At 33.1% G+C, this 72,089-nt stretch overlaps 4 protein-coding genes across 4 annotated transcripts in view; 3 read left to right on the plus strand and 1 right to left on the minus strand.

The window, feature by feature from the left end:
• LOC18595626 (KH domain-containing protein HEN4) lies at positions 15,680–23,768 on the plus strand. Its single transcript, XM_007023669.2, has 7 exons — positions 15,680–16,394; positions 18,332–18,697; positions 19,395–19,649; positions 21,224–21,613; positions 21,808–21,884; positions 23,126–23,237; positions 23,316–23,768. The coding sequence occupies exons 1-7, from the start codon at positions 15,810–15,812 to the stop codon at positions 23,457–23,459; spliced, it is 1,929 nt and encodes a 642-aa protein (XP_007023731.2). The 5' UTR covers positions 15,680–15,809; the 3' UTR covers positions 23,460–23,768.
• Positions 23,824–24,219, plus strand: LOC108662427 (lectin-like protein At1g53070). The gene has a single exon (XM_018122785.1). It carries the CDS (start codon positions 23,824–23,826, stop codon positions 24,217–24,219), a length of 396 nt encoding a protein of 131 aa, XP_017978274.1.
• Positions 25,296–36,314, minus strand: LOC18595627 (GATA transcription factor 28). The gene is made up of 7 exons (XM_007023671.2): positions 35,594–36,314; positions 33,121–33,204; positions 32,903–33,036; positions 27,952–28,083; positions 27,337–27,442; positions 26,219–26,290; positions 25,296–26,101 (listed from the first exon to the last, which is right to left on the minus strand). The coding sequence occupies exons 1-7, from the start codon at positions 35,930–35,932 to the stop codon at positions 26,039–26,041; spliced, it is 930 nt and encodes a 309-aa protein (XP_007023733.2). The 5' UTR covers positions 35,933–36,314; the 3' UTR covers positions 25,296–26,038.
• LOC18595629 (mannosyl-oligosaccharide 1,2-alpha-mannosidase MNS1) overlaps positions 64,600–72,089 on the plus strand; it is a 12,026-nt gene continuing 4,536 nt past the window's right edge. The window contains exons 1-8 of the mRNA XM_018123701.1: positions 64,600–64,917; positions 65,491–65,538; positions 65,990–66,121; positions 67,253–67,365; positions 70,173–70,238; positions 70,399–70,570; positions 71,739–71,828; positions 72,087–72,089. The exon at positions 72,087–72,089 is cut by the window's right edge and continues 122 nt beyond it. Coding sequence (XP_017979190.1) covers positions 64,759–64,917; positions 65,491–65,538; positions 65,990–66,121; positions 67,253–67,365; positions 70,173–70,238; positions 70,399–70,570; positions 71,739–71,828; positions 72,087–72,089 — 783 coding nt within the window. The 5' untranslated portion in view covers positions 64,600–64,758. The remainder of the gene's footprint in view (positions 64,918–65,490; positions 65,539–65,989; positions 66,122–67,252; positions 67,366–70,172; positions 70,239–70,398; positions 70,571–71,738; positions 71,829–72,086) is intronic.

The following is a 72,089-nucleotide window of genomic DNA, read 5'->3' on the forward strand; positions in this document are numbered from 1 at the left end:
AAATTGAAATTTTCACCACATAGGGGTAAAAATTGTAATTTTTCCATCTGCGGATAAAATTTGAGATTTTGAGAGAATTTAGATCAAATTTGACAAATTGGAGAATGGTATGAGTATAAGGGATGAAAAATATGTCTATGGGCAATTTTTCAGTTTTTGGGGCAAAAATGTAATTTTTGACTTTTACGGGGGCAAAAGTGTAAATTTCAAAAATTACTCCACCAAGACTTTGGATAAGTCTGAGAATTTTATCTAAGCTATGGATATGTGGGACAAGTGTATGGTGAAAATTTGGAAATAAATGGATGGCTAGAATTTAAGGAATTAATAAAACAAAAAAAATGAATAAAATAATATTATATTATTTTAGCCTTTAAAAAGGTCAAAATTTCCAGAATTCTCATCTTCTTCAAGCTGTCCAAACCAGGAGAAAAAAGGGGGAAAAGAAATAAGAACCCTAGCTGAAAAATTTGGGGAAAATCAAGAGAAATCAAGAAATCAAGCATTAAAAAGGTAAATTTCATTGATTTTCCTTGTGATTTTCACTACCCATGCATTTTTTTCTCATTTCCATGCAAAATTAGAAAGTGGGTATGGACACCCATGCTGGCCAAACCTCCATGGATGAGTTTTGAGCTTGAGTTTTGGTTGATTTTAATTGAATTAAGTGATTTTAGTTAGGTTATATTGAAATATAGCAAAAATAAGCTAGAGAAATAATTTTCTCCCATTGAAACCCATTATGCCGAATTTTCTAGGGGAATATTGGCTGCTGATCTTGATGTTTATTTGAGGAATTATGATGAATAATGATGAATTATGAGCCTAGAAAAATAATGGGAATTTTCGGAGCAAAAATATGAATTTTTACCCACTAGGGGTATTTTCGTAATTTGCTATCGAGACTGATAATTTGCACCACACTGAGGAACATTAAGTCAATTTGGGTGCAATTGAGGTATAGAAACTGAAAAAAATTAATTTGGAGTTTAAACGGACGCGTATATCGATTTATCGGGTAAAAGACCGAAATAGGCTAACATCTCGTTTAGGCAAAATTTAGACATTTTGCACTTCATATCATGCATTAGTAGTATAAATTAGTTTATTTTGGTTTAGTACCAAAGTAGTAAACCTCTTAATTGTACAATTTGTCAAGGTGGCGAATCCTCTGGCAAGGGCAAAGAAATCGCACTCGAGGAGTAATAGTTGGAGTACCCGAATTTAGTTTTCGAAAACTGTGAGTAAACTTATTATCGTCTTAATTATCTAGAGTAGTTTTATACAACTGTGTGATTTTATGAAAAATGGGTTTAAATGGTAAATTGCTATGTTTTAAGAGAAATTGTGATTTTATAAAATGATTTTATAAATTTTCTGGAAAATCGAATATTGGTTTTGAAAATAGAGTAATTGGAGACTGCTAGTTTGTGTTGCAAATTTATGGTTTTGAATTGAATGGCTTATGACAATAAATGAGCATGAATGGCTAAACTGATTTTGGTGTTATAATTATTTATACTGTGTATTCAGCCTTGAGAGGCTAGGTTGCGATAAATTGCCATGACATGCTAGAATGAATTTTATTGATTGGTGGATTATATATTAATTATTTACTGCAGAGGGGGTTCCGTGGACCAGCCTATTAGAGGGGCACGGTAAACTCCATTATATTATTACCTCGAACGGAGAGGCGCGTAGGGTATCTCCTGGGGTATAGCTTAGGGTTCACTTCACGCCAAACCACCACGTGAAGGGGAACTCAGCCAACGCCAAGGAACGGCTGTATTTTTTTCAAACAAAAATATATTTTAAGTGTATACAAAATTTTAACAGCCTTGGCGGACTCGGTTAGATGCCCTGCGCAAGGTATCACCGAGTATGAGTTTTGGCACGAGCCAAAGTTTTAAGAAATTCATAAGCCAAGTTGATTACTCGATTTTTATGGATTGATTTTATTTGGTTGAAATGAGTTGAATGGTAATGAAATTACAGTATGATGATTTATTTTAATTGTCTCCATTTACTCGACTTTAGATAGTTTAGATGGTATCTGTTTACTCACTGGGATTTTATAATCTCACCACCCTCATTTCCTCACATTTCAGGCTCAGGGAATTTCGTAGTTAGCTGACTTGAACAAGGACCTTCATTTGGACTCGAATCGGTAAAAGCTGTAGGTTTCCAGCTTCCGATGCATTTTGGATAGATATGGGCCCACGTGTCACTGTAAAAGAAATTTTATGCTTTGGTTATTTGCTTTATAGTATATATGAATATAATTATCTTTTACGCTATAAGAATTATGTACCGATAGTTTTATGAAAATTATTTTACAAGAAAATAGTTTATTTTATTGAATATTTTTATTATATTCAAATGGTCAAATTTTCACTTCAAATGAACGTTTTAGATACTTAATTTTTTTTAAATCATTAAATATATATTTTCGGCTTACCTACTACATTTTTAGCAAGTTTCGAGGTTTTCGACAAAAATGACAAAAATGCCCCTGTGAGAAAAAAAAAAAAATGTTATGTTATGATTTGGAAATGATTTGTAATCCTTCGTATTTTGATTATTTGATAACTATTGCTCACCGGGGAAGTGCGAAAGCTGATACGAGAGCCTTGCGAGGTTTCGATCGACATTCGGGGTGAAGAATGTTTGTCGAGGCTTCGCGACGATTGTCACGGGCTCGATGGGGAGTTCCGGGTCGTGACAGATTATTTGCTTATAATGGGCCCCACACTTTATTAGCAAATACATACTTGAATAGGATCTTCTTACTCTTTTTAAATACTTTCTCTCATAGTTGTTCTTTCAAGTTATATTTCATAACACGTTATTAGCTAGATTCTCTAATCTCTCAAGTATTGATATCATTTAGTTTTTATCATCATCTTGAAGTTGAAGTTTTAATTCTTTCAAGCTTCAAAAAGACTTCAATGGTAAGTGACTTGATATCTTTTTGGTGTTTTCATTCTTTGAAAATCATGTAGTATATATTATATTTTAGCCCTTGGAAGTGAATTGCTATTATATAGTATGTATCATATTTTGTTCTTTGATTTGTTAAATTGGAATGTGAATTTCTGTAGTGTAGTATGTATCATATTTTATCCCTTGATTTATTAATTCGAATTGAGCACATGTAAATAAATATAATTATGTACGATCTTTTTTTTTTTTATATTAGAATATAATTTGCTCAATACATGATTCTTTTGTTTTGAATTAAATATGATTATGCTTAGTATATATAGATATGTTTTCAAACGTATGAGTTTTGCATAAGACATTTTTGAATTGAACATATGAATTTGACTTGGTATGGTATCTATTTTGTAACAAGTGGAAAATACTTATACTTTGGGTATTTGAAAATACATTTTGTTTTGGATTTTATGTACTTTTATGGTTGAGCAAAATAACGAGTTATTAATGAAAAATGATGAACTCTATCCATTCCCTGAAATGAATGTGACATCATTTAATAATTATGGTCATGAATGTAGAAGAGGATAATAATTGCAATTATAGTGGTTACACTAATCACTATTCTAATAATAAAAATATTTTTAACCCACTAGGAGTGGATGAATACTTTTAACATATCACGATTGAATAAATAGTGAGGAGATATAAGAAAAAGACAAAAGTGGACAAAATAAAAATAATATAGAAAATGTATGTCATTGATGTGGTGTGAAATTACATTAAGCACTATTCTAATAACAAGAATACTTTTAATTCACTAAGAGTGGATGAATACTTTTAACCCACTAGGAGTGGATGAATACTTTTAACCCATCATGAGTAGATGAATGATGAAGAAATATAAGAAAAAGATAAAAGTGGACAAAATAAAAAGAATATATAAAATGTCTATCATTGATGTGGCATGAAAAGCCATTGGTCACATACCTATTGTATGTCGAAACATCTTGTTGAACTTTATTAAGCATCATTGAAAGCTAAAAAAAAAAAGAAAAATAAATATATATCGAAACAAATTTTGTTCAAGATGATTTTAACCATGCCCAAGTTGATATAACATATCAAGATGTTGTTGATTTTCTTATCTTCCTTAAAGAAGGAATTAATCATGTGATTGGTGATTAAAATATTCGAAAATAAAATTTATTAAATAATTTGTTAGTATGTTTCAGTATAACTTTATCATGAATATGTTTTTATATGTTCTTATTATATTTAAATAATATGTTTTTATTATGTGATTTAACTAGTAAATTATATATCTACTGTTATATTGGGTTAACTTGCAAGTTTCTTACTACATATGTATTTTATATTATTAAAGAAAAATATAGATATTTATCTGGTGGGATTTAAGATTAATTATGCAAATATATGTCTAGCAAATAGTGCTACAATGCATACTATATTTAAAGATAAGAAATATTTTTCCTAATTGACAATGGAAGAAGCCAATGTCAATACAATATCTAGTATTAAAAGATTAATTGAAAGTTCCGGAAGAGCTAATATTTTACTATCCCGAGGAACAAAGTTTATAATAGAAGATGTATTATTTTCAGCTAAATTTAAGATTTATTAAGTTTTAAAAATACTTGTTTGAATAAATATCATATTAAGACAACGAATGCAAAAGATACATAATATCTTTATATTACATATATTATTTCGGGTAAGAAATTTGTGTTGAAAAATTTACATACTTTGTTCTCTGAATTAGACTACATAAATATTAGAATTATTGAAATTCATGCTATAGTAAATCGAAAGTTTACTAATAATTTTAATGTTTGGCACGATCAGTTAGATCATTCTGAATTAATAATGATGTGAAAAATTATTAAAAATCAATGTGGTCATCTATTGAAAACTAGAAGATTTTTCAATATGATGAATTCTCATATGTTGTTCGTTCTCAAGACAAATTAATTATAAGGTTATCATCAGCTAACGTTGGGATTGAATTTCTTACATTTTTGAAACGTATTTAGAGTGATATATTTGATCCATACATCTACCATGTAGACCTTTTAGATATTTTATTATTTTAATCGATGCATCGACTAGATGATCAAATGTGTGCTTATTAAGGTCATCATTAGCTAAAGTTGGGATTGAATCTCTTATATTTTTGAAACATATTCAGAGTGATATACGTGGATTCATACATTCACCATGTGAACCATTTATATATTTTATTTTTTTAATCAATGTATTAACTAGATGATCATATGTGTGTTTATTATCAAATTGCAATTTAGCATTTACAAGTTTACTTGTCCAAATCATTTGTTTGTGAGAACATTTTCCTTATTATGCAATCAAGACTATTTGTCTTGACAATGCTAGTGAATTTATATTTCAAGCCTTTTAATGAATATTGCATATTAGTTGGAATAACTGTTGAATAGTTTGTTGCTCATGTTTATACAAAAAAAAAAAAATTCTAGCACAATCGTTTATTAAACACTTTGAAATGATGGCAAGGCCATTACTTGTGAAAACTAAACTCTCCATTTTTGCTTAAGGGCATACAATTTTGCATGCAACAACACTTTTATGAATCACGCCAATGGGTTATCATAAATTCTCTCCTATACAATCAGTAACACTTCCAACTGATTGCAATGCCATTACTTACGAAAACTAAACTCTCAATTTTGGCTTAGGGGCATGCAATTTTGCATACAACAACATTTGTATGAATCGGGCAAATGAGTTATCATAAATTCTCCTTTATACAATTGGTATATGGTCAGGAACCAAATATTTTTCATTTAAGAATTTTTGACTGTGCGGTATATGTCTTATTTTCTCCACCACAAATGCACAAAAATGGATCCTTAAGAGGGATTAGAAATATATGTTGGATATGAATCTCCATCTATAATTAAATATCTAGAACTATTAACTAGAGATTTATTTATGGCAAGATTTGTCGATTGTTATTTTGATAAAACAATTTTTTCAAAATTAAGGAGAGAAAATAAGCAGTTGAAAAAAGAAATTTCTTGATATGCATTATCATTAGCTAGTTTTGATCTTCACACAAAACAATGTTCTTCACACAAATCAATGTTAACTTGAAGTTCAAAAGATAATTCATTTGTAAAATATAGCATATTAGTTGCCAAACATATTTACTGACCTAAAGAGAATAATTGAATCTCACATATCAATTGCAAAAGCTCCAGTTAAAATTGATGTTTTTTTTTTAATGGCAGAAATTGATATCCCTATAGGACAAGGCACGCCAAAAGTGTGAAAAATCAATTAGTTCCAAAGATAAAATCCTTGAAAAAGAAAGGGAGTAAATATTCAAGATGGTCAAATAGAGGAAACAAAAACTCTTGAAGAGACTTCTGACATAATTGATAAAATTTCAAAACAAATTCAAATACCTGAAATCATTGAAAATGAAAAAAATTTAAAAATTATGTCATGACAAGGGAAAATGGATTTAGAATGAAATAAATGTCGATGATATTTTTGCATATATTGTAGTGTTCAATATTATGAGACAAAAAAAAAAAAGAAATCTTGAACCTACATATATTGAAGAATATAGATATAGAAATGATTTGTGAATGTGAAAAGACGAAATCAAGGTGGAGTTGACTTCATTTGCAAAATGTGAAATTTTGAACCTATAGTCCATAAAACAAATGGTGTAATACTAGCAAGTTTTTATGCAAAAATGAAATGAGAAAAATGAGATTGTGAGATATAAAGTATGACTTGTTGCACAAGGTTTTACCCAAAGACCTAATATTGATTACAAATAGACATTCTCTTGGGGTGGATGCAATTATATTCCTATATATAATTAGTCTGACAATAAATGAAAAGATTGAAATGCATCTAATGAATTCAGCTATAGCCTATTTATATGGCTCACTTGATTTCGATATCTACATGAAAATTTTCAAAGGATTTAAGTTGCTTGAAGTACGTACACAATTCTTGAGAAATTTATTCAACCAAATTAAATAAATATGTATATGGATTAAAGCAACTTGAACGCATGTGGTATAATTGACTTAGTAAATATTTGTTAAAATAAGGCTATAAAAATGATCCTATATGCCCATGTGTTCGGATATGAATTTGTCATAATTGTTGTTTATGTTGATGACTTGAATATTATTAGCACTTTTGAAGAGTTATCAAAAATCATTGATTACTTAAAGAAAGAATTTGAAATGAAAGATCTTAGAAAAATAAAGTTTTGTTTGGGTCTTTAGATTGAGCACTTGCTAAATGGAATTTTTGTCCATCAATCAAATTAGATAGAAAAAGTGTTAAAATGACTTTATATGAACAAAGTACATCCATTGAATTTACCAATAGTTGTAAGGTCACTAGATGTGAAAAAAGACCATTTTCGATCTTGTGAGGATGATGAAGACTTTTTTGGTCTTGAAATATCATATTTTAATATAATTGTAGCACTAATGTATCTTGCTAGCAATATACAACATGATATATTATTTGCTACAAATTTATTAGTAAGATATAGTTCTTTTCCAATTAAAAGACATTGGAATGGAATTAAACATATATTTCGATATCTCTAAGGAACAATAGACATGAGCTTATATTACTCAAATGTATCAAAAATTAAATTTAATTTATTATGCAAATGCAGAATATTTGTTTGATCCACACAAAGTTTAATCCTAAACAAGTTACTTATTTATATATGGAAGTACGACTATTTTATAGTATTTTGTAAAACAAACTAGAGTTGCTACTTCTTCTAACCTTGTATAAATTTTAGCAATTTTTAAGGCAAGTCGTTAATATGTGTTTTAAGATTTATAACTCAACATATTTGAAAAAACATGTGGCTTGTTAATCAAGAAAGAAATTTCAACAAAATTATATAAAGATAATACCTTAAAGGAAGTATATATTAAAGGCGATCAAACAAAACATATTTCTTCAAAATTTTTCTTCACTCATGATTTTCAAGAAAAGGGTGATATTAGTGTTCAACAAATTCGTTCAAGTGACATTCTAGTAGATTTATGCACTAAAGTCCTTTTTATTGCAACATTTGAAAAGTTGGTAGAAAAAATTGAAATGCTTCGTTTTAAAGATCTTAAATAATACAGTCATTAGGAGAGTAAATTATGCATTGGACTATTTTCCTTCATCAAGGTTTTGTTTGGTAAGATTTCTAATGAAGCAATATTTCAAAAGCATATTATTGAAAAAAATTATGTACTGTTTTTTCTTCACTTGAATTTTTTTTCCATGAAGCTCTTTTGTAGTAAGGTTTTAATATTCTTAATACAATGGACATTGAAGGGGAATGTTATGAATATATATATGTGTGAATGACTATTGTGTTATGATTTAAAAAGTTCAAATCAAGTCAAATAGTGCAACACGCTAGGCATAAGAAGTATAATCTAATTTGAACTCTTAAATTTGATTATGTATATTTAGATTTGGATATAGATTGAATTGGATTAAAATTAGGATTTAAAGGGTTATTAGTCAATAAATAAGCCTTCCACTTTATTTGTAAATACATAATTTTTTTTAAGGGTGGAAATTCTTACAGGACCCAACTACCCTGTTAAATTTTATTAATTAAATAAAATAAAGGTACAAAAAGAGGGAGACCTAAATCGTACCTCTAGAATTATATGAGCATGTGGCAAAATCGAGAAAAAACTTAGAACAGAGAATTCCACTTTACGTGCATAACTTTTGATGCCACAGTAAAGTAGAGATCCCCCACTATTACAATAAAATAAGAAAATAAAATGGACTTTATAAGAACAAGAAATATAAATAAGGAGTACTAGTCCTTTACAATTATTTAACTCGAACATAAGGCAAATTAAATCTATCTAACTTAAGCATACCATATAGTTCGTCTTGTGCTTCAGCAAATACACAAAGATCTTGATGTGTGTATCCTTTGTTTGACAGGAAATTTGCTGCATGGTTACCTTTTCGATAGATGTGCGAAATTCTAAAAGAGATACTACGAAGGCCTTTCCTGATAGACTCCAACAAATACCATATATCGTGAGACCCTTTTTGAGATTGCTGAATCATCTAAATCACCACTAGCGCATCCATTTCTATCCACAGATTATCAATATTTCATTTTTGGCACAAAAGTATACCTCGAAGTAAAGCCCGTAGTTTCGCCTGTAAAGAATTACAAGGACCAATATTTTCTAAGAAGCCAAAAACGAGCTTACCTATATGATCACGGAGTAACCCTCCACTTGCTGCGTTCTGACCATTCTAGGAGTTGCCATCTGCATTCAACTTGTATTCACCTATAAATGGCTTTATCTAATGAATAATTTGTAGGGGCGCACAATGTTTAGGGGGGAACTTGAAACCCCACATAGCTGCTATGTCTGTATCACCTTTCCACTGCCATTGTTTCAAAAAAGAGCTTGCATGTAAATGTCTTAATAGTTTCATAATTCACCATACTACTCTGTTCGGATACATACCCAGGTGCCTATGCTTTTCATCATTTTTTTCCAACCATAGAAACTAGCATATAAATATTAAAAGTAAAATGCAGATATGCCTCTTTTTAGTATAATCACCAGAATAATACCATGCCCATATAATTTGAGAAACATGATGAGGATTTGAAACATAGATTTGAAAGAATTTTACAAAGAAATTCCAAACTTGTTTTGCTACCAGATTAACCCAGAGGACATGTATTAAGGACTCTTCAGAGTTGTAGCATACACATTTACAGGCTAGATAAATACCTTTTTCTTTCATTCGAAATTCAACTGGAATCCAATTATTTAATACTCTCCATAAGAAAAAGGAAATAGATAATGGAATGCTTCTATGCCAAATAAAGGATCCTAAAGGATTTAAGGATTGCCTTTGCTCGACTTCCTCCCAAGCACTCTATGTGGAGAACTCCCTATTGGAAGTTAGTGCCTAATAAGCTACATCCTCTTGTGATCTATAGAAAGGAATCTAATCTCATCAACTAAGCTCATAGGCAAATATAATTTCAATTTATCCATATCCCAGGTATCACCATTATAAAATTTATGAACAAGAGACATATTATCATGAAATGAAGGGAACGAAGTTACCAAAGGTTTGGTCTCCCATCCAACAATCGTGCTAGAAAAATAGCACCCTTTTTCCTATCCTTCATCGAGTGTTCTAGATTGCCACATTCCGCCCACCTACCATCCGTTTCCACACTTGAGAGTCATGTAGTTTCGGTTGCACATAATGGGGTATTCAACCAAGGTAGTATTTTGTTCTAAGAAACTATGTCCATAGGCTATTGCAAGTTTGGAATCTCCACCATAATTTCAACGTAAATGCTGCAAAAACATCTTTCAAACTCTTGATATCAAATCCCCCTTCCGAACATGGGAAAGTGATTTTACTCCAAGTCGCCCAATACATCCTCTTAGTTTCATTTGAATCAATCTAAAGGAAGCTATTGAAAAGCCGTTCTATTTTCTCAATTATTGTTGCTGGGGGTTTGAGAACTTGCAGCAAGTACATTGGAAGTGAGGATAAAACACTTCTCAATAACGTGATTCAGCCCTTAGGTGATAAGCTCTTATTTTCCCAACCTGAAACACGATCTCAAATCTTAATGATTAAAGAGTAAAAAAGAAATACCTTTTTAGGACCTTTGTATAGAGAAGCTCCAAGATAGGTGACAATGAGTGTTTTATGATGAACTCCAGTGGTATGTGATATGATTTATCTTCTCGAAAGTGCGCATCCATTAGCTATGATAAAGCAACTTTTCTAGTGATTAACTTGCTGTCCAGACACCTGTTCATATTCTTGTAAAAAACTCAAAATCTTCTACAAGGCTGAACGACATCCATTAATGAAAATAACTATATCATCCGTAAAGGCTAGGTGACTAATAGGCATTAGGCAACCAGATAAATAATGCAAAAAACTATAGCGACTGAATAAATGATTAAGTCCTCTTGACAAATATTCTACAGCCAATATAAATAAAAGAGGAGAGATAAAGTCTCTTTGTCGTAGTTCCCTCTAAGATTTGAAATATCCCACTAAAGAACCATTGATAAGTAAGGAGAACCAATAGTTAGAAATGCATGCTTTGATCATATTGATCTACTGTTTATTAAAACTGAAATGCTCCAGTATTAAATAAATAAAATCCTAATTCAGACGATCATAAGCTTTGGCCATATCAAGTTTTAATACCACATTACCTCCTCTTGAATTAGCATCAAGTTTGCCAATGAGTTCCTATGCTAGTAGAATATTGTCACAAATAAGCCGGCCATTAACGAAACCACTTTGGTTCTCTGAAATTATTGATGGGAGAAGTTTGGACAATCGGTTTGCTAAAAGTTTAGTTACTATCTTATTTAAGATAGTACATAAACTAATGGGACGAAAATCACTCCATTGGCACGCATTCGGCTTTTTAGGCAATAGAACTAATGTTGTGGAAGTAATACCACTCAAAAATAGGGTCCCTTTGAAAAATCCAACACTGCTTCTAGAAGGTCTTGCTTGATTATCTCCCAACAATGTTGATAAGAAAATGATGAGAAACCATATGAGCCGGTAAAACTTTCTTTATTAATATTAAAAATCATTTTCTTAAATTCCTGAAGTGATGGAGCTGCACATAAAAAATCATTATCAGCAATAGAGATAATCCGAAGAATAATAGAGGAATCAAACCTGGACAAGTCACAGCGTTCTGCCTTCAACAAATTTTGGAAAAAATCAATGGGAGAATTTTGGATTAAATGGGGGTCTTCAAATATGTTCCCCTTCTGGTCTTGAATCCGAAAAATATGACTTCTCACTCTCTTTTTCTGCATCTTCATATGAAAAAATTTGGTGTTACGTTCTCCATCCACTAACCATTTCACACCGAATTTTTGCTGCTAGAAAAGCTCTTCAATACTTAATTGGTGGTTGAGTTTGGCATAAGCATTGTGCATGAGATTTCTGTTAATTGATGAAGGATCTTGTTGAAAGTTCATCTTTTTCTCTTCTGCCTCTACTCCTGCCAGCTTAAGGTTCCTAAATATGTCACTAAATATCTGTTTATTCCACCATTTCAGATCCCTTTTTAGCTTCTATTATTTGTGTTAGAAAGCTAGCATTCTTGTGGCTTGCATTGGAGTTTTCCAACTCCATTCTACAAAGGGAAGAAAATCATGATGTTTGGTCCATAGGTGAAGGAAGCGGAAAGTCGAAGGGCCCCTATGAGTTGTGTTGGAATAGGAAATCAAAAGAAGGCAGTGGTCCGACCCATCACTATTCAAATGTTGAACCCTAGTGTATGAGAAACATTCTGCCCATTCTTGGTTGTATACCACCCTATCCAACCTTTGGAACATGTGATTATTAGTCCAGGTATAATTATTTCCTTCAAAACCTACATCCAACAGCCCACAATTGAGTAACGTTGTAGCAAAATCCTCCATTGAGCCATCATGAGGAAGGGCACTAAGCAACCGTTCTGCACTGCTCACAATGAAGTTAAAATCACCACCCACCATCCATGGTCCCTGCATATCCAAAGACAACAACAGCAGGCAATTCCACACCTCCAATCTTTCTTGCCTAGTGCACTTAGCATAAACAAAGGAAGTAAATACAAGGTGAGGCAGCTAAGGAAATGATAATTTCACATGCAAGCATTTAATATGATCCACCAAGACTTCACAACTGACTTCCACAGAACAAAAAAGCTAACATACTCTACCTTACTGATATTAACCATAGGTTCCAGGACTACCATTAGTTTTATATTGTGCATCATTTTTAACTTTTTCAAACGTCTTTGAATCGCAACCCTTGCGACACCTCTCACATTCAATATTAAGTAGCTAATCACGGATAAGTTTCAAATGAAGGATACATTGAGACAGAATCTTCTTTTTCTATTCCATCTTTTACCTGCAAGGCTTCTGATGCATTCAAGGAATTCCAATTTTCTAGGGAATAAATAGAGCTATCCGATTTCCTCTTTTTGGAGACATACGGGTGAACACCCAAATCGTGGTTCATAGACTCTGCATGGGATTGCATGGGGGATTGCATGTGGTCGACTAGCCTCTTTTCCTGTACTGGGTTGCTGCATGTATCTGCATTTGAAGGCACAGAATCATTTTCCATATTAAAAGCACAATTACCTAGCTCAGATCATGGGATATTCGAACATTCATCACTGCTTTCCTAGGCATCCACTGTTTCTTTATCCAGCAATTGATGTCTATCCTTTTCCACTCCCTCACTTACTTCTGTAGGTTCATGTGGCTTCTTCAAAAGCCTTATCTTTGACCCACTCACACTTTTATCATTCATTTGACTCTTTTCATTTGCCTAAAATTGAATACCGCTCGGTTTTAATTCCCGGTTCCCTTCTATAGATTCATTTGCTGTGGTCAATAGTTGCATCGAAAATCCCTCATCATTATCAACATTCATCACAGGGACCAAGCTAACTAAAACAGGTTTAGCTTTCTTCTTCAGTTTGTGTTTCCAAAAATCCCCATGCATGGTTACTGACATTTGGGCATCACTTGTTGTGGCTACCCTCTTTGTGGCTTGCATTTCTTCTTTCTTCTAAACCATAAACTGCTGTTGTTGTTTAGTTTTAGGATCACCGCTACACAACCTTCGGCCTTCTTATATCCTGCAGATCTTGACTGCATCGATTTCTCGCTTTTCTTCCGCGACAACGGGCACACTCGATGAAAAATTTTTCCCTGCAGGAGTACTGTTCATGTACTCTATTTGCCCTTGTTTTTCAATTCGATTTTTCTCTCAATTTCCATCCTCCTCCATCGAGCCCAAAACTGCAAATTTATTTAAGTTCTTGCACTGATTTGTCCCCTCATCCTCTACAACCCTTTCTACACCACTAGAACCCTTCGCAGCTGATCGATCTAGATTCCCTACCGCTTGCCATCGTAGATTCTATTTCGTCAATACCTCTCGATTCATTTTTTTTTTCTTTTTTCGACAACAACCACGGCCTCTCCTCTAGTCATTGTAGGCCTCTCCTCAGTATTTTTTCGATCCCATGACGCAGCGATATTGTCAAGACCTTAAGGCAGATCAAAGGCTTTCTTGTCACCCGGTTTATGCTTGTTCGACCGGCTAGCCAAAATCAAACAATCTGAAACGTTGTGGCCAACATGGCAGCAATGGTTATAGTAATCTAACATCCTTGAAAACTCCACTTTTTGAGAGTATTCACTTGTGACTGCTCCCGTATCCTTATTTTGGATAACAATCCAAACTTCCTCCACTGGCGGCTGTCTACAGTCATATTCCACACAAACTTGAGCAACACTTGGACGGGTTCTGTTTACCGTTGCCTCATCAACATACAAAGGTTTTCCAACCGTTTTTGCTATCAACATCAATGTCTACTTTTCATACAAGTGTGCCTTTAGATTGGGGAACGAAATCCAAATTGGAACCATTGTCGATTCCTTCTCTACTTCAAAATCTGGGGACCATTTAAACACTCGATTTTTTGGTTTGAAATAAACCATTGTTGCTTCACCCATATACGGTTAGAATCTTGTTCATTGGATAAATGAATTAATACATGTTTGTAATCCAACCAACGAATCTCGTAAGCACCTGACAACCCTATTCCTTTGAACTCCTGTCATATTTCTTGTAGTTTAGGCATATGGTTAAACTTGCCAATGATGGAGTTAGAGAAGGGACGAGCCAAGATCTGGATCTTATCTTCGTAGAAAGTCGCGGTTGGCCTATCCTTCTAGGTGATCGGATCACGTGTAGGGGGAATCACAGAAGGTTTTTCTTCTGTCATTACTGACAGGAAAGACTTCTTGAGAGCCCAAGGGGATGGCGGTTGCTGGTTTCCTTCAAGAATGGCTTGCGGGAAGCCATGTTTGATTGAAGGCTAGGGTATATGACTGTGGGTCGTCCCGATTTGCAATGGGGGGTGCGACGACCGACGAAAAGGTGCTAGAGGGGTACGATAGCTTGTCGGCAGCCATTCCATGAGGATGCGGAAGTGGGGAGAGTTGAGAGTTGAGAGTGTTTTTCATTTTTTTTTTGTAAATACACAATTGAATAAGATTTTTTTATTTTCTTTAAATACTTTTTCTTATAATTGTTCTTCCAAATTATACTTCATAACCATAACTACAATTACCTACAGAGAAAATATTAAAGATTGAGCCAAGTAATATTAGAGACTGTGCCAAGTATTACCAAGAATTGAGTTGAACTGATTATATTATATTTACAAGAAATTTTCAAATTATGTCTTCTTTTTCTTTTAATAAGTTTTTATTTTCTTAATTTCCTAGTAACAAGCACTTAGCATTTTGGATATATGTTTAAATTAATAGAATAACCACTTTAATTATTGTTACTAAAACAATAGATTGATTTGATGCACTTAGGTTACCATTTCCGACCTATTGCTCATCGGTTCATCTAACACACTCCTTGAGACAAGATTTCGAAAAGCCCATTTGCTAGAACCCCCATTCCTTAGGCTTTGCCTTCAAGTCAAGTCCCCTCTCATTTAGATTTTCCAAAATCAAATTTTGTCTACTCAATCAAATCGATTTAATTGAGAAATTGATCAACTTATTCCCAGATCCAACTTGTTTGATTTCAAAATTTCATAAAATTATAATAAAAAAATTTGAAGCACATCCAAGAAAAAAAAAAATAAAAAAGCACTAATATTAAACTTAACAAATGCCACTAAGCGGTTTTTATCAGTTGCTGTGGACTGGACTCCGAGTAGTGTTTCTGTCTCTCTGGTATCTTCGATGGAGAAACGGCCACCACCAGAAACCATACAAATACGACTGCTCTGCCCTTCCGCAAAAACCGGCGCCCTCATTGGCAAAGGCGGCTCCGTAATTCGCCAACTCCAGTCTCTAACTTCCACCAAAATCCGCATCCTCGACGACCCTTTCGACGAACGCATCATCCAAATCGTCGCCGATAGCAGAACTTTGATTACCAGCAACGCTGATAACCCCAACGCCAATGCAGAGCCAAACCAGGATTCTAGCGACGATGGCTGCAATTCTTCTTCGGGTGGAGGAGGAGGTGCTGTGGAAGAGGAAACGACGTCGTCGTGGTCGCCCTTACAGAAGGCGGCGGTTAGGGTTTTCGAGAGAATAGTCAAAGGGGATGCCGCTGATGATAAAGATAAAGAAAAAGAAAAAGAAAGCGAAAACTTGGTGGTTTGTTGTAGAATGTTGCTGGGGTTTAATCAGGCTGGGTGTTTATTGGGGAGAGGGGGTAGGGTTTTGGAGAAGATTGGGCAAGAAAATGGGACTCAAATTAGGGTGTTGACTAGGGATCAGGTTCCACCATTTGCTGCTCCAGGGGATGAGTTGCTTCAGGTATAATCTTTTCTCTCTTCTTCTTGGCAAATACTATTTGTTAAGTTTCACTTTTTTTTTATATATATATTTTATCTAGTTATAATTATTTAGACCTATAATATAATGTAGTACTAGTTATTTATGTAATGATGATGCAGACAAAAAATGCATAAAGGGATTTTTACTTCAGTTATTAGATTTTGGCATTGCAATTGCTGTGCAAAATAAGAATTTAGATTAATGTCACCCTAATTGCAAAAGCAAGTTCCTATTCTCATTTGCTATTGAGAGCAAACTCACTGGGATTTTTTTTTTCTTGCAAATTTACCTTGTTTTGTGGCCTAATTCAATGACTGCAATCAAACAAAGCTCGAATCACGATGCCAACTGAGGCTATTGAACTTAAACTAAATGTGATTATATTAAAAAAAGTTGGGCATTGGAGAGGATTTCTGTAGCATAAGTAGCTGCTCTTAGAGAATTATTAAAGAATAGATATGAAAGAGCTACAATCAATCCAATTTCGAGGCGGCTGCAAATTTATGATTTTAGAAGAATTTTACTGGTATAGAGGAGTTTATATAAAATTGAAACTTATAACTTAAGCTTCAAAAAGAAAAGAGAAAACACACCTGGTAGCTAATGTACCATTTTTTTCCCTTGCCTTTTTTTTTTTATAAAAATAGAAAAAACTTTTAAAGTGTTCTCTATTTTGTAATAGTACCTGGCAGTCGTCTAAGACGCCTACTGTCTTTATAACAACAAGTTGCATGCGTAAGTTATGACCGATGATAGTTGCCTTTGAGGTTTGGTTTGATAAAAGGGTTTTCCTGAGATTTTGTATTGGCAATTAAGTTATTCAATGAAGAGCAAGATTGTTAGACCTCATGATTCCCAAAATTTGTAATCTGCATAAATCTCTTTTTGGGTCTAGCTGTAAGATTTTTGGAAAGGAAAAATAACCAGAAAACTAAGATGTTTTGCAAGCCCAAGTAAAGAATTTTTTACGTTTACTATATGCCAAGCATCATGTACTTTATGCATGGATACACCAGCTTGGTCTCTTTTTCAATACAATGTATGAAAGATTTCAATAATAGCATTGACAAACACTTGCATTTCCTGAAATCTAGATATATTGAGGTTGGCATAGGATAGTTAGAGGGGGTGACTTCAAAGTTCAAACTGACAAAATTTAATACCAAGTGTGGAACAGCAGCCTAATTAGGTGGGTTAATTGATGTTAAAAGGATGGGAAACTTTGGGAGGAATCAGGGTTTCTTGTTGGATTAAGAGTGGAAGTAGAAATAAAGGTAGGTACTCATACAGGATTGAGAAAAATACCAATGAACCGTGAATAATGGTCAGGGTTAAAATTGGATGTTTACTCTGATGTGCGCTTGGTTGGGGTTGGATGAATGACAATTGTAGGGTATAAAAGGGAATGGCTCAGGATTGATTTTTAATTTGAAGTGATGCTGGATAAAAGAATAAGAAAGAGAGCAAGAGATATAGGTTTTCCTTAGGCATCACACTTAGAGCTAAAAGCTTCACACCTAAGGTTAGCGTTTCTTCATACAATATCAAAAAAAGCATAATAGCGGAATGTCATGTAAAGTTGCTCTCTCTCTCTTTCTCTCTGGGTGAATTACAAAACTTATTACAGAGGATTTTTTTCTGCGACTTACTAATTCTTTTATTACAGAGTTCTAGCAATGTTACATTCGTATTCCTGCAAAGACTTGAGATGAAAACTAGGAAACTACCGAATATTGAGTTAAAGCAACTTCTATTTAATCGAAATCTCATTCATTAAGGATATGAAGATCTTTTGTATATGTAAATTTCATAGTTATTCATTAACCAACATTTTATAATCTGTATAATGCTCAATCTTTTGTATTTTTTCTCTGTTTATATTCTTAATGAATTTGATATTGTGGTCCTTTCTGCAGATAACAGGAAACTTCTTAGCTGTAAAGAAAGCACTCTTTTCTATTTCGAGTTGTCTTCAAGAAATGCATTCCCAGGTGGACCCATATCCTCCATGGGGTTATACATCTGGACTTCATGCTGCGGATTATCATTCAAGGGGTTATCCTTCTAATCCAGGGCATGAGAATGCTGTAGTCCATAACAGAGTAGGATTAGAAGAGGAAGTTGTATTTAAGTTGTTATGCCAAGTTGACAAGGTTGGTAGTTTGATAGGGAAAGGTGGCTCTGTAATACGGGCACTGCAGTGTGAAACTGGTGCATCAATCAAGATTGCTGATAATTCTCATGATTCAGATGAGCGAATTGTGGTGATATCTGCAAGAGAGGCATGCAAACTTAACTGTCTTTGAATAATTCTTCTTTATTATTGTCTGGAGAGCTGCAATATTCTTGTATATTGGTAATTGGGAAACTTTTTGCATTTGGATGTTTGCACACAAAATCTTGAACATTTTGCTTGATTTGTAGATAGTATCACATATGTTGAAATCATAAATCTGATGAATGATGGCCTTTTCTTCAAGACAATAAGAAGTTCTACAAGGATCTCTAACTTTATATGTGTGGTGTTCATCTAATTTTTAATTTGACCTATTCTCCTGCTGATATCTTCTCATCATAATGGGGTATTCTTATTACTTGCTTTATTGGACCTCTAGTTGTCACCCATTTGTGTCGAACCTACTTTTGAGATAGTCCTTGATCTTGTGGCATATTGGTTGGTTCTGGATCATGTGTACTGGATATGGGACTAGGGTATGTGATTTCAATTGAATGACACTAACTTCTACTTTTATCAAGCCTTGAATGTGTTAAGTGGATTTATTCTTGGATCATGGCCTATCTTTATTGTTGGACCCTAGCACCTGAAGAAAAATACATTACGTGCTTTGCAACTTTGTCAAAAGAGAAGTCTTTGTTGATGTGTGAATGGAGCAATAACCTATGCTTATCTTACATGGATTTATGGAAAGTATTTGTTTTCGGTTTTCTCAAAGTTCTCTATGTCTTTGTCTGTTGCAGCATGCAGAGCAAAGATATTCTCCGGCACAGGATGCTGTTATTCGAGTGCATTCTAGAATTGCCGAGATTGGATTTGAACCTGGTGCTGCAATTGTTGCTCGTCTTCTTGTACATTCCCAACAGATTGGTTGTTTGTTGGGTAAAGGAGGTCACATTGTGACTGAAATGAGAAGAGCTACTGGTGCTAGTATAAGGGTATTTCCAAAAGAACAACTCACGAAGTGTGTTGGATCTCAGAATGATGAAGTTGTGCAGGTAATTGACAATCATAGACATTAATTTTCTGTTCTACTAGCTGTTATTTGATTAACATTAATGATGTTTACTTTTTCCTCAGACAGCTTGTTTACTCTACCGAAGCTTTTAACTTCACTGAGTTGCTGGTACTGTTGAGAAATTGAGACTGATCTTTACTAGTAGCTTTTTTAAATTTTCTTCATGTTTTGGCAAGAAAAAGACTCTTTCCATGTCACATACTCTTTATTTGAGACCAGGTGGCTTTTAACCTGGTCGACAGCGGCCTTGCAAGGATGTAAGCCAATGACAAATACATGAACATTGTGCTTCCATACTTATAAGGAGCTAGAGCTGCATAGGCTCTTTGTGGAAGATGTGTAACGTTTCAAGTGGATTAATTAACCTTCCTGCATCCATGTTGAACCTTGTTTTACCACGAACTGCAAAGACAACAAGAATCTAGTTTACTGAATATACTAGTATGCTGATGCTCTTGCTCAGGTTTCAATTTCTTTTCTTTGCAATATAACTTTTATCATGATGCAAACTCATTTGAAACTCAACTGGCTTCATACTGACTGGTTTAAGAGTCTTTATGGATTAAGTGCAAGGTTCTTCTCTGGAATGGGACCACATGCGAACTGGGGGTCAGCTCCTAAGTGTGTTAATATATGCTTATGGTATGACTGTATGAGCTTGTGACCAAAGAATATAATTTGAGTGATTGTGGTGAAAGATACAACTCCATGGGGTGACTTTCGGGGAGTTAGGATATTATCATTCTTTGGCAGGAAAGGAACTAAGTTCTGAATTTGTGTTTAACCTTTTGAAAGCTTTCGGATGTATCTTGTCATAAATTTGTTAAATGATTTACAATTTTATTCTGCTGTTCCCTACTTAACCCATTTGTACAAAGAAGATGAATTTCATTATTGCTTTTACACCAAACTATTACACTTATCTTTCACACTGTACTTTCTTAAGTTTTATGTTCTCTGTTTGATGTTTTATATAAATCTCTAGTATCACATGGTTCTTGCAATGCTAGTTTACGAGTTTGCGTTGATTGTTCTTTTTCCTTTTTGGCAAATGCTTCCTTTTCCTTTTTTAATATTTCTTCCTTTTGACTATTGTTGAGTCAACAATGTTGTGAGAGATATTTTCTTAGTAATTCTCAGCCATGCACTGGACCCTTTCTGTAACAGATACTATTATAAGTGAATTTCCAGCTGTTTCATCATCTTTACTGTCAGCATTTCAAAAAGAAAATGGGTTGGAACTCAAAAGTTTGCAAGATATCCTGTCATTCGCTCCCCCCCCAACCCCCATGTCCCCTCCTCCCAAAAAATGGATACGAATAAAAACCTTCTTTTGTGATTTTTTGTTGGATGCTACATACCATTTTGCTTAAAAAAAATCGAATTGAGTCATGAAGTCTGTTTTGAGTTTAGTTCTAGAATCTAGATGTGTCAATTTTTATCAATGCATTCCTATTGTTGATTCGTCTTTACTAATTTTTGGAGAGCTGCCTTTTCTTTTAGATATTTTAGGAGGCTCTCAATGAATATTTAAAGTTTGGTGCTTTTTGGCAGGTTATCGGTAGTTTGCAATCAGTGCAGGATGCATTGTTTCATATAACGGGCAGGCTTCGGGAGTCTATATTCCCAATGAAACCTCCCTTTCCAGGCATTAATCCTCCTCCCTACTTACCTCCTTTTCCAGAAATGCCACCTCCATCATTCAGGCCAAGACATAACCCTGCCTCTCCAGGTCCCTATCCTTCTCCAGGTGGATCTTTTCACGGCATTGACCGTTCTGTTGTTCCTTCCCAACCACTTGATCACCAACCATCATTTTCACATGGCATGGATCATGTGGGTCCATCTAACTTAGACAGAGTCCCATATCCCTATGGTGGTGAGAGACCTGGACATGGTCCCATGTTTGACAGGCCATCATCTCCAGGATCATGGACTCCTCAGGTTGGTGGTGTGGCTTTTGAATGTATTGTTCTGGTCAAAACTTTTATGAATTGGTTCTAGAGACTAAACCTACTTGATGATGTCACTTTCATAGCCATGACATATTTGTTTTATCCTTTTTCCTTTAATATCTACATTACTATAATGTAATTGTCGTCATCATTTCCGTGTAACCTTGTTGGAGTTTTTTTCAGGCTGCTACCTCTGGGAACCCTAGGGGAATCTCTGATGTTGGTTCTGGCTTTGCTGCAAGAAATGGACCTCCTGGAAGGTGATACCTTTCTTCCATGGATTATTACTTTAATTTTTGCTCATATGACTCTGTCAACTTGATATTTTGGGGTTTATAGTCCTAAAAATGTGATTTAAAACAAAGGATGGAAAGAGAGGAGCAGCTGATATAGAGAAAATCAAGGAGAAGCAGGGAAGCAACAGAGGAACCTAGGGGAGAAATAGAAGAAATAGGGAGAGAAAATCATAAAGAAACAAGGGGAAAGGAAGTAGGGATAATACATATACATCCAATACTCAACGTCTCAATATCTCCATCATCAAAAGATACAAACCAGAGATAGTATAGCTACTTAGGCTACTTCCTAAACTCCCACACTAATATGAAATATCTAATATAACGTTAAATGCCCTATTACCTAAACACTAAAAGTACAATTAAAACCATAGACGTAAAAACTAAGAAAATAAATATCTATATAGTTTAGTCTTTCTATGATATGCTCTTCTCCTGTATCATGTTGTCTATATTGGAGAAAAGTCAACTTCGAATTATAAGTGTTGAAGCAGGAAAATCTTCTAGTGAAGTTTTCGAACAACTCTTTCAGCAACACTTTTCCTTTGTAGCAGCAACATTGTCAGCTCTTCTTTCTATTTTTTTTTATTTTTTTATTTTTATCATATCATCCATAAAAACATTAGTAATTAAGTCAATGGAAAGTTATGTAACACATCGTCGAACTCCTCATTTACTGGGATGTCCATGAATTGAGCTTTGTATCTTCAGACCCAACTTACACAACTTCAACATTCTTACTTAACAGAAGTTGGTTGCTGAAGTTTGTGTTCTACAAGTGACTAATTATGTGTAACTGATTCATCAGCTGATATCTCCTACTTCTCAATTTCTAATTCTTCAATGTCATATTTCTCGACTTGTCATAAACAACTATAGTTTGACCTTGACCCTATTATAAGATTTGATTGGAAGAACAACATTGAGACAAGATTGAAGAAGTGCCATTTTCCTTCATTTCCATAGTTGTTCTTGTGCATAGTGCATTATGCATCAAATAATTTTTCAAATTCACATAATACTATTCTGGGATCATGGTATTTAAAAAATGCAAAGAGTTCTTTGGTCTTGGATTTTTGGGAGAAAACCTTAACTAGATTTAGAAGATGGATGGTTAAAAAATGTCAACTCTTGAAGTTTATTTTGTCCATTTCTTGGGCATGTAACTTATGGGCTTATCACTTACACAATTGTGTTTTGGGCAGTGGAAATCAAGCACCCGTTTTGACTAGCACAAAGGTTGAGATCGTGATTCCTCAAATATACTTGTGCCATGTTTATGGGGAGAGTAATGGTAACCTGGGCCACATCAGGCAGGTGAGTGATAATTATGTAGATTGCAATAGTCTAATTCTCATGCAATGCTTCTTTTCACCTTGGTTTACCTTGTCTTAGATCTCTGGAGCAAATTTGGTTATTCATGACCCAAAGCCTGGGGCAGCCGAGGGTGTAGTCGTAGTGTCTGGAACATCAGATCAATTGCGCACTGCACAGAGCCTTATTCAAGCCTTTATCCTCTGTGGACAAACAGCAGCTTGACTATCTATGCTTGTATGTTGTAAATTTCTCTTCAAGAGTATGTGGTTTTTTGTTTCCTTTTTGGGATAGGTTTCTTTGCTAGAGGTTGCTTGTCCATTCATAAATGAAATGGGAGAAGCATTTTTTTGCATTGAGGGTTAAAATTAGGTTTTCTCGAAATGTAAGTTTCAGTGTATAAAGATCAATTATTGACTCAGTTGAAAATTCAAAATTTTGGTTTAGAGCAGGCCCCTAGCAGGACCTGCTTGGAGGTTGGAACTTTGCTTATCCGCAAACCTTGCTTATATAATGATTATGTACATTTCCGAACTGGTATTTACTAATTCTGGCCATATGCTCCTTCCAATCTTCAATCGCAGTTTCAATGGCTTTAATCCTTCACACCTCTCACTCTATGGCTCTGCAACCTTGGAAGCAGATGTTATTTTTCTCCATAGGAAGAGCAGTCTACCCTGCCAAGACACCCACAAGGTCTTTCAACGCCCCGGATCTTCTACCTTTTACAGCCCCTTTTACTTTCTCCATCTCTCCGAACAAAAACAATCTGACTGGGCATGGCCTAGTCTTCATCTTTGTACGTTGTACAGGCATTCAATACCTTGGCTTCTTGAATCGAAGCGATGATGGAAATCTCAACAACCATGCTTTTGCTATTGAATTTGATGTTTTCAAGAATCAAGAATTCAATGATATCAATAACGACAATGATGTAGCCGTCGGCGTGAATTCTGTCACTTCTCTGGAATCTGAGAAAGCTTGACATTGGACTGATAGAAGTAGGGAGACAAAGCTCAACAAGACTAATATACAAGTGGTGTTTCCAGGGGTTGAGAACGAATAATGGAGCAAAGTAGAGTATGGATTGATTATATCAAGTCTCGGCTTAGCGTGACAATGGCTCCCGCAAGCAAGGACAAGCCCAGAAAACCACTGATCAATGTTGCTCTTTCATCTCTCTCATGTTCTGCTTCAAGAAATGTACGTTGGCTTCTGCACAGCCACCAGGCGCCGCATTCAAAGCCACATAATTTTGAGCTGGATCTTTCAAAACTCTAAGGTAACATTTGGTACGAGAAAAGTAAGATCACATTGTTCAATTAAATTACATTATAGTGTTTATTTTATAACAATATAAGATTCAGATTACAGTCAAGAGATGTAATGTGATTACAATTCAAAACCAATATAATTATGTTACATTATAATACCAAATGCCACCTAAGTGTTTTAACAGATTGTATAATGCCCCTCCTGCGTGGACTATCTAAAATCTTTGTGATCATTTCTGTTTTATGAATAAACTCTTCATGTGATATTATTTTCGTCTTTCATATGTTGATGATTGAAATTTTAGATTCGCCTGTAATTATGCCAGTGTAACGCTTTGAGCGGGGTTTTTTTTAAGAACAAAACGGGAAAAAACATTAGCCTGCAAAATGTGGCAAGCTACCATGAAAGATTACAAGAAATGAGATCAACTTGAGTTGGTTTAAGACTTTCAAAGCACAGAGAAAGTTGCCTGCAAATCTTCTGATAAATAATCCTTTTAATTTCAACCTATATACTAACCAATCCAAGTGCTAATACTAAAGTTGTTACATCCAAAGGTTCATACTGAAAGGATGGAGTCAACAGTCAAAATACTACTCTTAGACTCTCCGAGCCTGGTAAATGGCCAAAGCTATCGTGAATATTAATAAGAAATGTGGCCAAAATACGTTTGCTCGAATCTTTCAGAAATTTAAAAGCTCAGAACAGGTTGCATGCATGCAAAGCTTCAGATGATTAGAGAGGACTTAATCAAACCGACGGAGCATCAAGCCGCTTGAAAGCAGATATCCAAAGGACAAGAATATAACTAGACAAAATCATATGGTTTCAACTAGAGACAGCAGCTCTTTTGTTTCAATGCTATCGAGGCAACACTTACAAGTTTCAAAATGTTCAGAGCTCCCACCTACTTCAACAAGTCTTGAAGATGGCTAGATGGCTGCAACCAATTTGACTCACCTTGAATGGCCCTAGTCCTTAGTTATCTTTTTTGTTTTTCATTTCATTTCTAGACATTTTGATGTGTGTGTGTGTGTGAAATGAAAAAAAGAATTCAATATTTATTCTCTCCACCTCTGCAACCAGAATGAAACATGACAGCAAAAGCATGTTGCCCACAGTAAAACATGAAACAAAAAGCATGTTGCCCGCAACAAAACATGAATCCTAAAGCATGTTGCCCCCCAGTGTAGTACAAAACTTCTCACTCCAGAAAGCAAATTATCACTGGACTCATAAGAAGTCAATTACACAAAATACTTATTATATTCAAACCAAGTACATAAGTAGGAGGGACAGATGGCATTGACTGTCTAGCCCTAATTACCGAGGTCTTGAAAAGACCTGAGGTTTGTTCAATGGTGACAACAGAGACCCCTATGCAGAATGTCAATTTAAATTCAATTGCATGAATTTCACATCAAAATACAATTCCTTATGAACTCATCTAAATGAGATCAGATGGGCACTCTCCTCTTACTTTGATCCTATTAAATTTCTCCACATTTCAACCCAAGCCAAAATGGCCATCATGATGAGCCACTAACATTTTCTGTTATCCTAACCACCTGGTCAGCCTCAAAATTTACATTCTGCAGATGAAAGATATAAAAAGTGAAAAAGCTTAAGAAATCTATTACCGAAAATCATAGAATGCTCAAGGAAAAAGAATATTTCTAGTAAGGAAAACAATCACTAGGTTCACTCACCTCCCCATTCTTGCTTAAGGAAGAACTGTTACCAGTCTGAGGTGCTGCCTTAGAGAGGTCCCTTAGAGTTCCCTAAGGTTCATAGGTTTACAGAACCACAAAAGTTTTAAAGGGGGAAAAACAAAGGAAAAGAAATGAACAAACATTTACAATAAGCCCATAAAAGAGTTTGAAACAGAGCTGTAATAGTGCAATATACGAATTTAATTGACACAAATGAAATCCATATGAAATCTGTGAAAACAGAGATTTTGACATAAGGCTGAGAAAATTCCCCTTATTTCTATTCACATGCACAAAGCGAGTCAAGGTGAATAGTTATGCATTTGCTCTGAAGGGCATGAAAATATCAAATTGTTTCAAGATCACACAGCATAGAGACAGCATCACGCTTTTCAAAAAGAAAGAGACAGTATCACAGGCACTATCAGTCATAAGATTCACAAAGGAATAAGAACCCAGTAATAAATCTTTCTTGACAATTCGAATAATTTATCTTCACTTCACAAACAATAATTTTACCAGCTCAGCCTACCCCCACCACGATATCATGCACAACCAATGACTTCAGCAAGCAAAACTGTAAGAGATATGGCTCCAGGAATTGTTCCTAGACATAATCAAAAAGCATCCTTTCTTTATGGATAACCACAGGAGTGCTGCCAAATATATATGGCATTGGTTCCTGCCTTAATCATGATCTATAAACCTGAAATCCTCATAGCTCAAGGGTTTTATGCTCTACTTTCAAAAACGTTAGATATTCATTTCGGCATTTAATTTACTGGAACTTTCCAAAGCCACTTTTAGATGAGTCCTTGCCTCTAGCTATCTCATTGAAGCAAAAGAAAATAGCAGGTCTAGGTACAACACAAACAAATTGGAGGTATCTGGTACACTGATTTCTGGCTAACAAAAAATCCTTATATACATTGCAACAATGATCACCATCATATTACTAAACATGCAAAATTTCCCATCCAGCTGTAACAATCTAAAGGTGTCAAATCATTTCATTTATATACCTTTCTAGTAGACTCTTTATATGGAACTATACTTAAGACAACAAATTCTACACAATGGGTAAAACCACAATATAAATACAACCAAGCATTCACCTTATTTGCCCACATAAGTCCACAAGCATTGCAAAGGGTCCTTGGCCCTTCAGGTCCACGTCGCATCATTGGTGTAGATTTCTCACTGATGCCACAATGTCGACAACTATCAAATGCACAAGGGCATTATAAACAGAAATTTCATAGTTGAGCAGAGTAAGGAAATGTACAAAACAAAGAAATTATAATACTACAACATGGATTGCATTGCAGCACATACATATATAGATGTAGAACACCATGCAGAAGCTAATTTGGAAGCTTATCCCATTTCATTAACACTTTTGAAGCTTATTTAAAAGAAAATAGAAAAAGGCAGTGAAGGTATTTTGGCCATAATTGAATGGTGATTACGAATCACTTGGAACCAATTCTTTGCTGAGAGGATATTGGTCAAATTTCCGATCACTGTGTGGAGCTAACATTTGAGTATAGTTCTCAACTGAATCATTACAAGTTTAAGGCTTTCTCCTTCTCCCTTTCCGTCATTCCCATATATTCTCAATTCTCTTTTCCATGATTAGTTTTTCTGTGAATCAGAATATGATCTGCTTCTTCATTAATTTTACCATTAAAAGTATCCATTGTTTGGTAAAATTAATTATGTTGACTTACACAATCTCTTGGTTTTGTGATCCATTACCATCTGCACCCCAGCTCTGGTTTGAGCCCCAGCTTGAGGCAGCTGATACAGAATCATCAGTATTAGGCTTCGAAGATGTAAACTGACCTTTATTTCTTTGCATCCTGCAAAAGCAAAAACAAACATAATCAATAGCAAAGCCAGGAACATGCCAATAGGATAAAAGAATTCCATTAATCAGACTGGCCCCATACCACAAAGAAACAAAACAAACATAAGTCAAATGAAGATGACAAACTGATCGATTATACAAAGTGAAACTTCAAGACAATTGAGACCTTTTAACACGTGCACAAGCTTCAGTTAAGCATACATCATTAACATGAAATTGACCACTATTATACAATGCCTTCCACATTCTGCAGAATACACCATTTGACTTAAAAATTGAAGTTCTAATTTGCTGATTAAATTTGTTAGTTTGACCCATTTCATGACCAAAAATGGCTTCAGTAGTCACAAGAACAGTTGTTGATGTTGTAATAAAGAAAAAGTGCAACACCCTGGCTCACCATCAACAGGATGTCATGAATTTCACCATGGAAGTCTATAGATAAATCCTTCAACCGTATAGATGCCTTATGTGCATCTGAAGTTGGTTGTATATATATATATATATATATTCGTTGGGGGGATGTCTCTCAAGCTCATTCAAGAGGAGGGCACTTTGCTGCACCCAGAATCAATTAAGATATCTAAGCAAAAGGTTCATAATGTTCATAATTCAGCAACAAATAACTTTCCAATTCTTTAGTGAGCCCCTAACAAGGCTTTATCATTAGATTTCCTAAATTGCTCAAGATTATCTTCCCAAACTCTCAAAAGTTGTGCAAACTTTGCATTAGTATATCGAGGCTTCACTTTGCTAGAGAATCCTTTTTCAACCAACTAGATTATTTTTCCAGGTTTCATCAACTGTGTCCATATTGCCTGACAAAATTCCATTTTTATATAAAAAAAAAAATTTAAGTTAAAGCATAAACTTAATATTTTAAGATCATAACTCTTATCAAAAGGTAATGTCAAATAGTGCAACATGCTACCAAACAATATACTATGGCCAAGCCATCAACATTGGCATCTCTTCAATCAACAAACTGACACTAAGAGCTCTTTTTGATGATCTAAACCATAGTTACCAGTACCACTCCCCGCTGTAACTGCATCCGTATCCCTAATCTGGATCCTTAAAATTGGGGATCCGGATTTTCAAAACAAAAAGAAACTCAACATCAAAACAAAAAGGGAAGAAAAGGCGAGATGGTTAAAGAGATAACAAGAGGAAGCACAAATTCCAGAATTTCAAAAAGAAAGAGAAGACAAGAGGAAGAGAGAGGCAGAAAGACGGAGGAGCACAAAGAGCGGGCAGTAAAAAAAATTTAAAATTAGAGATGAGAAAAAAAAAAGAAAAGAAAGATAGAGAGATGGGGATTTTTCAAGGCTATTGGGCCACCTAAGGCTAATTAGATATTTAATGTTATCCATGCTTTTAAACCTAATACCCATTTTTAAAACATAAAAAGCCCATTTATGTTTTATGAATTAATATTTAAAAAGCCTATTTACTAATTTAGAGAAAAAAAAAGCCCATTACATTTTCTTTAGAAATAATCACTTATATACTTCAACATCTTTGTTAAAAAAAATCAATAGTTATCATCAACCAAATCAAACTATAAGTGACTCACTTGAGAACATTTTTACAATGCACCACAACCCGAAATAATTTACCAACTAAACCTACCCTTCTCATACCACAAATTAGATAAATGTACATTCTGTTTCCGTTCACATACCAAGAACCAAGACATATCATGTTCCTAGTAATTATGGACTCTAAAATCCATAACTCTTTCTGATAGTCAAAGTAAATTTCTTGCTATCAGGAATAATTCAGATTAACTATAATAAGCAAATTAAATGGCAAATGAGTGCCACGTGCTAACCAATAGTATAGATACTTTGACACCAAGACCAATGTCAAGTAGTAAGAATCCACCAATTGAAACCTTGCAGCATAAGTGCCAAGTAGCTAAATATTATTCTCTTGGTAAGCTGATTTCTATAGGTTATAAATAACCTTAATTAGTTTGGCTCAGAGTTACCAAGAATGTGGTACAGCTTAGTTTGGGATTTGAGAACAGCAACAGAGTATACCATTTAGCAAATATGTAGTACGGGGGAGGTAAGTTTAGTTGGTATGCCATTTCAAGTCGTCTTTCACTATAAAATAGTTCTCAGGTTGCCTAGAGTTAGATTTGGTTGATAAAAGTGATTATAAATAGTAATTTTAATATAACAAAGATGTTGATCTACATAAGTGACTTTTCCTTTAATTTCTTTTTCTCCAATATGGTAAGTGAGCATTTATAATAAATTTATACAGGTGGAACCAAAGAAGAAAGAAGTAGTGGAGATGTGGCCGAGGTCAACTTCAGTGACAGAAATAAATAGTTTCTTGCTTTAATGAAAACTCTCATGCTAATCTACACAAGTGCCCAATTATTAACCTTTCTTTATTTTTCCTGAGCCTTCTTTTCTTTTCTTCATTCTTCCAGATACTTCTATTCCTCTTCTTCATTCTTCCCAACCCCTATTTCTTCTCCTTCGTTCAGCTACTGTTTTAACTAAATTTCTTCATCTCCAAAAACTCAATCAAGGTAAAAAAAAAACATTAATTTTACAATGTTGAGTTCATGGGTTGTAATTTTACAACTAATTTTCATTCCAACCCTTCTTTCTTCTCCTTCATTCAGCTAGGGTTTTCGCTCAATTTCTTTATCTCCGAAGCTCACCAAGGTAAAAAACATTAGTTTTAGGATATTGAGTTCATGGGTTGTCATCCTAGCGCTGATTTTTATGTTGTTTTAGTGTTAGTATGAAATTTTAGTAAAGCTTTGCCTTATATTTTCAATAAATGCGAACATTCTCTTTTGAATGTACTTTACTTCCTCTTGTTCTCTCTTTAATCTTCTCCCCTTTTCTTCCCTTTTGTTTTGAAGTTTGATGTTAGTTGGATCAAATCACATACCAAGGAATCTCGGACTGCAAAAGTACCGCTATTTGGACTGCATGATCCAATCCATGATTCCAAGAGCAGTGGTCTTGGTAACTATTGATCGATTAATAGTATACTTAGACAAACTTAGTCCATTTCCAACACACTAGTTTTAGCTACCCACTTGTCTAGCCACTCAAAAAATTCCCTTCCATTAATCGTTGCCTCTATCATTCTCATATTTTAGACTACAAAAAAAAAAAAATTTAAGCAAATATTAAGCTAGTCAGATTTTGGACAGTGCACTTGATCTCTTTACCTCATGAGCAAAGTTACAAAGGTCACTGTTGAGTCCTGAGAAAAGATCTATGTAGCCTTGCATGCACTTGAGATATTATCTAAAGGAACAAAATTGGTTTTAGAGATAGTGGACATATCATGCCTCAACTTTAAAGATAAGTCTTCTACTAAATATTATAATTATTCTTCTTAGCTTAATTATATAATTAGTACTACATGATTGATGGAGTGTATGTGCTATTGAAGACTTATCTTTCAGGTTGAGCCATGGTGGAAAAACTATCCTTAAAATTGATATCCACCCCCTCTAGGTAATATCTCAAGTATAAGCAAGGCTCAATGGCATCCTCAATTCAACAACTAATTGTTGCCATAATCTTGCACATGAACTTTAGGGACTGAGCTAATGGTCCAAGATCTCACTAACTAAGAGTTATAATTATAGTACAGCATATGATAAGATTTTATGCCTAATTTGAATAAAAGGGGCAAAGTTAAGTGATGCTCTCATTTTTTAACTGAACCATTCTAAGGCTATTATAGCCCAATAAACATGAGAAAAGTTGTCACTTAGTTGCCAGTTTAGTTGATAATTGTTTGCCAAGGGTCATTTGGTGGCTACATAAGTTGCTAGTTGCTACTAATGCATGGTTTGGGTGGCAAAGTATGCAAGCCACCCATTAACAAGCTGTACTCTATCTTTCCATATTATATACATTTAGTTATTAATTTATTAAACAATTTGAATTATCACTCACAATCCCCATATAATTCAAATTAATGAGCTGGTGAACAAAAATGAAAAGCATAAGGATCAGTGTTTTGTGGACTTGAACTGCCACTTAATTACATAAGATAGAATTCACAAGAGCCTAGTGATATAAATTTCTTAACCACTCTCCCTATGTTGTAAATATTACAGTGAAAACACAGCACACTAAAATAACATGAGTTTGAGATTTATACTTTAGATGAGCTTCAAAGCCAAAATCTATTGGCAGCTAAGTTGTAGACAAACTTGATGAAACTCATCTATACAAGTGTAAAGGTGGGGCAGACCTTATTAAAAACTTGGGAAAAATTTCCTTAGAGAACTCATGAAATCTCAAAGCAATGCAAGGCCTTATTACATATACAGATGCTCTTTGAGTGAGGAGCAGATAATTATACTCATAAAACAAATAGTAAGAAATGAAACTAAAAGAGGTAATTAAAAAATTGGAATGCCTAAAACATTTTATCCTAGTCTTTCAAGTCTACAGTAACTCCTATAGTTACAAGCTAAACGACCCTATGCTCTCAAATGGAAACCTAATGTATGCAGAATAACTATTGAAAAAAGAAAAAATGGAAAAAGCAGATGTCTATCTAAGGAAAACGCAATCTGATTATTCATGTTAAATTACTTGAAAAAGAATAGAAATTATTGGTTTTATAAATGTCAAAGTCCAACACGCAATACGTTCAATTTCCACTGAATTAATGCCTACAATTACTACTCCCCATTTCCACCCTTTAGGTAAGGCAAGATATATAAAATATATATATATATATATATATATATATTATAACCATAAATAGTTTACATCAAAGAAAACGTCAAATAAGTTCAAGGTAGATCATACCTTAGTGCTACCTCTTTACGGACAGTATAGCGAATTTTCTTGTCAAAATTCCGCTCTTTTCGCTTTTCACGAAATCTAAGCAGTGAGGCCAATCTCTGTGGGACACTAAACCGTTGTGGAGTACCAGGTAATCCCTGGTTTAATGATTACTTAGTAAAATATAGAAAAAGACCAAAAAACGTTGTTAATCAAGAATCAATTTGATCAACCATCCATACCCTATTATTCTGAGTAGTTATAGGGATAGCAGGCATGGTTGGTGGTACTTCGCGCCCCCCCAATAATAAAAGCACGGCTTGAACCTGTGGAAGATAGCCATGAAGGATCATAACTGTTCTCTATCATGAAAGCCATTAAGAAAAATGACACCTTGAAAGCCATTATGAAAAAGACATCTTGAGTTGATTTGTTAAAGAGAATAAAAAAAAATATAAGCATCTTTTGCATGTCCATGAAGTTGATATACAGCTTTCAAACAAGAAACAATTTCAGGAGAAATCACATATACCAACTGTAACTAAGTAATGAATCTACGTTGAACAAACATGTTCCATATAGCATAATTACTAATGGAACTACTACAAGCAAGAACCCACTTATAGACAACTATTTTGGTCACATTCTAATTAGAATTAAGGTTGGGATAGTACAGTACATATCAATATAGAATATTGACAGCTGTTAATGTCTAAAAAGGGGGAAAATCCTTCCTAATAGATGCTTTTTTGGTAAACCAGAAACTGAGTCAGTTCATCATCTTTTGGTGAGACTCTCTTGGGCAACATAGTTATGATCCTTAGCTTATGCAATGTTGGGTGTCTCCTGGCTTGTTGTAAGATCAGTTGATTAGCAGCTATGAACTTGGAAGGGTGCATAAGCTGGTACAATTATGATAAAAGGAATAAAATTGTTCCTTTTTGGGGTGGGTGGGGGCTCTTCTGGAGGGAGAAAAGTAAGAAATTTAAGGGGTAAGAATTACCCTTGACAAAGCCTTGGTTGCATAGTTTCAAATCCTTCTTTAATTTAGCAACTCTTGATTCCTTTTATTGGTATTGATTCTTCACCATCAAAATTTTTGGAAAAAATATAACCAAGCCTTATTGTGGTTCCCCACAAAAAGAAGCATAGAAACTAGTCTTAATAGACATATTCAAGAAGTTCAAAGGAATCTTCAACGACAAATAGCTATGGTTTGGTAAAAATAATCTAAGATCTTATGGTTTTCTAAGTAGCTAAACAGTTAACTGATTGATCATAATTGTGATCCTAGTTGGAAAGACCTATTTGAATCCACAACAGCAAAGACAAATGAAACAGATTCTTTTAATCATTAAAGTTAGTTAAACTGTTAGTGCACTATCTCACTATTGACATCTAGTTGAAAAGATTCTACCTTGGATTGATAGCAATCTAGTATTGCAGAATGAAATGGAAAGATTCCACTAAGTAAAATTAACAACTATAGGCAGGTATTAAGTTCTCAAGACTAAGTTTTTGGCATATTGACTTCTGTGTAATTACTTTAAGAATGTACCTAGAATAACATCTCTCACTTATAAAAAAAACAACTTGCAATGGATGCAAATTACCGCATCTAGGCCTCCATTTCACATACCTTGGGTTTTGGATGTGCTACCAATTTCTTACACCTTTTAGCTTTGATAATTTTTCATTAATTTCTCTTCTACAAGGCTTCGTAAATTTACCAACAGCTGAAATTTTTTTCTATGACAGTCATGTGCTTGTGAAGTAGCTATATGTAGCCACTTATCACATTTCAAGGTTGCCCTAACCATCTCTTGTCTTCCCCTTCCATTTCTTCTTCCTCCCCTCATTTTTCCTCCATTTTCTTGAATTTACGTGGCCTTACTTAATATCTACCTTTCTAAATCGAATAGATCAAATATGAGTCAGTAATATCTCATCACCTCACATCTTATTTTGTCCTGTCTTCTCATCCCATTTCACCTAGTATACCAAATGAAATCATAAGGCAATGCACATCCTCAGTTAAATTTGGGAAACCCATTCCTTTAACATGGATTGTCATACCATCAAACCATATTGATTGCTTGCATATTTGAGGCCAATTGATCACATGACCCTAAATCCATCCTAGTCAGTAAACAAAACCCTCATTTGATGCATATTTGGGAATCTAAGATAGTTCCATGTCACCATTCTTCTTACGGTGAATAAAGAAAAAAGAAAAATGAAAGGGAAGGAAGGAAAAGACATGGAAGAAATGGAAACTCTCTTCCCATCTACCCTTTTGATTATATTTATATGAAAAAAAGGGGAAACTAAAATTAGACGCTAACACTTAATACCATTTTCATATTCCATAGCTGCAAACTAAGCTTAAAAAAAATATACACCTTCTTCCTTAGTCTTCGTAACAGATTATCTTAAAAACAAACAAGCAAAGAACAGCCTCCACCATTCCTTCTACTCCCCTCCAGCCAATTGGAATGATAAGGTTTAACACTTATATGTTCATAATAACATTGAAGTAATTTAAACATCAAATACATATAGCAAGATTAATATCACTATGTTCAAATCACACCTAACAGATACACCTAGACAACTATACTTGAATTTGCCCAGAAAACCATACCACACAAGCAGGGGCAACAATAACAATAAGAACACCACGAACTAGTAATGAAAAAGAAGTGAGACACAGACCTTTTCGGGTGGAACGGAGTCGTATACATAAACTTGACCCTGGAAAGACAGAGTAAGCTGGTCACCATTATCGGGGCCCTGGTTATCGGAAAGAACCCCGGGGTGATCAGAGGGCAAATCCCCTGCTTCTACTCCCTCAGCTTCTCCACAACCAACATTATCATCAACATCATGATGATGATGATGATGATGATGAGCGTGATGAACATCATCATCGTCAACCATCCCATTCCCATTCATGATATGATGATGATGTTCATAATGTACATGATGATGCATTGGCTGTTGCACATCATTACCCATATGCATCCTGCCATTCTTCCCATGTATCCCATCCATCTGTACCTATTTCTATACGGTAGCCATAAAGAAATTTCAAATTCACAACTTTTCACTGCCAATCAATTCTTCAAATTTCCCAATTGCATTAAACCCAATTTCTGCTGTAAAGGAAAAATAACGTTTAACCCTAACCCTAAATTCTGGCCGTTGTGTTGAAATCTGGGTTTTGAAAGAATCTAAAGGCTGGGGGAAATGGAGAAGGAAATGAAGGCGCTTTTTTTCTAACTAGTAGTACTTTTGTTTTGGCGTTTGTTCAGTCCATGTTTGGTCGGAAAGAGAGGAGGAATCTGTGATTGGATGGCTTAGCTCGTTTTGTTTGGGTCAAAAATTGTTTGCGGACTCACCTAACAAAGCAGGTACTTGTGCAAAACTATTCAAGGTAGCAATTGGATGGGCATTATTTCGGATTAAAGGATTAAAAGTTCGAATTATTTGTATGTTCAAGCTAGAATAATCTCCACGCTCTCCATCTAATTTTGTGAACAATTAGTGTAAAAAATTATGCACAAAAGAATAGCACAAGATAAATCGGTCGAATTTGTTAAGTATATGCCCTTGAATCAATTGAATTGGTCAAAGAATACATATTGTCATTTAATACACTCTTAACCACATAATTATTTGTGATAGAGGTCTTACAACTAGTTATTAAGTACTAGTTGGATGAAATTCATATAACATAAAAGTCTTACAAGAGTATTGTAAAGTTGTTACAATTATAAAATTACTATGCATTAAGCCTTGCTCCTAAAATTGTTCTTGGTCATTGTATTGTCAAGACGGGGCATTGACAATGCTCAAAAACTTATACATGTTAAGCCTCCTTACTTGAGAAGTAAGCAATCGATTTCATAGATTGAAATATATGGGATACTTAAGGATAACATGTAAGTGCTTGTTAAAAAAACAAGTTCACTGAACATAACCCACTATGAAAACTCCATTTGATATTTCACTCAAGTCTTTATGGAATATGTTTTCATGTGATATTCGTGCAACTAGTCTTTAGACTTGAGACACCAAGTCATCTTGTATAGGGAATAACATACTTTGATTTCATCCCTATGGGTCTGGAAGTAATCAAATGCCTAAACAAGGTGTTTTTGGGTATGTTATGAAGCATGCAAAGGTAAATGAGTGGTTAAGAGAGGATTCATCACTCCAAGTGATATGAAGGGATGTATCTCACTTATTCACAAATTTTGTTTAACTTGTATAAATTCTTTAGCCAAAGTATGATGAATTTGAGGAAAGTTAGTTACCTAAATTCATAAGGTTAGTAATGAATTATGAGACCTAATATGGAATGTCATAAGTAGACACCAAGCCATGCTTAATGACATATCTGAAATATTTGATGAAAGGACCATATTGCATTGAGAGGCTTATCACTAAAGGGCTTTATCAAATTCTGTAATTGACTCTTTAACATTTGGGTGGTCATGATGTATTGCTATATGCCGTTCATGATTTATAAATATATATCAATTATCAAATTGATATTTGATTAGTATTTATATTTATTGCTAGCATATTAGAAGCTTTATGGGTCACACACATTAAGTGACATGATTGGGATTAAATAAGGATAATTAATTAAGTTAGATTTAATTAGAATAGACCAAAATAAAGTGAAAAATTAATTAAGTTCATAAAGACTTAATTAAATTAAAATAAAACTATTGTATTTTGGGTTACAACTTAGTTTGGTTATATAAATATATGATGTTAGCAAACTAAAACTCTAAGCCTCCAGCCACTTTTTAGCTGTTTCATAAAAATAAGAAAAGAAAAATAGTGTTATTTGTCTTACAAAAATAAGATTCGGCACGAACTTTTGATTTTTTTTTTTGTTTTAAAAACAAAACTTACTAGCACAAGTAAAACCCTATCTTTGAGAAAGTCTTATTTGGTCATTGTGTGGATTACTGTTAGAGGTCAAACGCTTAAATGGCTGAAGATTTGACAAATCCTAAAGGCGAAGAAGCAAAGATTTCGGTTGCAGGATTTTAGATTGTTTTATTCTCTTTTCAAGTTTCTTACTTCATCACAAACTTTTTGGATTTAATTGGCTCTTGATTACGATATCTAGAGCAAAGTACCTAACTCTTAAACTTATGAATATTTATAATTAATTTAAAAGTTACATGAAAAATATGAACATTGATTCTGTAGAATTTGACTATTTCTCCAATTAAATGCTAGTTTATTATGCCACTGCGTTATAATTTAAATTTATTGATTATTTTTCATATTTGAACATGGGGTCGAATCCCAGCTGAATATTGGTTTTTTCAATCAAAACATAAACAACCATCTTGTATGATTCATAAAATAAAAAAACAAGAAAAAGCGAGAGAAAATGGACCCAAAGCTTAATTTTAGTAGAAATTGGTCAATCATTATTGCTTTATAATTATTGATCCATTGTATGGATCGTACCTTGGTTTTAATAATTTTTTTGTGTTGCATAAATTGTACAAATATCATGATATTTGGAATTGTAGATGTGTAAAATTATCAAATATTGGATATGAACAAAGATTGTATCACTATGTAACATAAGTAAAGAAATTGTGCTGATTTCTTGTTCAAAAGATTACACCTATTTATATAAAAGATTTGCATCACAACTTTTGATTTTGAACATATTTAACAGCTAAACATGAAAATGATGAAATACAAATATCATATAACAAAATTCTTAGACTACTCCCTGTTGTTGTCTTAAAAATAGTGCAGACTAACTTTTTGCAGTAGTGATTCAAAAATATGCTTTGTTTTTTTTTTTTTTTGGGACAACACGTAGCAAGTAGTAAGTTATACATCAACAAATCAAAATGAATTTGAAAGTATCATTTTTAGAGTTGTATGATAACAAAGGCCCATGCTGTTGTAAAGCAGGCAAATTCAAAAACATGTTTGTGATGTTTCTAGACAACAATGTGAAAATAGGCTGCTGCATAGTTTATAACAAAAATTGGACTGGCAGTAGTAAGTTAATATCTTGATCTACAATTTCTCTGTTCATAGTCAGCATTGTAGCACAATAAATACGTTGTGATGAGTTACTATGTTGTTAGCTTGAAAATGAAAATAGTTTTGATTATAACATAATGATTCAAATTTGCATGTACTCTACTAGAGTATTTTTGATAAGTTCTTGAAATGACTAGTTCTCGTACATTTATCTTTACATGATTACAAGCTTGATTGTTTTAACTGTATGAATTCTTGAAGTTAGAAGCTTGTATGATTTAGTTGTATGAGTGTTTTTAATCTCTCTAATGTTAATTCTTGAGATATCTAAGGTTACGTTTGGTTGGCGGAATGGACAGAAATAGAATAAAATAGTTATTATATGAGAATAGAATGAGGTGGGAATAGAATAGAATAGTTACTACTTAATTTGGTACGATAAAGAGAATAAGACAAGAATAATTATTATGATTTATTGTAGTGTTTGGTTGGTAACAATAATTTTGGAATAAGAAAGGAATTGAAAATAAAAAGACAAAAACACTATTTATTATTTATATGACTATTTATTTTTATTAGATTTTTTAAATATTAATAATCTAGAATTTAATTAAAATATTAATAATTAATAATGTAAATATTAATAATTTATTTAATTTAAATATTATTATGATTAATTTTTATTTTTTAAAATATTAATAATTGATAAATTAAATATTAATATTTTATTTATAATTTAATAATAATTATAGTAATTTAAATATTTATAATTAAATATTAATATTTTATTTGTAATTTAATTATTTATATTATAAAATATTAATATTTTGTTTAATTTAAATATTATTATGATAAATTATTTTATTTTATTTTATTTTTAAAAATTAATAATTGATTATTTATTTAAAATATTAATAATAGATAATTTAAATATTAATATTTTATTTATAATTTAATCGTTAATATTTTATTTAATTTAAATATTATTATGATTAATTTTTATTTTATTTTATTTTTTAAATATTAATAATTGGTAATTTATTTAAAATATTAATAATTGATGACTTAATTGTTAATATTTTTGTATAATTTAAATGATATTATGCTTATTTATTTTTAATTTATTTTGTTTTTAAATAGGAATAATTTATAATTTATTTTATTAATCATTGATAATTTAAATATTAATATTTTATTAAAAGTTGGAATCAAGGGAGAGGAGGAGAAAAAGAGAAAAATAATATTTTATATAAATAAAGTTGTAATTTTTTAAACTTGTAAGGGGGTATTTTTATCTTTATCATTTTTTGAGTTTATTCATCAACCACGGAATGGCTAATACCTTGGGGGAGGACGGTATTAGTTATTCCTTAGTTTTGGAAGATTTTGGAGAATAACCATTCTTATGGAATGGTTATTCTTTGGACTATTTCTCAACCAAATAAAGGAACCAAAATTCCTTGAGAATAAAGGGGGAATGGCTTACATGCTATAAGTTGCAAGATAGATGCACAAGATAAAGAAGCTCATTGATCTCCACAACATCAAGTTTGTTTCAAGCCAAGAAGCTCATTCTTGATTCAATAGTTGATCATAAGGAAGATATAGTCTAAGTGACATGCTAAAATGACAAAGAATCTTGAGGAAACAAAGCTCTAATCAATCTTAGAGCAAGAAAAATCAACCCTATGGTAGAATGGTTGAAGAATGATTAAAGAATTGTGAAATATAGAAGCTCCATAGTCAACCCTGTGGCAAGATGGATGAAAAATCATGGAGACATATAGCCATAGTCGACCTTGAGGCAAATTGTAAGCACAATTCGAGATTTGAGCAACCATAGTCGACCTTGATGAAGCTATAGTCGACCCTGAGGTAGAACACTTGCAAGATTTAAGGATTTGGGTAGCCATAGTCAATTACACAAGGCCAAAATTCAAAATCATAAGCTTTTGGAAATAGATCGAGTAGAAGACTTCAAGAGTCAAGTATAAAAGCCTTAATTCAAGATTTTGAAGAACCATAGTAGACCCTAAGAGCGTGGTAGATGATAACTCTATGATATAGAGTTATTTGGTCTTAATTTTGATAGTAATTTAGCTTAGTTCTTGTAGTAATACATAAAAATTAGTTGGTTTTATTTTAATTATGTTAAGTTAATTAATTTAGGTGAGTCAATCTAATCTTAGTTAAATTTATGCTTAATTTGGTGTCAATGTGATTAAGATAGATTATTATTGATTTATTAGTGCTTTTGTAGGTGTTTAATGAAGGAAGGCTTTTGATGGAAAAAGGAGAGCAATTTTAAAGTGTAAACTTTCACTGCATATGTTTTGGTATTTTGACTATAACTTTCTCTACAAAATTCCAAAAGAGATGATTCTTAGGCCATTGGCAGCTAAGAGAAAAATATACAACTTATGTGTTTACCACTTCTCCCAGTTTGGTCAGGAAAGTGGTTAAAAATCTTATTAAAGTTGAAGCATTATAGTAGTCTTAGAGCAATTGCGATTCTACTAATTAAATAGTCGAGGCTGCAGCCTGGGTGAAGGTAGGCCATGACTTATGTAGTTTGATGAGGAAATTCTAGTTATAATTGATTTCTTTTTTTACCCAACTTGGTTTAACTTCAAAGCCCATAAAAACAACCTTTCAGATGACTTTTAAAGAAGAGAAGGTAACACCATATTAAGAGTTGAGAATCAAGCCACAAAATCATTGAAACTAAGAAGAATTTGAAGGATTCAAGAAGATTTGAAAGATCAAGATTACAGTTCTTAGGTTCCATTATCTTTTTGTTATTCTTTTATTTTTTTAGTTTGATTTTAATGTTTAAACTTAATTTGATGATGATGGGTGACTTGATGAGGAACTAAATTATTTATCTAAGATTATGATTGAAATCAATATATAGTTTGTTTTATTTATCTCTTTTGTGCTTATGGTTGATTGTTTTAAGCTATTTATTTTATTCTCTTTTTAATACTTCTAATTACCTGATCACCAATTAGATTGAATTGAAAACCTAAGTTAAATCTTGATAAAAGAGATTTAGGTAAATCTTAAATAGAATAATGTATGATATAATGCACTTAGTTTATTAGGTGGTTTGATTTGCATATAGAGCAGACATATACTTATAAGCCATACGTAGCCAAGATTAGAGCATAAACTTAATGAATCTTTCTTTAAATTAATTTACATAGACATATAGTAAATTAATTGGAAGAGATATTTTTATAAGAAACTCAACAGAGACTTGTAAAAAAATTAGGACTTTAGGTTAACAACTTAATCCATTAAACTAAGTTAAGAGAGAGAGAGACAATAATCAGACAAAGTATTAAGAGACATCATAATCTTATGTCTAGAAGTCAATCAAATTTAAAAAAAGTAATTTTGTTGAGTAAATTTAGATTAGTTTTAGTTTTTAAGTTTGATTTAATTTTGCTTTTTAAGTCAATTTGTAGTGTTTGGATAAAATTAGGGTGTGTAATTTTAGTAATTAATAATAAGGATTAATTCAATTCCCTGTGGGATCGACACTCTATTCATCATTATATTATCTTTGCTATATGTATACTTGCATGGGTAGAAAATTGAACAATAATAGTTGATCCTCAAACTTAGCAACGGTTAGATCTAATTTCAAACTTGTGTCTAATGCCTAGATTCTTGTCTAGTTCATCTCCAAAGGCTCCAACACTTTTTCAATTATAAAAAGGATCTTTGGGAAGCATTTCAAAGTGAGGAAAAAGAAAATAAGGCCAAACTCTTAAGAATCAAAGTTTTGGAAAAAAAGAGAGAGAGAAATACTAAGTAAACCAAGTATTCTTTACATGAACTAAAACTTCTTTGTGCTTTCACTCCTATCTTTATATATTATCTTCATATCCAATGTTAGCCATTTTTTCCGCCACTATACCCGTTCAGCAAAATTTACTTAACTTAACCTTGGAAAGTTAGTGTAAAGGTTATGGTTGATCTTGGAAAAAGCCATTGTATGAGTTATTGCTTGATCCCATGAAAAAGCAAGTGTAAGGGTTATCGCTTGATCTCGTTAAAAAGTAACTATAAGGGTTATCGTTTGATCCCGTTAAAAAATCGGTATAAAAATTATCGCTTAATCCCGAATGGTGGAATCATCTGAACTTTTCTTGGAACAACAATCAAATTCTTCACCAACTCCAAACCCTAATATGCTTATTAGATTTTCACCTTAAGTGAATGCTCCCATGACTGAGATTAAGCCATTTGTGGAAGAGATATTCATTCAATTCATGGCAATAACTGATTGTCTCATTCATAATCAAGCAACTTCATTGAGAAACCTTGAGACTCAAGGGGTCAACTTGTGAATTCTATCAACAACATGCCTCAAGGAAACTAGCCTAGTGAAACTGTAACTAATCATAGGAGAAAAGGTAAGAAATCTTATCCGACAGACACCCTTATAAGTGGAAACGAGGTAGAAAGCAATAACAAATACACTGAAACTCAAGTAAAGCCTGTTGAGAAAGTAACAGTGGTTGAAATGCCTGACAAACAAACTCAAGAGAATGAGGCAAAGGACAACCCACTACCACTGCCTTTTCCTCAGCTATAAATAATGGTTGAAAAAGCTAAAGTGCACATTCAAGTTGATAAAGATGAGCAAAATGAGGAATGTGTCTGATCTACTCAATTCAACCAAATATCCTTCCTCTACAAATACTTACCATAGAGTGAAAACAGTTGATGTGGATAAAAGAAAGCCCACTCCACTACCTCTAGTGAAGCAAGCATTAACTTTTGAGTTAAAGCCACCATTTCCACATCTTACAATCAAGTAATGGCATGAGAAGCTTATTCTACTACCTTCCCCTCACAAGTCACTCATCAATATTTTTCCATAGAAACTGAAATGAAAGTGGTTAGGTCCCTTCATAGTGACTAATGCCTATCCGTGTGGTATAATGAGATTTATTGTGAGGAAACTAGTGTAAGCATGGTCAATGGGCAAAACTTCAAACCTGACTTTGTGGGTAAAAAAGTAAAAGAAAGAGTGACATAGTCAAGCTAATGACTATAAAAAAGTGCTTCTTGGGAGGTAACCCAAGCTTTCAAAACCTTGTTTCTTTGAAGTTATCTTTTTATTTATTTAGATTTTCCCATTATTTTATTTTATCATTTTTCTTATTTAGCTTTTTATCATTTTACTAGATCCCCTTGAGAGTTCAGAGGACAATGATGAAGATGAAGAGGAAGATTAAAGTATCTCCACACACCAGGGTAGCATGCTTTACATTACTTATTTTCTTTTATAACATTGAAGACAATGTTAGTCTTAAGTTTGGGGGGGAGTTTAAGTTTTAAAATGTTATTAATTTTTTTTATTTGCATTTTTGCCTTTAATTTTCAATTTTAGTTAAATTTTCAAGTGTTTTGAAGAATTAAAGTTAAAATTAGTTGCGCCAATCAATTTGATTTACCTATCCAATGGCAATAACCAATTACCTTGTTAATCTCTTCTCATAGTAAACATGAATATTGTTTGAATGTTCTGTTGAATTCTGATGTATAGCATTATGGAAGGATGAAAATTCCACAATTGAGCATTTTATCTCTTATGTTGGGTCATTGTGTGTGAATGCAAATTTTTAGACCATGTTTGGAGTTTTAAAATTTGCTTGATCCTTACTTGAGTCGAAATCCTAGGCTACATTTAATTAAGGCAATGACTTAGGCCACTTTGGATCGATTGAGCTTTTCAAGCTAATCCAATCAAATTTTATCCTTACTATACCTTTTTGAGTCAAAAAAATTTCCCATTTTTCTTTGTCAACCATAAATAAGTTAGCTTAACTTCTTAATAATTTTCCAACTCTATGTCTTTTACTCGTAAGCATGTACATTGTTTTAGGAACTATACGTTGAATTATTTGATGAAAAGAAGAAGTGGAGAAATGTTAGAAATTCAATGCAAGGCATTCATTCCACTATCATTGAAAGAAACAAGTTTGGGGTTGTTGGGTTAAGATTCAAAAAAAATAATGCTTGATGAAAGAAAAGTGAAGGGAAGAAAAAGGTATACTTGGTGAAAAGAAGTAAGGTTATACAGGTCCTAGAATAATTATATACTTAGGGTGATTTGAGCCTCATTATATCCTATATCCTACCCTTACCCAAGCTAGATATTACAAGCTGAATAAAGTCCTAACAATCCATAGTTAAGTGTTTGCCTACATTAGTGGAGAGATATATGAAAAACAAAGTTATGAAATTCTGAGCTAGTTTGAAGTCTTTATGAGGATAATCTTATCCAAAGTGCATGATACTCTTTGTGAAAGATTTCACACATATAAAAATTTCATTTAAACATAAGCTTGCATTGGAATGAAATGTAAACTGACACAATATTGATGCTTCATTGTGAGTTGGGAAAACAAGACAATTTATGAGGAAATTAAAGGTGTTAATGATTGGTGCAATCTCCTTGCTTGATGTTTTCAACTTTGCCTTTGTAGTTTTATTTTTAATTTTTCTTGAGGACTTGTAAAATATTAAGTTTGAGGGTGTGATAACTCTATTATATGGAGTTATTTAGCCACATTTTGGCTATTAAAATACTCAAGTCCTTGTGTTTTAAGTTGATTTTAATTAGTTTTTATGCTTTTAGTTAATTAGTTTAAAACATGTTAACTTAGTTTAATTTAAGTAACTCTAGTTCATTTTCATGTTGAAAGTCCTATTTTAAGCTAATGCTGATTTAGTTCTTGTGGTTGTAGGTTTTCCAATGCATAAAGTTCAATGACGATGAATTATGCAATGCAAACTAAGTGTAGATTTTTACTGAATATATTGCGGGTAAGTCAAACCTAACTTGAGCTACAGAGATTCAATCAATGTGATTCTTGAACCATTGAAAATATGAGAGGCAAACCTACAACTTTCATGTTTATTATTTTCCCTAGATCAACCTCGAAGTAGGAGAAAATCGTATTGCAAAATGAGGCACTGTAGCAATTCTGCACCAAGGCAGCCCAAGTAGCAACACTGCGGCCTTGCAAAGCTCAAGGCTGCAGTGCCCAAGGGAACATCATGGATCCCATACAAAAACCCAAGAGGCCAATGCTACAGCACCCAAGGAGGAGCACTACAGTGTTGATTGAAAGACAAGAAAAAAAGTATACAAGTCAACAGTGCCACGATGCTTGTGGAGCAAGGCCACAGCGTGTTGACATCGATTTTTAATTTGCAGCCAATCGGGAAATGAGTCTTTAAGGTTTTCTAGAGGCTATAAGTAGGTGATTTTCAATAGCTGAGAAAGGAGACTTAGAGAGTGAATGAACAGTATTTTTTGAAAGAAAAGAAAAAAACTCTTCAATAAGAGAAATGAGAAGAAATTGAATGCAATCAAAGATCGAGAATTGAAAGAGGCTTTGATATTCCTTTTAGTTTTCAAATCTTTCTTGTTCTTTTGCTATAGAAATGTTCTTTTCTTTTAAAATGATTATGTCTCTTGTAGAAAAAATGATAAGAAACTAAATTTATTTTCTAGGATTATGGGTTATTTAATTATATGGTTTGAACATATAATTTCTCTTTTCTTAGTATTAATAGATGATGCATGGTTTATTCAATTTTGCACTTATTGCTTATCAATATTTGATCACTAGTTGAAAGGTATTGGGTCTCTAAATGAAACTCAACGGGAGGAATTTAGAATAATCTATTGTTTTGAATAGCTTTTGTTCAATTCACCTTGGAGTTAGGTCATAGTTTTGTGTTTAGGATTGATATATACCTAAATACCTTAAGCAACCAAATTAGAACACGAGTGTAATGAACTTTTTTTAATTAATTTGCATAGACATATGAAATTAGTTTGGAAAGGTATGTTTGCACGATCTCAACAGAGACTTGCACATAATATTAGATTCTAGGTTAGCCATGTATCCCATTAATCTAAGTTAAGGAATGATTAAATTCAGATGAAATATTGAGAGATACCATAATCTTAGGTTTTGAATTAGTATTTCTTTTAGTGAAATTTTATTTATTTAGTTTTAATAATCACTTTTAGCTTAATTAATCATTCAAAATAGAGTGCTTGGATAAGATAAATTTTGTTATAAATTTAGTACTTAGTAAGAATATGTACAAATCTCTGTGGGAAACCATACTTGACTTACTTTTATAGTACTTGTACAGCCATATGCACTTGCATGTATTAAATCGATAATACTGTACTAGGTATGCAAAGCGTGAAGGATTTGGAATTCATAAAGGTCGCATAATGTAATCTTGAGAAACTCAAGTGATCAGGACAAGAATTTGTTTGTTTGAAGGAAGGTTATTATGTGAAAAAATATCTTGAAAAGGAAGATAGAATTCAAGCACCAATTGATGAGAAAAGAGTTAGATGCAAAGTCATGATTTCTATTTCCATGAAAGCTAAAAGGAAATGGCTAATTCTAAATTCATAAGAGATCATACTCACAAGCTTGCTATTACAAAAAGTGCTCAATTTTTACATGTTCATAGAAAAAGGAAAAAAAACTTAATGGAATTTGATTGATGTGCTTGATGATTTAGGAATTTGTCTTAGTAAAATTATGTCTGTTTTAGCTAATGAATCGGGTGAATTGATATGGTTGGTTTAATTGAGCATGACGTTCAAAATTATTTGAGTAATAGAAAATAAAAACAACTTGAAAAGGGAGATTCACAATTAATTCTTACTTACTATAAATAATGTCAATCCAAGAATCCAGAATTTTTTTATACAATACAAATGGATGCAAAAGGTCAACTAGCGAATTGTTTTTGGGCTAATTTTAGGTCGAGGGTGGCTTATAACTATTTTGGTAATGTTTTGGCTTTTGATCTAACCTATCTGACTAACAGGTATAAAATACCTTTTGTTCCTTTTACTGGAGTTAATCACCACCATTAATCCATTTTATTTGGTTGTGTTTTGTTATGGGATTATGGGATGAAATGGAATAAACATTTGTTTGGTTGTTAAATACTTGGTTGGAAGCAATGTTTGGATATCTTCCAAAAATAATTATTATAGATCAAGATACAACCATAACTAAGGCAATTGCAAAAGGTTTTGCCGAATACTATACATCATTATTGCATGTGCAATATTAAAAAACAAATTCCAGAGCAATTCAGTCATATTAACTGTCAATTCGATGATTTCACAAATCAAATTTTTCAATGTATTCATTATGTATTAGTTTTGAATGAGTTTGAATCAGAATGGGCAAAGATAATTGAGAAGTACAATTTGCAAGAAAATAGTTTGTTGAAGAAGTATTTATTTGAGAAAAATCGATTCCTACTTATGTGCGAAGCAACTTTTGTGTTGGAATGTCTACTACTCAGAGAAGTGAAAGTATGAACAAATATTTCAAAGGTTATGTTAATTTGAGCAAATTGATAAGCAAGTTCATAATTTAATATGAAAAGGCCCTTCATGCAAATACAATAAAAGAAGGGAGAAAATTTTCAAAAAAATAAATTCAAAGCCAATATTGAAGACATTGTATTTAATGGAGAAAAAAGTTTCAAACATGTACACAAGAAAGATGTTCAGAAAGTTTAAAGATAAGTTGATTCATTCTCATTAATATGTTGCAGAAAAGGTTGTGGCAAAGGATAATGTTTACAAATATAGAGTGCATGAGTTTGGTAAAGAGAAACCAGAATATATTGTGACATTTGTTGGCTCATCAATAGCTACAATTTGCTCATGTCATATGTTTAAGTTTGTCAGCATCCTTTGTAGGCATCAATTGACAATTCTTATTAACAAAAAAGGGCACTCATTACCTAACCATTACATTTTAAATCGGTGGACAATAAATGCTAAAGAGGAGAAGTCGAAAGCATCTTGGATGAACAACTTGAAAATAATGCTTCAAAGTCTTCAATGATGTTGTTTGATAGTGTCATGGTTCATTCTTTGGAGCTTTTAAAAAAAGCTTTAAGATTTCATAAACATTATGATGTGGCTATTAGAGGTTTACAAGGAATATTTGAAGAGCTTGATGTTGTGAAGATTAAAGATAATAAGAATAGTAACACCAATGTTTTGACAAGCAAGAATGTTATTGAAGATGTAGCTTCAAACGATCACGAGCCACATCCTTTTAGTCATAATATAATATTCCTTGATCCTTCTCATGTGACTATGAAAGGATGTCCCTGATATCTAAAAATAAAAGGAGCTTTAGAGTAAAAAACAATTCTAAAGAATGCTCATTCTGTAAACAAAAATATTATATAAAACGCATTTGCCTATTACTAAAACAATTAAGGCAATTTCTCATATTCTGAAATCTAATATAGTTTTTTTTTTCAAATTAATCTAGTATGGTTTTTTAGTGATAAGTGTTATGTTTTTAGACAACTTTAGTATTTTATAATTTTTTCCTTTAACTTTTTTGAAGGTGTCCTGATCAAGAGATAATGTTGGATCTTAATGCTATTAAAAATGTTAATTCTATTCATACGAATCATGTAAATCAATACTTTAATTCTACTTATTATTTACTTTCAGACATGTCAATTACATTATTTTAAAATTTAAAAGATAATTTTTTAAATCAATTTTTTCTTTATCTTATTACAAATATGGATGGTATGAATATTTTTATGTATGTAGGATTCAAGTGCACCTCAAAGTTGGAATCAAGGACAAGGAAGTATGTCTTTATAAATATTACAAATGATTTGAACTTAACTATTTGGTGCCATTGTAATGTTCAAGTTCTTCATTTTTACTTTTGGCTTAGCACTGCCTAAATATTATTTGCAAGTAATATTCAATTTTTTTCTTTATTGTTTTATTTTTTTTTATCGAACTTTCTTTTCTTTCTTTATGCTATCAACAAGTACAAAAGAATATGTGGACGTTAATGTACTTGAAGGCATATATATCCGTAGGATTGGGTAAAAATAATATCTTTGTCCCATATACTACAAGTAACTTATTGACTTCACAGAAAAAGAAGAATCCCATTAAGAGAAGATGAGTCAAAAGTCAAGAGTTGTGCTTTGTTCAAGACAAACTCAACCATGAATTTTAACAATGAAGTGGTCACCTCTAGTGTGTCAATCTAATGAATAATGCCTTTCAAGATAAGTGGCATGTGTGCAAGATATAGCCAATCAAATAGAAAACCATGTGTTTTACAACTGTTTGTGGCGATCGTAATAAAATAGCAAAGTAACTTTTGCTATTTTTTTATTATGATTGAATTTGGGATCTTTGCTTAGCATTGTATAAGAATGGTATCTTAGTCAATGAATTAAAATTAGCAACACATGATCGAAAATAAGGTAAAGCTTTAGTTGAATCCAACACACAAATAGCCTAAAGAAATAGCAAAATGAGAGTAATATCCATCTGACAATGATTTGTCCAAAATTAAAGGGTGGAGGGGACAAATCACTTTATTAACACATCATTCTTGTTCTATAAAACATTTGATCCCCTTTAATAAATCATGCATACAAAAAATATTTCCATGAAGTCTTCAAATCTTAATCTTATAAAATTACTACTAGATGACCATCATTAGCCAAGGCTTAACCATTTCATTAACTATTTTCAACAATCATAGACAACTGATTAATAATCACAATGTCCTTACATTTCTTGTGAAAAGAAAAAGACTTAAGCACATAAAAGCCACAACATGAAAGGCTTAAAGCTAGATCAACTTTTGCAAATTGCTAGAAACATTTGTTATTTTCATCTTTACCAGACATAACACGTCCACAATCTAAAGCATATATTTCATAAAAAGAGAAAAGCTCTTGAGAACGTCATTACATTTCACAATGTGTTAACACCAACATCAACCAAAAGTTCAATACTTTTTTTTTCTTAATCTGGAAACCAAAAACTTTGATTATTCCAAAATTGGTATGAAGTTTGAGTATCCCAAAGTTGACTTGTGTTAGTTTGCTTAAATCAAAAGGCACATTATGTATGAGGTCAACAGACGTAATGGGATGTACTACTATAGTTAAACCTTACAAAAATTTACTTGATAATTCATAATTTAAAAGCTGAAATGTAAACTAAACCTACAATAGAACATGAAGTTATCTAGTTACTCTTCTCTATAGCTTGCAAGTTAACACCCTAACACATGTTTCTACTTTAAGAATCTATAAACTTCTAGGTTAAGAATGTCATCTGTCATCGTCATCATCATCATCATCAGAGTACTTATTATCACTAAATAGCTCATATATTTGATATTCTCTATCATTAGTGCATGCAACTTGTATTTCATCATCACCAACAATAGGTGGGAAGCTGCTAAGAAGCTCTTGCAAATATGTCCTTGAGTATTTTTTATATCTAAATATGTATATGGTTGTTTCTATATTTAAAAATTCAATACTTGATAAGATAATTTAGAAACTCTGAACATTCCAAGGTGAGAAACAACAAACACTTACTCAACAAATGGAAATGTTGTTGAGTCAAAATTCAAAAAATAGCATACATATAACACAAGGAGTAAACAAAAAAGATACATTGATTTGTAATATCTTATTAAACATTTCCTATTTCGGTACTTTTTCTAATTATCACAAATAACTAACTTCATGTTGAAAGATTTGCATATTAATCACTTTAAAAGAAAGTATCTAAATCTCAATCTCAATCCCAGAAATCCTTTGTCACTATTTAATTGGAGTAATAACTGATGCAGAAAACAATATAACAAAGATATTTCCTGGGTCATCATTTCAATTATTCTTTGTAAATTGTTTTTACAAACTTTTAGAAATAACCACACGAAACAACCAAGGGTTGAAGACATATGATAGCATCTTCAAAACTAAACCAACAAATCTTCGAAATGTTAATAAACTAGATATAAATTGAATAAAAAAAATAAAGTGTGATGACAAATAAAACAATGAAATCACAATAATTTGAACATTTTTTAAAAGATTAAGTTGGAAACCAATATTGGACAAAGTTATTTGAATTACTCACCTTGAAATATATGTCTAAATTTTCAATCATTATCATGAAGATACATAGCAGCTAACTCTTGAGCTGGAGGCTATTGAGAGCAGTCATAAAGGTACAATAAAAATATTTAAAAAATTAAAAAAAAAAGAGATATTGAGTGAAACTAATTCAATTGAAATCAAAAGCTACTAAGTTGAATTTCTTGCAATCCACTAAGACATACAAGAGGAGGAAAGACATTTCCAGTGGCTTAATTTCGTCATTAGTAATGAGATCTGAGTTAGTGTACACTTTGTATTCAGGTCCCAGCCTTCCATTTTGGCTTTCCTTTCTTTTGAGAAATCTTGTTAAATATTTCATTGAAAGACCGAAATTGGTAAAATGAAAGGATGATTACACCATCACGAGATGAAGAACAAGAGAAACAAATCTATAACATAAACCCTAAAACTGAATTTGGAGAGAAAACTAAGAAGAAGAAGAAAATATTTTGAATGCCTTGTTGAAGAACAAGAATTAACGTGAAAAAGGTTAGGAAAAAGCAAAAATATTTTATTTTTTTATATTTATTTTTAAGTCTTTGTAAATTTTGTTGTTTACCTTATTAATAAGGTGGTAACATTTGGTGGCTTGACAGTATATAGAAGATATTCATTGTCAGTGCATCAAATATTAATCCTTATATCAATTTGTTCTTTCTTTTTGCACATTTTGTAACATGTTTATTATGCATTGGATCAAAATCATTGCCTCAAATATTGAATAACAAGTCCTTGCATCACCAATTGCCACTCAAGTTGCAAAAAGCCTTTCCTGTAGTCAACATTTGAGAAACCAATAACTTCCACTCCAAAGAAAAGTCACCACCAAAATGAACAAAAATATATAAGGTAAAACAAAACTTTAATTCAATATTTGCTTTACTCTTAAATCATAAAGTATGTAATAACTGTATCTTTTTTTGTAACATAGGATGATAGCAAAGAGGTGACATTGGGGACCTATCCATTTTAGGAGATAAGTTTTTCTCATATGATGTTTTTCGATGGAGTGCTGTATAGAATATTTTTATAATGGTTCACAAAAAATATTATTGATAACATCGAACCCAAAACAACATTCCAAAACTAATAGTAACAACTAAGTGCCTATTTGGTCTGAATTTTTTTTAGCTTAAAAACTATTATAAGGCTCTTATAAAAAATAATAGCTTTTACAAAAAGCTGTTTAGTAAGTTGTTTGACAAAACAAATTATATAAGCTCTAATTCTAGTTAAAATTACTATAAAGGGTATTTATGTAATCTTTAATCACTTAATAAACCAAAATGGAACAAGTCTGCTTCGAGTTTATATACGATTTCAAATATTAAAATAAAAAAAATCTATAAAGAAATGGAATAACTTTCAAACTTGTGTAGTGTAACACCCCTTTCATTTAAAGAAAAGGTAAGGGCCATCATGTGAAGAGAAAAAAAAGAAGGAAAAAGACAAAAGAGAAGAGAAAAGAAAGAAGAAAAAAAAGAACAAAAGGGGAGGCTCGGCCAAAAAGGGACAAGGAAGAAAGGAGAAAGAAGAAGAGAAAAGTCAAGTCGGCAAAAAGGGAAGGAAAAAGAGAGAAAAGACAAGAAAGAAAAAGAAAAAAGATAGAGAAAAATAAAGAAGAAAGAGAAAAAAGAAGAAGAAAGAGAGAAGGAGCAGCGGCGTTGAGGAGAAGAAGGAGAAGGAAGGAAGAAAGAAAAAGAAGAAGAAAGAGAGAGGGAGCAGTGATGGTACCGGAGGAGAAAAAGAAAGGAAGAAGGAAGAAGAGAAAGAGAAGCTCCGATTGGAAGGAAGACCGGTAGTAAGGGAAGAAAAAAAAATAAGAAAGAGAAAGGAAGAAACGGTAAAGAAAAAAGGAATAGCTAGATATACGCATGAACCAATAGCGAAGTAGCGTCTCGCTATTGTGAGGTGAGTGGGTGCTAAATTTCAAAACTATATCCCAATAAATATATTATGTATGTTGCATTTGATGGTTCATGAAATTGTGGAAAACATGAGTTGGTAGAAAGCTCTAAGTTGTTTGTGATTGAAATTAAGGATTTTAAATTCGTTTTTTTATACTATACATAAGTATATATCTACAAGGTTTTAATTACAGGGAAACAAACCTTTGACTGGTTTTTCACTTCAAAATCATACCTTGCAAGTTTGTGTGATGTTTAGGCCAATGACCTTCGTTTTGATTCATAGAATTTGATGATAAATTATTTATTTTACTTAGTATGCTGATTTGGTAAATATATCATGCTTTGAGATAAAATATGCACAACATTGATTTGTGATTATATTGTTTACAAACTATTATGTTTTGCAAATGCATTGAATTGCAATAATTTTCATTTGAACGTGATTGAGAAATGCTTGGTAGGACCTGTTACCACACTAGGTCAAGTGTGGTCTTTGTGCACAAAGTAGTAATTATCGATTATTGATATTTAATTTAAAAAGGGAGACTTGAAGCCCCGACTTATATTGGGTGGCGTTGGTAGTTTCCACGAATAGGTAAAGGGGGACTTAAAGCCCTGATTTAAATATGGTGGCGTGGGTAGTTCCCACGAGTAGGTAAAAAGGAGGACCTGAAGCCCCGATTCATCTGGTGGCATGGGCAGTTCCCACGAGTAGTTAATGATGTTGGAAAAAGTAAGCCTAAGGGCTATACTAATCCTACCCGATGATGATGCTCCCTTGTGGATTTTTATTTCACCATGCATGGTATTAACACATGAAAATTTTTATTTAATGGTAAGTGAAATTTACATATTCATTGGTGATCAATTAATTCACCTTTCAATATTTTAGACTCTTCATTTTCACTTGTCATTGAATTTAATGTTAAATGAATGTCGGGGTTGAAAGATTTTCTAGTACCTTAAATACAACTGTTTTCATATATGTTTACTTGTGAATTATTATTTTTAAGAATTGCAAGGTATATAAACTAAATCTCTCAGTTTTATGGAATGTATTTTCTACGCTAACTCTTGGGTTTATAAACATTCCACCTTTATATTTGTTTCCCCTCTTTCCTTGCTTACGGGGTTGACGATGATTACTGAGCCTATGAGACTCACACCCCTCTTATTTTTCTTTTTTGCAAATAAAGATCAGTCTAATGTGTAACCATCGGTGCATACGGTCCATCGCAGATTAGGTAAAGGCATCTCCTAACCTTGCTCTAAGTCATTCCACTGTTTAGGATTGTATCAGAATGAAATTGCTAGATGTTGAAAAATGTTGTTAACTTGTAAACGTGAATTGTTAAAGACCTTGTAATTGATATTTAATTGTTATTATTTTGAATGGAGTAAACAGTAGTACAATTATTTATATACACTTACGCACGTGAATGTTTACTTAATGAATGTAACGAAAATCTCAAATGAGGCTTGTTCAGGACTTAGCAAAATTTTTTTGAAAGTCTCGAATGTCGGTAGCGACCTAGGAAGGGTCGTTACAATATTGGTATCAGAGCCCTAGGTTTAAAAAGTCTTAAGATTTCTTTTGTTGTCAGCGGAGTATCAAGGGTAATGTAGAATTTTATCCATGGTTCATGACTGCAGCATGGTTCGTTACGCTCAAGCGTTGTAGACCTCCTAGTTCCGCTCCACTTAATTGGGAAGAATTCACATAGGCTTTCATGGACAAATTTCTACCTGAAAAAGTGAGAGACGCTAAGGCACAGGAGTTTGAAACTTTAATGTAGGTGCTTGGGATGACAGTGTCAGATTATGACATCCAGTTTATTCAGTTGTAGAGATATGCCTCGTATCTGGTTCAAACTGAAAGGGAAAGGATCAAGAGGTTCATTAAGGGGTTACATGGGCCAATATACTGAATTCTAGTCTTTCAGAGATTTACATCCTATTCCGAAGTAATTGATGCTGTTAGAAAAATTGAGGTGGGACGTAAAGAGGTTGGGGTGGAAAGAGAGAGGAGTAAAAGAAATCGAGGTGAAGGATCTTCTAGATACAAAGACCCTAGTAGGGGTAAAGATGCTAATATAGTTGGACAACCAGGTCGAATGGATGGTAACTTACTCAGAGGGTCAACATTCTCTAGTCCACCGAATCAAAGAAGAAATTTTTAGTTTCATAGTCCCCCACATAGCAGTGATTTTGGTGGGATTAATTATAGACGGGCTATGAGCAGTGGGATGACTAATTTAAATCTTAGATAGGGTGGTCAGTGGGGTCCTTTCTACACTTTTTGTGGTTAGATTCATGCAGAGCCATGTAACCAGACGATGGCGTATTGTTATGAGTGTGGGGGAATTGGTCATGTAAAGAGGGATTGTCCTACCTATAGACATAACCAGGAGATGGCTCGTGGCTCAATACGACCCGATTTTGCTACCGCACTAACTAGAAATGTCAAAAGGGATAAAGGAAAAGAGGTAGCTACCTCGTCACAGGGTAAATTGACAGGGTTAACTCAACAAGGTGCTTTTGAAGGGGGACAAGCTAAAGTGTTTACTCTGACACCACAAGATGCTCATGACTCGAATGTAGTGGTAACAAGTAATCTTTTCATTTGTGGTTACGAAGCATTAGTTTTATTTGACCCAGGATCCACCCATTCTTTTGTGTCTTCAAATTTGATGCCTAAATTAGGCAAGCAATGTGGATATATGGATGAACCGTTAGTAGTAACCACCTTGTTAGAAGAATCATATGTTGTGGAGTATGTGTTTCATTCTTGTGTGGTCCAGATTAAAGATAAGGACACTTGGGTGGACTTAGTTTTAATGACAACACTAGCATTCGACGTGATATTGGGAATGGATTAGCTGGCGTCTTGCTACGCTAATGTAAATTGTTATCGCAAGTTGATGAAGTTTAAATTTCCTGGAAAGCCGTCATTTGTTATTTATGGTCATAGTAACCATTTGGTTAATAGTGTGATGGCTACAATTACTAGAGAAGTACAAAGTGAAGAAGAAAATTTAGAAGCTACACTTGTAGTAGATGAATTTGTAGATGTGTTTCTAGAAGAACTACCCAGATTACCTCCAAAAAGGGAAATTGAAATTTGTATTTGATTTGATTCTAGAAACGCAACCAATATCGATGCCTCCGTACTGAATGGCGTCGGTAGAGTTAAAGGAACAACTGTAAGATTTAATTAACAAGGGCTTTATTCACCCAAGTGTGTGAACTTGGGGACTGCCAGCGCTGTTCATAAAGAAGAAAGATGGTGGTCTCAGGTTATGTATAGATTACCGGTAGCTTAATAAAGTTACAATCAAAAATAAATATCCACTTCCCAAAATTGATGATTTGTTTGATCAGCTGCAAGGGACTTAATGCTTTTCGAAGATTGATTTAAGGTTTGGATACCATCAATTAAGGATCAGGGAAGATGATATACCCAAAACCGCATTCCATACAAGGTATGGACATTATGAATTTTTGGTGATGTCTTTTGGACTGACGAATGCCCTTGCTGCTTTCATGGACTTGATGAATAGGTGTTCTGAGCATACTTGGATAGATTCATGGTCATCTTTATTGATGACATTTTAATATACTTGAGAAGTTGGGAAGAGTACGCACAACATTTAAGGATCGTGCTACAAACTCTACGGGAGCATAGATTGTACGTGAGATTTTCTAATTGCGTATTTTGGTTGAGTAGTGTTGATTTTCTAGGACATATTGTATCTATGGATGGAGTACAAGTTGATCTCAGTAAAGTTGAGGCAATTGAGAATTGGGCTAGACCCACTACAGTTACGAAAATTAGGAGTTTTCTAGGATTGGTTGGGTATTATCGACGATTTGTGAAAAATTTCTCTAAGATAGCCTCTCTACTAACGAGATTAACTCAAAAAGGAGTAAACTTTGAATGGTCAGAGGCTTGTGAACATAGTTTCCAAACATTAAAAGCTTGTTTGACTTCCACACCAGTATTAAGTCTGCCATATGGGTTCGGGGGCTACACTGTTTATTGTGATGCTTCGAGGGTTGGATAAGGATGTGTATTGATGCAGCATGGTAGAGTCATTACTTATACCTCAAGACAACTTAAGAGGCATGAACAAAATTATCCTACACATGATCTGGACATGGCAGCGATCGTGTTTGCCTTAAAAATATGGAGGCATTATTTATATGTGGAAACATATGAAATATATACGGATCACAAAAGTTTGAAGTATATATTTCAACAACGAGATCTAAATTTAAGGTAATGTAGATGGATGGAATTGTTGAAAGACTATGATTATACGATACTCTATCATCCCGGCAAGGTGAATGTTGTAGCTAATGCATTGAGTTGAAAGTCAATGGGCAGTAGGGCACACATTGTAGTGGCGAGAATATCGATAGTGCAAGAAATCTGGGTAATATGGGAGTTAAATTTGAGGTTAATGGGTCAGATGCACTATTGGCACATTTTAGGGTCTGACCAATACTAATAGATCAAATTTGAGATGCCCAAGCTAGAGATACATCTGTAATGACGATTTTGGGGAGTATGGGTGAGCAAGTTTCTGAGTTTGATTTTGGGTCAATGGATTGTTGAGATGCGGATCTCATAACTATGTGCCAAACTTGGATGGATTAAGGGAAGAAATTCTAGAGGAAGCACACGTTGCTACTTATGCAGTACATCCGGTAGCCACCAAGATGTATCATGATTTAAGATCCGTATATTGGTGGCAAGGATTGAAGAAGGATGTAGGGGAATATGTTTCGAGATGTTTGGTGTGCCAACAAGTGAAGGTAGAGCATTAAAGACCTTCAAGATTATTACAACCGTGACCAGTACCTGAATGGAAATGGGAACATATCGCCATGGACTTCATAACAAGCTTGCCCCAAGTCAAAGGAGGATACGATTCCATATAGGTAATTGTAGATCAGTTGACTAAGTCAGCTCACTTACTTTCGGTCAAGACAAAGTTTGGGGTGACACAATACGCTCGAATTTATATTAATGAAATTGTTAGACTCCATGGCATAGTGGTGACCATTGTGTCTGACAGGAGACCACAATTTACTAGTCAATTTTGGAGGAGGTTACAAGATGAATTAGGGACCCGACTGGACTTTAGTATAGCATATCACCCTCAGACAGACGGTCAGTCTAAGCGCACGATCCAAATATTGAAAGATATGTTAAGAGCAATCGTGTTGGATTTAGGAGTTTATTAGAACTTATACTTGCCTTTGGCAGAATTTGCATACAATAACAGTTACCAGGCAAGCATCAAGATGGTGTCGTTTGAGGCACTGTATGGGTAGAAGTGTAGGTCACCCATTGGGTGGTTAGAAGTTGGAGAAAGGAAATTATTGGGGATAGAGATGGTACAAGCAACAGTGGAAGGAGTACAAATAATTCAATAACGATTGTTGGCCTCTCAAAGTAGACAAAAGTTGTATGCTGACAATAGATGCAGGCCCCTAGAGTTCGAAGTAGGTGATCATGTGTTTCTAAAAGTGTCACCATGGAAAGGAGTACGAAGATTTGGCAAGAAAGGCAAACTCAATCCTCGATATATTGGCTCGTTTGAAATACTGGAATGCGTAGGAACTGTTGCTTATCGATTGGCATTACCACCAGATTTTGAAGGGGTTAATCCAGTGTTTCATGTATCCATGCACAGAAAATATGTTTAAGACCCTTCGCATGTGATACAACATGATATGATACTGTTGGTAGATGGTTGAAGTACCTAGAACAGTCTGTAGCTATATTGTACTGTCAAGTAAAAAGGCTTCGCTCTAAGGACATCGCTTTAGCAAAAGTATTATGGCAAAACCACTCTGTAGAGAAGGCAACTTGGGAACCAAAAAAGGAAATACAAGCAGAATATCCATATTTATTTAAAGGTTAAATGTACTGTTAAGTGTCTCTATGTTAATGTAATTTGAGGATGAATTTGTTTTTAAGTGGGGGAGACTGTAACACCCCTCTCATTTAAAGAAAAGATAGGGGTCGGCATGTGAAGAGAAAAAAGAGAAGGAAAAAGACAAAAGATAAGAGAAAAGAAAGAAAAAAAAGAAGAAGAAAAGAGGGGCCCGACCAAAAAGGGATAAGGAAGAAAGGAGAGAGAAGAAGAAGAAAAAAAGCAGAGAAAAGTCAAGCCGACAAAAAGGGAAAGAAAAAGAGAGAAAAGAGAAGAAAGAAAAAGAAAGAAAAAAGAGAAAAAGAAAGAAAAAAAAGAGAGAAAGAGCAAAGCATCGAGGAGAAGAAGGAGAGGGAAGGAAGAAGAAAGAAAAAGAAGAAGAAAGAAAGAGGGAGTAGCGACGGTGCAGGAAAAGAAAGAGGAAAAAGAGAAAGAGAAGGGTCGGTTGGAAGGAAGACTAGCAACAAGGGGAAAAAAATAGGAAAGAGAAAGGAAGAAATAGGAAAGAAAGAAGGAATAGCTAGATATACGCATGAACCAATAGCAAAGTAGTGTGTTGCTATTGTGAGGTGAGTGGGTGCTAAATTTTAAAATTATATCCCGATAAATATATTATGTATGTTACATTTGATGGTTGACGAAATTGTGGAAAACATGAGTTGGTAGAAAGCCCTAGGTTGTTTGTGATTGAAATCAAAGATTTTAAATTCTTTTTTTTATACTATACATAAGTATATATCTACAAGGTTTTAATTACGAGGAAACAAACCTTTTACTGGTTTTTCACTTCAAAATCATACATTGCAAGTTTGTGTGATGTTTAGGCCAATGGCCTTTGTATTGATTCATAAAATTTGATGATAAATTATTTCTTTCACTTAGCATGCTGATTTGGTAAATATATCATGCTTTGAGATAAAATATGCACAATATTGATTTGTGATTATATTGTTTGCAAACTATTATGTTTTGCAAATGCATTAAATTACAATGATTTTCATTTAAACGTGATTGAGACATGCTGGGTAGGACCCGTACCACACCAAGTCAATGTGGTCTTTGTGCACAAAGCAGTAATTGTCTATTATTGATATTTAATTTAAAAAGGGAGACCTAAAGCCCCGATTTATGTTGGGTGGTGTGGGTAGTTCCCACGAGTAGGTAAAGGGAGACTTGAAGCCCCGATTTATATATGGTAGCGTGGGTAGTTCCCACGAGTAGGTAAAAAGGGGAACCTGAAGCCCCGATTCATCTGGTGGTATAAGCAATTCCCACGAGTAGTTGATGATGTCAGAAAAAGTAAGCCTAAGGGTTATACTAATCTTACCCGAAGATGATGCTCTCTTGTGAATTTTTATTTCACCATGCATGGCATTAATACTTGAAAATTTTTATTTAATGGCAAGTGAAATTTACATATTAATTGGTGATCAATTAACTCACCTTTTCATATTTCAGACTCTTCATTTTTCACTTGTCATTGAATTTAATATTGAATGAATGTCGGGGTTGAAAGATTTTCTATTACCTTAAATACAATTGTTTTCATATATGTTTACTTGTGAATTATTATTTTTAAGAATTGTAAGGTATAAAAACAAAATCTCTCAGTTTTATGGAATGTATTTTCTACACTTACTCTTGGGTTTATAAACATTCCACTTTTATGTTTGTTTCCCCTCCTCGCTTGCTCACGGGGTCGATGATGATCATTGAGTCTATGAGACTCACACCCCCTTTATTTCCCCTTTTTACAGATAGAGATCAATCTAACGTGTAACCATCGGTGCATACGGTCCACTGCAAATTAGGTAAAGGCATCTCCTAACCCCACTCCGAGTCGCTCCGCTGTTTAGGGTTGTGTCAGAACGAAATTGCTAGATGTTGAAAAATGTTGTTAACTCATAGACGTGAATTGTTAAAGACCTTGTAATTGATATTTAATTGTTATTATTTTGAATGGAGTAAACAGTAGTACAATTATTGATATACACTTACGCACGTCAATGTTACTTAATGAATATAACGAAAATCTTAAATGAGGCTTGTTCGGGACTTAACGAAAATTTCTCGAAAGTCTTAAATACCGGTAGCGACCTAAGAGGGGTCGTTACATATAGTAGTAATAGTATTAGATTTTTTAGTAAAAAAAAAATAGAAAACCTTTAAATAGTTTTTGAATGCAGTTTTGAATTTTGGGTCTTCATTTTTTTTAATCTTTGTAAGAATAAAAAAAATCCTAGATCTTGCTATTTTGTTGTTGGGTCTTTTGTTTTCTTTTTTCTTTTTTGGTAGTCTTTGTAGAGAAAGGTAGAGGAGAGGAAAATTGTGATTTTGTGTTAGAGAAAAGTGATTTGAAAAAAGAGGAAAAAGAGAAGGAGATTGATTGAGAGAGTAGTATTTCTTGAAAAGCTGACGTGTTTTAAAAAAAAAAAGAAGAGAAAGCTCCTTTCTGGAGCTTTTCTTTAAGTTCTTTTTTTAAAATATTATTCTTTAAAAAAAGTTGTTTTTTTAAAAAGCTTTTCATAAATTCTGTTTAGTTTGACTTTTACTTTTAAAAAAATAAATAAATTAAAAAAAAATAAAGTCAAACAGACACTAAATAAGCTTCTTATAATGCTTGTTTGGCCTAACTTATTTTTAGCTTATCAACTTTTTAAAAGCAAAAGTTAGGCCAAATTGTATTTTGTTAAAAGCGTTTAAAAAAAAAGTAGTTTTTTCTTAAAAATAAAATTAAAAAAAAGAGCTTAAAAAAAGCTTCAAATTGGAGTTTTCTCTTTTTTTTTTAAAAAAAAAACTCGTTAGCTTCGTAGGGGAATTAAATGTTTTTTTCAAAAATCCTTTCTCAAAAAATACCTCCTCCTTCTCTCCCTATCGATTGCTNGCCCATTTCTTTTTCTTTATCTTTTTTTTTTTAAAAAAAAAACTCGTTAGCTTCGTAGGGGAATTAAATGTTTTTTTCAAAAATCCTTTCTCAAAAAATACCTCCTCCTTCTCTCCCTATCGATTGCTCTTTTCTCTCCCTTTCCTGCAAATCATCCTTCTAAGTTTTTTTTTTTATTACAAAAATTAAGGAAAAAGAAAACTTAAAATTTAAAACTGCATTTAGGTGTTATTTCTTCTTTTTCTTTCTGTTTTATTTTTCATTTTATTCTTTATCATTCTTTTTTTTTTTGGCTTTGAAAACTCTTTTTATTGTTTGATATTTTTCAATTTACCGTTTGATATGACAATTATGTGATGTTTATTTATTCTTAACTTCTTTATGATATATATAATATTTGTTGATTATGATTGGAAATAATTAGTCAAATAGGTCAATAGTTGTTGAGATAAATTAGATAAAAATTGAAAAGTCAATATTTGTATTCGCTTGTGGTAACTCAGTTGTAAAAAAAATTTTCTTTTAGGTAAAACAATATACTACATTATAAGAAAATTGAAATACACTTTAATTTCGTTGGCAACAAGTATTGCAAAATCTCAATGAATTTCACATTTGAGCTAGTAGTACTCAACAGATGATGTAACACTTTTTGACAAAATAAATAACTTATTAAAAAATGAAAAAAAATATAAAAAGGTAAAACTTTTTTGTTCATGAAGGAGAACTTTGTTGGTGAAGACATTAAGACTTTGGTAGACTTGTATTTGTATGGAATTGACATTGATGATTTCAATAGGAAAATGGATTGCCAAGTCAATTGATGATTTTTCTGACCCAGTTGGATTCATTATTAATATCACATTGGGTTTTCTTCCTTGTATGTAGTATCAATTTTGTTTAGCTCCAAATATCATAAATTTCAAACCAATTTTTAAAAAATAACAAGAATATTTTTTCACACTCATCTTTTTTTATTTGATTCAATTTTTTTACATGATTTATTAAATATCCTTTATAATAATTTTAATCAAAATTAAAATTTATATAAATTATTTTGTCAAACAACTTATTTATAAAAAAAAACTTATAAAAAATAAATTTACCAAACAGTTTTAATTTAATTTAAAAATTATTATTTTTCATAAGAGTTTTATAATAGCTTTTAAGTTAAAAAAAATCAAGCCAAATATGCTCATAATACCTTTTGTAACATTAAATGTTAGGGAACCATAAGAAAAACATTAAATGCACTTGAAGCTCCCTTACTAACGTTAGAGAACTAGTTAGTCGAAAAAGGGGAAAGGAAAACTTGTTGGAAAGGACTATCCACCGGCAGTCGTTAGAAAGACTTGTAATTACAAATTTATACTGGAATTCATGTATAGTGACGCGTAATTAGTAGATTTGATTTTAAATTTTTTAAAAATAGAATTAATAAAATTATGTTTTAAGATCAAAATAATCGAAGTGGATATCTATTTGTCAATTCGGTTGGTTTTATAAATTTTTCAATATTTTACATAATATCTAAAATATTAATTAAAAATATCAATGATATTTATATATAAATATATATTATTTATAAAAATATTTTTAACAAATATTATTAATAATCAAATTTTTATAGATTCAATTATAAAATTTTTTAAACACAAAAATATCGAAATAATCAATATAAATAACTGATTAAAATCAAAATCAAACAAATTGAACTGAATTAATCAATTTATTCAATGTATATGCTTACCCATGTACATGAATCTGAACATGAATACGTAATGATACAACCGTAACGCAGATGGTACTAGGAAAAATATAAATGCGTCTTCCTAATTTCTAATTGATGCTTAAATGTCAAACCTTTGAATTAGGTGCGTCCACTTCACCGTACTTGACTTTCATATTGACTTATTCAGCGCTACGCTTCTAATCTGTATAAATTTTGTTTCCGTCTTCCACTCCAATTCCAGTTCCATACCCAGTCTTCCTTCTCCTCCCATTCTCCATTTCTTCTCTTTTGGTAGATCTCATTATTATTTATAGAAATTAAAAAAAAATTAAATAATGGCGAGGAGTAGATCATCGCCATCGTTGAGTAGATTTAGATATTGTAATCCCTCGTATTATTTGAAAAGACCGAAGCGTTTGGCTTTGCTTTTGATTGTATTTGTTTCAGCTACTTTTTTCGTTTGGGATCGTCAAACTCTCGTTCGAGAACACGAGGTAAGCTTTTTCCGCTTTTTTTTTTAATTTTGTAATGTTTAGACTCTTTAGTTTTGGGTATGGCTCTGTTTTCTTGTTTTTTTGATAAATCAGGATTGATCAAAACTCATTTCTTTGTTAATTTGATGTGAAATTCAAGGACTCAGAATTGTTAGATCATAATTTTAAGACAAATGACGGCTGATCTGTTTGCAGTAACTGTTATCTTTCTAATTTTGTTAATGGAAATGTAAAGGAATTTTTGGTTTGAATCAGAAAGCGCGTTAATATGTTAGTCTTTTTTATTTGGTAACTTTTGTGTTGGTTTTTGGGAGAATGATTTGAGGTTTTATTCACTATTTTAAAGTTAAGAAATTCCCCAATTTGAACGGTGAATCCTATGAAGCATTATCCTGATCTTGTCATTTTTTAAGGTGGGAAGTGCTAAAGATATGAATTTTATGTTATCAATTTGGGAACTGATACATGATGGAAACTGTGTGCATATTCATTACTTGAAGGGGATAGCACTGTCCATACGAGTTATGTGGTTTTTACATGCCTGTATATATCAAATTTCACACTGACTTGCAGGTTGAAGTGTCCAAGTTGAACGATGAAGTGCTTCGATTGCAAAATATGGTAAGTGCTCCATTTAGATGCTCAACTTAAGTGTTCTCTTCTACATTTTTGAATACGCATACCATCATTTTCACATTCATTGAAATTTTCGTTTCCTGGGATGGGGATTTTAAATTATTGTTGATCACTGGAAAATTTCTAGGTGAATTTATTTGGAGACTCTAGATTTAGGCATGATTTTTTAATTCACCATCAACATATTTTCAAAATGGAGGATTAGTGATTTGTTTAAGAAATCATATGTTTTTCTTCTTTTATTCTATCTTCAATGCAACTAGATTGACCAGTAGATGGAACGTGCTAGATTCCAAAGATCATCCCTTTTCTTAACTACTTGGGTTAATGGGTCATGTTGTGCTATGGTGTTCTATGTAAGATCCTATCCTTATATGGCCCCAAGTAGTGAGTTTTGGGTATGCATGGACTAAGTATTAACAATTGGTTCTTTCAGCTGGAGGAATTAAAGAGTGAGGTGGTGCCAGATGATCCCATTGAAATTCAAAGAAGAGAAAAAGTTAAGGAAGCTATGATTCATGCTTGGAGTTCATATGAGAAGTATGCATGGGGCAATGATGAACTTCAGGTTTGCTGGAATCTTTCTCTTTATATTATTTATCAAGCATTTGTCTTTTCATTTTTTCTCCTGCTTTACTACAGTTTGGGTCATAACACCAAAGTTATGATATGTGAAGTAACATTAATATTGATGTGTTGCTCTACAAATCAGGGGCTTTCTGTGCTTAATTTTATGGTTTGATCTTTGCCTTCATAATTTGTAGACATGTGTTCGTTTGTACCTCATCATTAAGTTGCCTTGATGGTCAATAATCACAATAGCAGTTGTACAATTATCTGATTTTTAACTGTATGTTGATTTGTTTGCCATGATAAATTCTAATTGTCAGAACTTGTCTCGCTTACAAATCTTATGGAGCTTAGTTTGAAAACTTGACGTGATTGATTTCATAAGGTAGGGGTGCTCGCTTTTCAGTCATCGATAAATAATAAGGCCGTTGTCTTGATTACCATGCTTTACGTGAATTCCTGTTACCAAATAAGTAATAAATTAATAGGAAGTGTCAAGGACAGTGCCTTTACTAGGAAATAATCATTCACTTTTGTACATCATTCTTTGCTGACGCGAGAGTTATTCTTTACTGCATGGGTGTTTTCTAATTTGTTTGAGTATTAACTTTAGAGAGCACAGTTCTTAGACAATTCTTATGTTGGTTTCACCCGTCTCGCTCAATGTCATTAGAAATTGTTTGATGGTTTGACAAGACTCCAGATGGGCTTTACGTATATGGTGAAAAACTTTTTCAGAGTAAAGAATTAGCACTGAATTTGAACAAGTTTGAAAATGATTTAAAAGTTCATAGAAGTAGTTTTGAACTCATGTTGTCAGTTCGGCAGTAGTTATGAACTTATAATTGTTGAAAACACATTGGACAAAAGGAAAGGACAGGAAAAGAAAACCTAATTTGGAATTTGATGCGTACCAACTTCAACTTGTTTAAAATATGACGTTTTCTGTTCTATGTTTGCTGAGGTCAGTCTTGTTCGAATTCTAAACTGATTATTTCACATCTTAAAAAAATCTAGACTGGTGCTTTGGTGGCATTCAATCCCCTTCCCCCCACCCTCATTTTTCCCCTTATACAAGCTTATCATGAAGATGCTAATGTTGTTGATTTTTTATGTCTTGTGTTACCAGCCTCAGTCAAAGAATGGTGTCAATAGCTTTGGTGGTCTTGGAGCAACATTAATAGACTCTCTTGATACGTTATACATTATGGGTTTAGATGAGCAGTTCCAAAGAGCAAGAGAGTGAGTTCAACTTTCTAGTTTCGACTTTCTCTTTTTCAATGTAAAGGTCTTTGTCATTTTGTGGTAGATTGCATCATTCTCTCCTTTTAATCTGATGAGAAATAGCTGCTACGTGTTTATTTCTGTTTGCCTGTGGTTTTAATTTGGTAGAAGTTTTGTAACTTAAAGCTATATATATGTCATGCTACTTTACCAGTGGGGGACTGGTAATTTACATGAGGGGAGATATTACCATTTATAAGCAAGTTCTATTTGTGTTTTCCTAGGTTAAACTGTGGAAAGAAAAAAAGGGGGAGCGGGGGGGGGGCGGTGGGGGGGGTGGGGGTGTTATTGAGGGAAGACATTTCTGCTATTGTTGGTTTATTTTGTTGATTATAGATTTTGTTAATGAGCACTTGTAGATAGTTGTTTTGTCTTTGGGATAGCATAGCTGCTTTATTTTGGCATAGCTTATTCTTTTGTTCTTTGAAAAAAAGAAAGCCTCAGGACTAGAGTCAAAACGTTAGTAGCATGTGTCTTATCATTAAAGAAGAGGGCGCTTAGCAAATAGTTTAATTTGGCTCACACTTCAAACTATGTTAGTTTTCATCATTGTTTCTGATTTCTGAGAGAGGAACACACGCAAGAACTGAGAACCTCAATTCTGGATTTTAAGGTTTAATATTGATGGTGTTATGATATGTGCTTCACAGCAGTTGATTAGGAAAGATCTCTGAAGTTTCAGCAAAGCAGAACAAGCTGGTTTTAGATTTGAAATTGGGATTAAACTTGCAGATATTAAATAGAGAGAAGAAAAAAGATCCTAAGCTTCGTCTGCCCTCAGGTTTCCATAGGGTTTGCACCTAAGGTAGATTACTCCATGCAACCATAAAGAGAACATTTCTGGAAAATCATCTCCAAGTAGTTTTCTCCATTAATGGAAAGAAGATGCACATTTATAGAATCATGGTAATCCTAATAATCCAGCAAGGGCTTGTACACCCACAATGGATTTTAAACAATCACCAAACTGTGAGTAGAAGGCTAATATAATACAAGACTCTTAGACTTAAATCTTCTATCTTTGATAAATCTTGAAATTATTAGATCACCCTGATACTTGAAACTTTAGAAAACACAAAATAAAATAAATGCAACAACCTTTTAATTCTGAAGAATTGAAAAGGGACAACAGCAAATATAAAGAAAGCCTTTTCCTGTTAGATGGAGTCAGCTACATGGATAGAATCATGCAATTATATGGAAAATTCAATCTGATAACAAATTCTCAAGAAAGCAATCTGAAATCTCTTTCAAAATGTCCAATCTCTCTTTTTTTTTAGATAATTTCAAAATGTCTGATTTCAATTCTCAATATCAAAGCTAAAACTAATAGAATCTCAATAATCCAAGTCTTAATATTTAAAGTAGCAAAAAACTCAATAATTTATAACTCAAAGCTACTAGGAATTTAAATAATCATAGGTACTTTTAAGTTAAAACTAAACTGAATATATGCTCAAATTACCCAGACAATCCTAATGCCCTAATACTGAAAAAAAGTAAAATACTAATTAATTTAAAGTATCCTAAGTAATCTCAAATATCACAAATGAATAATTACAATTACAATGTTTATACATTTTAACCTGTGAAAATATAACAAAATAGCAAATTAATGTTTTAAATAATTTAATCCCTCAAGTGGCATCTTTCCATCCTGCATCAATAAGAAAAAAGATCTATTCTATCTTAAATAGGATCCTAAATAGTAAAAGTTATAGTATGGGTATATCTTTACTTTATGAAATGTGCATTTATTCTCAGATACCAAATTAGGGGATGATACTGTTTGTAGTGTAGATTTATGTTATCTACTTAAAAAATCTTTGAGACCAGGCTAGTGATGTCATCAGTTCTTATGATAATTAGTACTTGCTTTTTACCATCATTGCAGCTTGGCATTTATGGCATAAAATCAGGGGAAATATATTGTTCAATTTATTTCCTTAAGATAAGCTATTTTTTATTATTTGTACACCTAGCAAATGCAATTTTTTTGAAAGTAGGAATAATGACACTGCATATGCAGAGAGATTGGTTGCTTAACATGTGAGGCAATCGCTTTGGTTATGATATTCTATGGTATCATATAATGGTTTTTCTTAGTTCTGCTGCCCCTAGGGTACAACAGCTCAGCTTCCTTGTTAAAGCTTTTCATACATTTCATTTGTTGAAGAGAAAAATTCTGCAATCACCTATGATCACCTTATCTCTCTCTCTCTCTCTTTCTCTCTCTCCTTACCTCAGCCTACTGTCTCCCTTTTTCTTCTTGTACGTTTTTCAAGTATCTTTCAATATGCTTTTCATTCATTATTGTGCCACCAACCTCCTTGTCTGAATCCACTTCTTTTTATTGTTCCTATTATCTTCTTCAGATGCTCTCTTTGTTCATTTTTCCTTTTTCTTACAACATATACCAGTTTATAAGGATACCAGTCTGTATGGGTCCCTTGAGGCACTGGGTCGCAGTTACGAAGTCTAGTGGGCTATTTACTTATTTTGATTCCAGCTGTTTGAGTTCAATAAATTGCATTTGATTTGCACACGTGCTCTTCTGGTTATGATAGCTAGGAGTTTTGTATACTGGCATTTTCACAATGCCGGCGTGTGATCATTGGTGCATTAATGCACTTTGGGGAGCAGGGGAAGCATTAAGTTGCTCCATCCATTCTGTCTTGTCACCATTCTTAAGTACATTTAATATGTAATACGTGGAGGGGTTATGGTTAAATTACTTTTGATCGGTGTTGTGCTGCTGTTTGCAGGTGGGTTGCAAACTCGTTGGATTTTAATAAGGACTATGATGCCAGTGTTTTCGAAACAACCATAAGGTTGCATTTATCAGGTTTAATATGTGTATTAGTTGTTTTTTCTAGAACTATAATAAGTTATGACCCTTTCCCCCCTTTGATTTTGTTTTTGTTTCTTTTTCTTTTTAAATTGACACAAATTTTGACTAATTTGTCCCGTCTATTCTGATTGAAAATTCAGAGTTGTAGGTGGACTTCTTAGTGCATTTGATCTTTCAGGGGACAAGGTTTTCCTTGAAAAAGCTAGAGATATCGCAGATAGATTGCTACCTGCATGGGATACTTCTACTGGGATCCCTTATAACATTATCAACTTGGCTCGTGGAAATCCACATAACCCTGGATGGACTGGGGTAAGTACGTTTTTTGCATTGATGCTGTTTAATATTTACTCTCTTTGATGCTATAGCAGTGAAAGTTGTTTTCCATTTCATGAATTAGCAAGGTGGCTTGGATAATAACCTCTCTAGCTTATGTCAGCTTGGAAGCCCTGTTTTATGCTTTTGGATCAGCTAGTCATGGCCTCCTAGCATATTGATCTCTTGTTAACCCTAACAATGATTACTACTTGGTATTGTCAAGGTGTGTACCTATGTGCTAAGGTGCAGTGCCAAATCAATTAAAGTGCCTTGCTTCCTGTGTGCAACTGTCTTTGATAAGGTGCTGCTTTTGCACCTAGACACACTTTTTTCAAGGCAAATAAAAGCATGCATAGCTTAAGTGTCCCTTTGGTTTATTTGGTTTTTCATTCTTTTATAAGCTGTACTTTTAGAAGAAAAAAGAGGAAAATACCAATGCCTTTTATGATAAAGATTGCTAAATGGTTCATGTGCAACTTTTAGTTGGAGATAGAAGAGAAGGAAACATTTAGCTAATAGCTGATGATGAGTTTAAATTAATTACTAATAAAACTTGATCTTTAGAATACATGAGCTGATGGAATGGAGTGGACATCTTAATGCTCATTAACAGCATATAGGTTTTAAGCTTGGTAGACGTAATATATCAAATTTTCTTTCTTATACATGTCTATATATATATATATATATATATGTATATGTATTGATTTTTTTTTTTAATACAAAAAGAAATCAACACCTTATATCATTAGCGAAAGGGCTTTTCTATAGCCTTATGCCTAGGGTGATGGAAGGGTCCTTGCGCCTTGGACAACACTAACATTGCTGTAGACTGAATACTTGACAGAGCATGCTTTGATCAGAGTGGAATAGTGCAGAAGCATTTATTCAGCTGATTCCTGTAGTTGAGATTTAAGCTCAACTGATTTGACTTGAAAACTGTTATTTGGTTATATGCTCTGGAGATTATTCTGTCTCTGCTTTTGGCAAATCATATTTTAAGTCTTTCATTATCCTTTATATGGTAGTTTATGTCATTCCATCAGCAGAACAATTACCTTCTATGCAGAAAGTTTTATTGTGAGACTTGAGGGCTGTTATTAGATGTTTAGTTTATATTTTTTTTTCACTGAGTTTGACTTTTTAATCCTCTCTTCCCTAGGGTGACAGTATTCTTGCAGATTCAGGGACAGAGCAACTGGAGTTTATCGCTCTTTCACAAAGAACAGGAGATCCCAAGTATCAGGAGAAGGTAATATCCATCTCATGTTTATGTGTGCCTATGTTACAGAATATTTTTCTAATTGTTGTGTTAGTACTGCTTGGTTGAGTGTGACTTCTGTCTGGAGCCAATTGCTAACCTCATTTCTTAGAATTGGGTTTAATTGTTTTAATGAAAAGATATGCTGAAAAGACTCAACCACTGGTTCTTTTGAGAGAAAGAAAAAGTTTTATGTGGCTTTTGGTTGCTGGGGTGGTTAATTGATTTGCTTTTGCTTTGATGTTTTAGGTG

The sequence above is a fragment of the Theobroma cacao genome, chromosome 6, assembly GCF_000208745.1.
Source record: "Theobroma cacao cultivar B97-61/B2 chromosome 6, Criollo_cocoa_genome_V2, whole genome shotgun sequence".
In the NCBI taxonomy this organism is placed as follows: Eukaryota; Viridiplantae; Streptophyta; class Magnoliopsida; order Malvales; family Malvaceae; genus Theobroma; species Theobroma cacao.

Coding starts and splice junctions, on each gene's coding strand:
- LOC108662427 (XM_018122785.1), top strand. CDS start 23,824: ATGGCTTTAATCCTTCACACCTCTCACTCTATGGCTCTGCAACCTTGG.
- LOC18595627 (XM_007023671.2), bottom strand. CDS start 35,932: ATGGATGGGATACATGGGAAGAATGGCAGGATGCATATGGGTAATGAT. Junction 33,037..33,120: donor TAACTACTCAGAATAATAGG/GTATGGATGGTT, acceptor TCATTAAACCAG/GGATTACCTGGTACTCCACA. Junction 27,443..27,951: donor TCACAAAACCAAGAGATTGT/GTAAGTCAACAT, acceptor TGCATTTGATAG/TTGTCGACATTGTGGCATCA.
- LOC18595626 (XM_007023669.2), top strand. CDS start 15,810: ATGGAGAAACGGCCACCACCAGAAACCATACAAATACGACTGCTCTGC. Junction 19,650..21,223: donor AGAATGATGAAGTTGTGCAG/GTAATTGACAAT, acceptor GCTTTTTGGCAG/GTTATCGGTAGTTTGCAATC. Junction 23,238..23,315: donor ACCTGGGCCACATCAGGCAG/GTGAGTGATAAT, acceptor ACCTTGTCTTAG/ATCTCTGGAGCAAATTTGGT.